Source organism: Eurosta solidaginis, chromosome X, assembly GCF_040869045.1.
Source record: "Eurosta solidaginis isolate ZX-2024a chromosome X, ASM4086904v1, whole genome shotgun sequence".
Classification (NCBI taxonomy): domain Eukaryota; kingdom Metazoa; phylum Arthropoda; class Insecta; order Diptera; family Tephritidae; genus Eurosta; species Eurosta solidaginis.
The window spans coordinates 159,621,952-159,694,040 of record NC_090324.1 but is presented as its reverse complement, the minus strand read 5'-3'; the positions used below and the strand labels follow the sequence as shown (position 1 = coordinate 159,694,040).

At 37.0% G+C, this 72,089-nt stretch overlaps 1 pseudogene; it reads left to right on the top strand.

Annotated features, from left to right (window-relative positions):
• Window positions 1–46,174: 46,174 nt before the first annotated feature.
• On the top strand, window positions 46,175–67,928 carry LOC137234722 (tRNA-dihydrouridine(20a/20b) synthase [NAD(P)+]-like; annotated as a pseudogene).
• Window positions 67,929–72,089: the final 4,161 nt, after the last annotated feature.

Sequence of the window (72,089 nt, the reverse complement as noted above, 5' to 3'; positions counted from 1 at the left end):
AAAATTTGAAATTCACCTTAGAACACCTAGATAATTGTTCCCAAAGACGGCGCGCTTGTTCATAAAGGTTTAGCTCTTTGAAATTCGGATTAGAACACTTAAATAATTGTTCCCAAAGATGGCGCGCTTGTGCACGAAAATGAATTACGATATTTGTATGAATTGTTCGAATTTACTAAAAACTTTTTCTATTAATTATAAACAAATAGAGTTATATTTGTTAACAAAAATAGGCCTATGCACTGCGGCTGATCAATACGAATCGATTCATATAACTTTTATATGATTTTACGTATGCTAAGTATTCGAAACAGCCTGTCAATTGATTGTATGGAAATTTTGTTAGCGTATTAATATATAGATTTTAAAATGGAGTGCGCCATAGTTCTTTAGGTCTAAGCAATTTAAGGATATCTCCATAAAGGTGGACCAGGGGTGACTCTAGAATGTGTGTTGTACGATATGTGTATCAAATGAAAGGTGTTAATGACTATTTAAAACGTAGTGGGCCTTAGTTCTATAGGTGGACGCCTTTGCGAGATATCGCAATAAGGGTGGGCCAGGGGCGACTCTAGAATGTGTTTGGACGATACGGGTATAAAATGAAAGGTGTTAATGAGTATTTTAAAAGGGAGTGGGCCTTAGTTCTATAGGTGGACGCCTTTTCGATATATCGCCATAAAGGTGGACTAGGGGTGACTTTATAATGCGTTTGTACGACATGAGTACCAAATTAAAGGTGCTAATGATTATTTAAAAGGCAGTTGGCCTTAGTTCTATAGGTGGACGACTTTTTGAGATAACGTCATAAAGGTGGACCAGGGGTGACTTTATAATGTGTTTGTACGATATGGGTACCAAATTAAAGGTAATAATGAGGGTTTTAAAAGGGAGTGGCCCTTAGTTGTATATGTGAAGGCGTTTTCGAGATATCAACCGAAATGTGGCTCAGGGTGACCCCGAACATCATCTTTCGGGTATCGCTAATTTATTTATATATGTAATACCACGAACAGTATTCCTGCCAAGATTCCAAGGGCTTTTGATTTCGCCCTGCAGAACTTTTTCATTTTCTTCTACTTGATATGGTACGTGTCACACCCATTTTACAAAGTTTTTTCTAAAGTTACATTTTGCGTCAATAAACCAATCCAATTACCATGTTTCATCTCTTTTTTCATATTTGGTACAGAATTATGGCATTTTTTTCATTTTTCGTAATTTTCGATATCGCAAAAGTGGGCGTGGTCATAGTCGGATTTCGGCCATTTTTTAAACCAAGGTAAAGTGAGTACAGATAAGTACGTGAACTAAGTTTAGTTAAGATATATCGATTTTTGCTCAAGTTATCGTGTTAACGGCCGAGCGGAAGGACAGACGGTCGACTGTGTATAAAAACCGGGCGTGGCTTCAACCGATTTCGCCCATTTTCACAGAAAACAGTTATCGTCATAGAATCTATGCACACACCAAATTTCACAAGGATTGGTAAATTTTAGCTCGACTTATGGCCTTAAAAGTATTCTAGACGAATTAAATGAAAAAGGGCGGAGCCACGCCCATTTTGAAATTTTGTTTTATTTATGTATTTAGTTGCACCATATCATTACTAGAGATGAATGTTGGCATAATTTACTTATATACTGTAAAGATTTTAAATTTTTTTTTAAAATTTGACTTAAAAAAATTTTTTTTTTTAAAGTGGGCGTATTCGTCATCCGATTTTCCTAATTTTTATTTAGCGCACATATAGTAATAGGAGCAACGTGCCTGCCAAACTTCATCATGATATTTTCAACGACTCCGAAATTACAGCTTGCAAAACTTTTAAATTACCTTCTTTTAAAAGTGGGCGGTGCCACGCCCGTTGTCCAAAAATTTACTAATTTTCTGTTTTGCATCATAAGGTCAACGCACCTACCAAGTTTCATCGCTATGTTCGTCTTTGGTAATGAATTATCGCACTTTTTCGGTTTTTTGAAATTTTCGATATCGAAAAAGTGGGCGTGGTTGTAGTCCGATTTCGTTCATTTTATATAGCGATCTGAGATGGGCACCCAGGAACCTACATACCAAACTTCATCAAGATACCTCAAAATTTACTCAAGTTATCGTGTTTACAGACGGACGGACAGATGGACGGACGGACGGACATGGCTAAATGAATTTCTTTTTTCACCAAGATCATTTTGATATATAGAAGTATATATCTATCTCGATTAGTTTATGCCGTTACGGATTACCGTTATGCGAACAAAGTTAATACACTCTGTGAGCTCTGCTCAGCTGAGTGTAAAAACATAATCTATGTTTTGCTTGTCTGCAATCAGGCTATAATCTGCGACAAAGTTCAAAGCGCCGTGTACGTGGATTAGAATCGTGTGATAGATTCCACAATAGAATGTTGCGCAAACCAAACGCATATACAAATAAAAATAAGTGTAGCAACACCGAACAAAAGTCAGTAGCGACAGTCAGCTGCTTTCAAATTTCGAAAGGTTCGCCGCAAACATTGAACCCGCCATGCCAACAACAACCACAAACACTGCTGAAATATTTACCTGTCACTTTAAAAGGTCCCAAAGGCGAGGCGAATATCATTGCGTTCATAGATGAAGGAGCAAAAATATCATTGCTTGAAGAAAGTATTGCCAATGCTATTGGTGTGAGAGGGAAATCCTATTGACTTCGTTTAAATGGATCGGCAACCAGACACCAAGTGAACAATCACGGCGAGTGTCTTTCGAAATAGCCGGCAACTTTGTTGGATCCACAAATTATGAAATTAGGGATGTTCGAACAACAAAAAACTTATATTTGCCACAACAAAGTTTTAATCTATGCAAATTAACTTCTCGACACGAACAGCTGATGAAAGCAAATATTTTTGACTACATAAATGCAACTTCAAAGCTACTAATTGGATTGCTACATACAAATTTAATAAGGCCAATGAATATTACAAATATCGAAGATGGATTTGCAGCTCATTTAACAAAATTAGGATGGAGTATTTTCGGGTCGAATGAGCAAAGCTTAGTCGATAATGTTGTCGGTCATGGGGACTACGAAATGCCTGAATGGCAAGAGCTTAATAACAAAATATCGGAATATTTTGCAACTGAACAATTTGAAGTAAAAACATTTCCAGTAGTTCAATCCGATGCAGACATCAGAGCAGAATAATTGCTAAAAAACACAACAGAATATAGGAACGGCAGATATAAGACTGGATTGTTGTGGTGCGATGGCTGTTTAAGCCGCCTCCAATAAGATACAGACGGCGGCGAAATTCTTATGCGCAGCCGTGCGCGGCGAGTGGAAAGGCGCAAATTCACAAGCACTGTCATCGTCAGCAACGATCCTTTTTTTCAAAGAATTAGTCAAGTACTATCAATCGGCAGCCGCGGACGCGTCTTCTGATATATACGTTTATTTTGAGTTTACCTCTTGTATATAATTTTAAAAGTTAATATCGTGAAGTTGTGAAAAGCGAGTATCTAATTTCAATATTTATCAAAACTAAAAGGATAAACCTTAATTATTAAATAATATTAAAGACATTTATAACGTTTTATGAAAAACCCTAAATCTTTTATTTAGTGAAGAGTGTAGCGAAGAGAGGCCAATTGTTCAATGACCAAGTTTTATTCCCGGAGAGTTATAACGCCGCAGTAAAACGTTTACTGCAAATTGCATATAAAATTTCAAATGATGCTGAATATTGTAAATGGTATTGTAATAAAATAAACGAATATGTTAGCAAAGAGTATGCAAGGAAGCTGTCAGAAACAGAGGCAAAAATAGTTGACAATCGTACGTGGTACTTACCGCATTTTGCGGCAAGCAACCCCAATAGAGGGAACAAGCGTCGACAATTTTTTGATGCCGCCGCTAAAATAAGTGGTGTATCATTGAATAGTGCGTTAAAGAAGGGTCCAATATCGTATCAACTTAAATCACTTTTGTCCATTTTATTTCAATTTCGACAGGGAAGGGTAGCTGCCTGCAGAGACATTCACGAAATGTTTCATAGGGTGCTAATACGACATGGGGATCAGAATTCTCAGCGTTTCCTATGGAGAGGAGGTAACAGTGAAAGTTCGCCAGACGTGCATGTAATGCGCGTGATGATTTTCGGTTCGATGAAAGCTGAAAAGTATCAGTGCACTGATCCAAGGGCGGTTGATGCTATAGTCGAACGACATTACGTTGACGACTATATGGATAGTTTCAATACACTTGAAGTGGCTGCCAACGTTACAAGTAGGGTGACTAAAATACATGATCTAGGAGGACTTGAATTGAGGAATATTATCTCCAACTCTGAAACGGTTATGGAATCAGTCGCTGGTAGTTCAGCGGCTACAATGTTGAACGAAGTCAGTACGTGGAAGGGTGAAATTAACATGGAGAAAGTGCTGGGTATGCACTGGTGTCCGAAAGAAGATAATTTTTGCTTCAATCTTTCTTTTGTAGGGGTACCAAAGGCTGTATTAGACGGCACTTGGAAGCCAACAAAGGGTGAAATGCTAAGTCTTTTAATGTCGATCTTCGCTCCTTTCGGAATATTGTGCAATGCGACAATTTGTGCCAAGGTTTTGTGGCAGCGCTTATGGCAACGAAACGTAGATTGGCATGAGCCAGTTCCCGACGACATATATGCAAAATGGTTTGAATGGTACAACGGGCTAATGGGTATAGAATATATGAAGTTAAGCCGATGTTATCATCCACACTTCCTGGATAAAGAGGCCGACGTTCAACTGCGTATATTTACTGATGCAAGCGAGCTTTCTTTTTCAGCAGTCGCTTATTGGCGCATAAACATTAAAACCCAAATAGACATAATATTTATTGCAGGAAGATCAAGATGCAGTCCTCTCAAGCCGTTGTCGATACCACGATTAGAGCTGCAAGTAGCTGCCCTAGGAGCGCGGTTAAAGGAAACTGTCATTAACAATCATCACGTTTAGCCAAGCGTTGTCAAAGTTTTGGACCGATTCTAAGACCGTAATTCAATGGATAAAGTCAGATGCTCGGACTTATAAGGAATTTGTAGCACACCGCATAGCAGAGGTACTCCAAGCATCAGAGGTGCATCAGTGGAGATGGGAACAGGGCAGCGAAAATCCGGCCGACGATGCGACTCGTCCAAAGGTCTTTAATCCTAAGTGCAAATGGGTGAATGGTCCACAATTTTTGAAGTGTAAGGAAGATCGTTGGCCTGCAATGCCAGTCTCTGGCACATAATACCGACTTCGGGGTACCAAACTTACTATCAGCGCTTCACATTAAGAAAACTGAAGCTTTTATTTGTCGACTGGTTCAGAAAGCCGAATTCCCGGAAGAGATGCAATTATTACGCAGTCAGCTATCGGTAAAAAAAGGTAGTCCACTTTACAAATTATGTCCGGCGGTGGGCGAAGAAGGCGTTATGTGATTAAGTGGTCGTATAGACAGGGCCGTAGAGAGAAAATCTGGGCCCGGGACTAAACAATTTATTGGCCCCCTATAAAAAACCCACTAATACATTTGATTAACTTGAATTAATGACGTCTAATCCATGAATCATTATTGATGCATTATAACAAAAAAAAATGTTTGCCACATCAACTAAATGATTTTTGGACTAAGAGCTGAAAATAAAATTAACACAGAATATTTAATATTTATACAATTTTATTGTAACGTAGAAATAAAATTCTCTTTTAACAGCCATATATTGTTTCAAATAATCTTTTCTAGTTATTTGGTAACATTTTAATACATTTCTGATAAATTTAATGATGATTATAAAGTTTAATTATCCAATATAGAAAGTTCAGATATCAAAGAGTGGCTTTACTTGCTGCGCTCGCCCGAACCGTAGTTTCATCCATGTCTTCAAATTGCCACATAAAGGAAAACGTCTCGCTCAAATTTCTCATAGCTGCAAATCGTTCAGTAATGCTAGTGATTACCGAACCAACGATCGCCAGGAATGTATTGGTTTTAAAATCAGCCTCTAAATCATCCGTACTCATCTCATTTAAATTATCTTCAGAACGTCGTTTGGGTTTTCTCTTTCGAATGTCCGGAAACTTTGGCGAGATGTTCAATTGAATAGCGACTGTTTTGCATTCGTTTAAAATTGTTTCCCATTGTTTCCTTATCAACTTCAAATCAGCTAATAAGGCATCTAGATGTCGGACCTCAACATCTATGGTGGTGTCTCTAGCTTGGAGGACCACGTTTCTTTCATTAATGGTAGTCAGTATTTTGAACCAAATTGAGGACAGCAATATACATTCGAACTTGTTGATGTACTTGAGAATGCCGGTGACATCGCCGTACGCTTGCGAAGTCAAATTTGGCTTTTGGCTGAAAGACTATGAAGAGAGGTCGGTAAATTTTTTGTGAGGATTTCTCATAGTTGTGGAGTGCTGCTGAAAATAGTAAAACATTTTTGCACAACTCCGAAGAAAGTAATTGCAGACGTACAATATTCTGCAGCATCAACACCACATAAATTGAGACTGTGGGTTGCACAAGGCGAATAATCAGTATTCGAGTTTTTGTCGGGAATGCGACGTAGTGCTTCGTTGTAAGCTCCTCTCATATTGGCGCCGTTATCGTACCCTTGTGCACGACAATCTTCAATCAAGTATGGCAAATTAGATCAGCGATTTTCTGACCAGTTTTTTGGTTACAATTCACGAAAGCCAAAAACCGTTCTTGAATTGTAAAATTTGCAGTTTTCGAATTGAAATGGAGTTAGCGCAAAATGAACGTAGTCAACGTGACTAGCGTCAGGCATAGCATCAAAGATAATAGCAAAATACTTGGCTTTCTTGCCTTGATCTAATATAGTTTCTCTTACCTGCTTTGCACAAATTTCTATAAACTCGTTCTGAATGTCTGGGGAAAGATAGTGAACTTGTAAACGTTTGTGCTGCTATTGTGAAATCCTAACTTTCTCCAAATGATCTCTCCCAAAAAATGTCCATAATTTCGTTCACCAAGATATATGGGCAAATCCCAAAAACTTTAACTTTTTTGGATACTCGGGTTTTACACACGGGCAAAAAACTTAAGGCGGTGAAAAAGTACAAGGACATTAAGTTTGACCTTTTGACTATCCGATATGATGATTTTAAAAATCAAGAAAGTTAATAGTAAGTTTTTGCAGATCTTCGAAACGTAAATAACGTCGATTTTTACACTTTTTCAAGCGATACCCTTGATTTTTTTTTTGAATTTTTTCGATAAAATTTTGAGGTATCGCTGAAACGCTATGGAATTTAAACTGAATGTTGTCTTTGAGACGGAGATTCTAAAAGTATGAGCAAACACATTTTTGTTTGATGTATTTATTGTCTCCTCAGGCCCAGGCAAAAAATCATTATCAATATATTCATTGGTTTTGAAATTCGGCTTAAAATTTGCACATGGAACAACTAAAGACTCTCCTGAATTAAAAAAATGTCTTAGTACCTCTAAATCGCGGGCCACTGAGAACCACAATTTTGTTTGATGTATTTATTGTCTCCTGAGGCCCAGGCAAAAAATCATTATCAATATTCGTTGCTTTTGAAATTCGGCTTACAATTTGCACATGGAACAACTACTCTCCTGAATTTAAAAAAAAATGTCTTAGTACCTCTGAATCGCGGGCCACTGAGAAACACATTTTTGTTTGATGTATTTATTGTCTCCTCAGGCCCAGGCAAAAAATCATTATCAATATATTCATTGGTTTTGAAATTCGGCTTAAAATTTGCACATGGAACAACTAAAGACTCTCCTGAATTAAAAAAATGTCTTAGTACCTCTAAATCGCGGGCCACTGAGAACCACAATTTTGTTTGATGTATTTATTGTCTCCTGAGGCCCAGGCAAAAAATCATTATCAATATTCGTTGCTTTTGAAATTCGGCTTACAATTTGCACATGGAACAACTACTCTCCTGAATTTAAAAAAAAATTTCTTAGTACCTCTAAATCGCGGGCCACTGAGAAACACATTTTTGTTTGATGTATTTATTGTCTCCTCAGGCCCAGGCAAAAAATCATTATCAATATATTCATTGGTTTTGAAATTCGGCTTAAAATTTGCACATGGAACAACTAAAGACTCTCCTGAATTAAAAAAATGTCTTAGTACCTCTAAATCGCGGGCCACTGAGAACCACAATTTTGTTTGATGTATTTATTGTCTCCTCAGGCCCAGGCAAAAAATCATTATCAATATTCGTTGCTTTTGAAATTCGGCTTACAATTTGCACATGGAACAACTACTCTCCTGAATTAAAAAAAAATGTCTTAGTACCTCTAAGTCGCGGGCCACTGAGAAACACATTTTTGTTTGATGTATTTATTGTCTCCTCAGGCCCAGGCAAAAAATCATTATCAATATATTCATTGGTTTTGAAATTCGGCTTAAAATTTGCACATGGAACAACTAAAGACTCTCCTGAATTAAAAAAAATGTCTTAGTACCTCTAAATCGCGGGCCACTGAGAAACACATTTTTGTTTGATGTATTTATTGTCTCCTCAGGCCCAGGCAAAAAATCATTATCAATATTCGTTTCTTTTGAAATTCGGCTTACAATTTGCACATGGAACAACTACTCTCCTGAATTAAAAAAAAAATTTCTTAGTACCTATAAATCGCGGGCCCCCTGAGAAATACAATTTTGTTTGATGTTTTTATTGTCTCCTCAGGTCCAGGCAAAAAATCATCATCAATATTCGTTGCTTTTGAAATTCGGCTTAAAATTTGCACATGGAACAACTAAAGACTCCCCTGAATTAAAAAAAAATGTCTTAGTACCTCTAAATCGCGGGGCCCCTGAGAAACACAGTTTTGTTTGATGTTTTTTTTGTCTCCTCAGGCCCACGCAAAAAATCATTATTAATATTCGTTGCTTTTGAAATTCGGCTTAAAATTTGCACATGGAACAACTAAAGACTCTCCTGAATTAAAAAAATGTCTTAGTACCTCTAAATCGCGGGCCACTGAGAACCACAATTTTGTTTGATGTATTTATTGTCTCCTCAGGCCCAGGCAAAAAATCATTATCAATATTCGTTGCTTTTGAAATTCGGCTTACAAATTGCACATGGAACAACTACTCTCCTGAATTAAAAAAAAAATTTCTTAGTACCTCTAAATCGCGGGCCCCTGAGAAATACAATTTTGTTTGATGTTTTTATTGTCTCCTCAGGCCCAGTCAAAAAATCATTATCAATATATTCGTTGGTTTTGAAATTCGGCTTAAAATTTGCACATGGAACAACTAAAGACTCTCCTGAATTAAAAAAAAATGTCTTAGTAGGTACCTCTAAATCGCGGGCCACTGAGAAACACATTTTTGTTTGATGTATTTATTGTCTCATCAAGCCCAGGCAAAAAAATCATTATCAATATGCGTTGCTTTTGAAATTCGGCTTACAATTTGCACATGGAACAACTACTCTCCTGAATTAAAAAAAAAATTTCTTAGTACCTCTAAATCGCGGGCCCCCTGAGAAATACAATTTGGTTTGATGTTTTTATTGTCTCCTCAGGTCCAGGCAAAAAATCATCATCAATATTCGTTACTTTTGAAATTCGGCTTAAAATTTGCACATGGAACAACTAAAGACTCCCCTGAATTAAAAAAAATGTCTTAGTACCTCTAAATCGCGGGGCCTCTAAAAAACACATTTTTGTTTGATGTTTTTATTGTCTCCTCAGGCCCAGGCAAAAAATCATTATTAATATTCGTTGCTTTTGAAATTCGGCTTAAAATTTGCACATGGAACAACTAAAGACTCTCCTGAATTAAAAAAAAAATGTCTTAGTACCTCTCAATCGCGGGCCCCCTGAGAAACCCCCCTCTCTCGACGGGCCTACGTATAGACTATGCAAATTGTATACCATCACCAGTTAAACGACCAATAATATTACCGAAGTGTCATCCGTTTTCACGACTTATAATAAGACATTACCATGAGATGTTCCACCATCAGAATTTCGAAGCCACAGTTGCTGCAATACGCTACAAGTACTGCATCCCGGGTATTCGTCGCTTGCTAAGGTCCATAAAAGCATGCTGTTAGCTGCGCAAAAATCTAACAGCAGTACCCGAAACTCCGCAAATGGGTCAATTCCCGAGGGACAGGCTTACGCCATTTGTAAGACCACTTTCGTATATGGGCGTGGACTACTGTGGCCCAGTCATGGTTTCCATTGGACACCGCCATGAAAAAGGATGGGTCGCCATATTCACGTGTCTTACAGTGAGAGCTATTCACCTTGAGCTGGCCAAGGACCTGTCAGCTGACGCTGCAATCATCGTCTGTCGTAATTTCATAAACCGAAGAGGCGTTCCTATCCGTATTAGGAGCGATCGAGGAACAAATTTTGTTGGAACCAGTAAGGAAATGTGTCTTCAGGTGGAAAGGGGCAATGGGAAGGACTGCTGCCGCAGAGGCGTGGAATCATTTTTTAATGTCCCTGCAAATCCAGCGGCTGGCGGAGTGTGAGAACGAATGGTTAGACCGGTAAAACGAGTGATAAAATTTACACTAAAGGAAAAGGCTCCGCAAGTGGAAAACCTACAAAGCCTCCTGACTGAGGCAGAGAATCTTGTAAATTCTCGTCCACTTACTCACGTTCCGATAGAAAGCATCGATGACGATCCACTCACGCCAAATCACTTCGTTTTGTGGCATCCTAGTTTTGTTCAGACACCTGAGCTGCCAAAGAAGCGGTGTCTAAGGAAACAGTAAAATGTATCTCAACAGCTGAAGCAGACGTTCTGGAAGAGATGGGTCATGGAGTATCTTCCAACTCTGCCAAGACGCACCAAGTAGTTCAAGCGAGTAAATCCGATATGTGTAGGAGACGTCGTCATAGTATGCGACGATAATGAAAGCCGCGTGCAATGGAAACGTGGTATAGTGTTGTAAGTAACAAAAGCTGCGGATGGCCAAGTGAGGTCGGCGCTCGTAAAAATCCTTGCAGGGAATATACAGCGGCCTGCATCGAAGTTAGCCGTTCTTGACGTCAAAGGTGATTCTCTTGACCACGAACCGAATCACGGAGAGGGGGAAGTTATTGATGGAATCTAGATGTTCATAGACATATTTTACCTAAGTCCATATTATCTTAATTTTGAATTTTAAACAGCAACACTTAAAAGTATCGACATATTTGTAATTCTTAGCTGTTACTATTCGTGCAATCCTGTATATTTTCCCTTAAAATAAAGTGCACTCGCTTCCGGTCTCTTTCTTTTGGAAACGAATGAACGAAGAGCACGAATAAGAAAGTTATTTGGCATTTTTCTTTGTACCAAAATTGAATTTCATTCTCTTCTATCAGATATTAAAACTTTGCAAACGTTGCATCCTTAAAATATTTCGTGCATTTTCATTTAACCAACGCTGCCGCCACACATGTACCTAAGCGTAAACGTGTTTCCACTGAACTAGTCCAAATATGGTATACCCAAGAAATCTTTAAAAAACAAAAATCGCGTTCCTTCAAGCTGTACAAGAAGACGGGTTCACACTCCGACTACTTGAAGTACTCTATATTGCGTCATATAGTTTGAATTAAATAAAATATGTTACAATACCTATCTCTGTGCGATGAAAAAGAAAATAACTTGCAATCCGAAAGCTTTCTATGATTTCGTGAATTCTAAACGTAGGGTTACAGGGTTTCCTTCTGGTATGAAATACCGTGATGATTTATCTAACGACGATCACGATATTGCTAACTTCTTTGCACAATTTTTCAAGTCTAACTATTCCGCTGAATTTATTTCTTTGTCTAGTGAATACCCGTATCAACTTAACTCACTTAACGCAATTAATATTCCAGCAATATCTCCAGAAGAGGTTGCTGGTCTTTGAAGGAATCTTATAAACACGGTCCTGACCTAATTCCCACATGTATTCTCAAAAAATGCGCTGAACACATTTATCAGCGCCTAACTGATTTATTCAACATGCCCCTAAAACATGGTGTTTTTTCTGCTGCTTGGAAGGAATCTTTTCTAATACCCCTCCACAAAACGGCAGTAGGTAATGTGTACAACGTTTTCGAGGAATTGCATTTGACGCCATTGTTACCAACCAGCTAACATTTTCCATTTCTACATTGATTGCAGACTCTCAACATGGAATCTGTAAAGGCAAATCTACCATTACCAACCTACTTGAATTCACAACTCGTGTTTCTAATGGATTTAGAGAAAATCTTCACACCGATGTTATTTACACTGATTTCAGTAAAGCATTTGACAAAGTTTTCCAATCCTTGCTTATCCACAGGCTGGATCGACTTGGCTTCCAACCTGGTCTCACCCAGTGGACATCTTCGTATCTCTGTGGTAGAACGGAACGAGTCATTTTTAAAAATACTCTTTCAGATGTCATTAAAGTTCCCTCTGGCATCCCACAGGGCAGTCATCTCGGTCCAATTCTGTTCTTGCTATTTAATAATGATATCTGTACCACAGTAAAATATTCCAAAATTTTAATGTATGCTGATGATATAAAACTTCTTAGGTCCTATGCGTCTATTGAAGAACGTCCTTTGTTTCAAGCGGATTTAAACTGCTTAATAGTTGCTTGGTGCAACGCGAATTCAATGCCGCTGAACATCAATAAATGTAAATTCATGTGCCTCTCTCGGAGATCTTTGCCAGCAGCCTTTTACGTAATTGATAATTTTTGTCTTGTATCAGTAAATTATTTTGTTGACTTGGGAGTCACGATAGATGCTAAACTTAGTTTCAACCTTCATATTATGACTACTTCCAATAAAGCTAGAGGTGTTCTATCATTCGTGGAGAGATGGTCTAAAGAATTTAATGACCATTATGTAACCAAAGCCCTTTTTACCACGTTAGACCGATACTAGAATACGGATCAATATTCTGGAATCGGCGATATCAAGTTCATGCAGATAGGCTTGAGTCAATACAGAAGCAATTTTTACTTTTTTCTTTAAGGAATTTTCATTGGGACTCTGCGTCCACCTTATACTAGTCGGTTAAAGCTTATCAATCTTCCAACTCTCGCTAGAGAAATGCTAGGCGTATTATTTATGGCTAAACTACTGAAAGGACTAATTTCTAGCCCCTTTCTTTTGAACGAAGTAAACTTCAATGTCCCATCACGAGCGTCAAGACATTACAAACCTCTTCTTTTGAGGCAATGCAGAACTAATTTCGAATTAAATGAACTTTCTTGGTGATTGTGTCATGATTTTAGCTCCTATTCGACTTCATTTGATATAACGGATTCACTTTTTATTGTCCTATCCTATCTTAACTCGTAACAAAATTGCTTTTACACAATGGTTTTGTTATTGATATTAGAGAAAAATTTTAGGGTCTACAAGTCTCGGTAAATTACATACATATGTTTACATTGATAGCTAACATTGGATACTGTAAAATTCCAAACAAATGTTAAAAAGCTTTTAAAAAAAAGCGTGCCTGAAAATTCAACACCATTAGGTTAAAACTGAATATAGAATTATATCTACTTACATGGCGAATAAAATGAATTACAACAAAAGGCAATACTTAGAGACCAATTGTAAGGTGAGCAGCGGGACATTCATATGGCTGAGTAGCTAAAGGCATCTGCCTTTGCACTGGTATGAATGTTGGAGATTCGAGTTCAATTCTCAGCTCTCGAAAAGCTAGCTGATGAAAACTGAAATTCAGAAACATGTCCTAGTAACCATCCCCGTTTGTAAACCCTAAAATTTTTCTCTAATATAAATAATAAAAAAAAACCTTTATATGCTAAAACGTTAACTTATTTAACAATTTACTATCTGTATAATTTTCAACCGATATGTATATAACACTCAGCTGATGAGTTTTATTCTGTAGCTGAGCAGTTTTAGATCTCGACGCTTAACAAAGCTCCGCCTATCAACAACTCGGCAAAAACAAAATCCGTGCGCCATGCGAATGCGCCTCTCGTGTCGGTTGGGAGTGCTTTGGAGGGTATTAATCCGTTGGGTTTATTATTATTATCTCAATATTTACTCAAGTTATCGTGTTAACGGACAGACAGACGGACGGGCATTGCTCAATCAAATTTTTTTTTTTCGATACTGATGATTTTGATATATGGAAGTCTATATCTATCTCCATTCCTTTATACCTGTACAACCAACCGTTATCCAATCAAAGTTATAATACCCAGTGTCCAAATACAGCTGGGTTTAAAAAATAGGTTGATGTTGAAATAGCCGCAGAATTGTATTTTTTCAGATTGAAAATGGTCAAGCGAAAGGAAATATCCGTCGAAATACGAACCCAAATCATTAATTAAATTAAAATATATCTGTGTTCAGTTCTTACGGCCATTAGAAGATATCGGGAAACTGGACAAAATACTAACAGAAAACTATCTGGTTGAACAAGAAAGACAAATCAAATAATCGACAACAAAATATATGCAATAAATAAGGCCAATCGACGGAAATCTGAGTCATAAATTCGTGCTGAAATCAGTGAAGACTTGGATTCACCAATATCGCTCACGACAGTCAAAGGCCGGCTTAAAGAAAAGGGTATGATTGTGTCATGAACGAACGATAGTTGAGAGAAGACTGAACTTTATTTAATATTCAAATGAGTATACTAAGGTATTGATAATACATATACATATGTATGTGCGTAGGTATATACGTAACATCTTTCCCGTTTAAGTTTTTTATACCTTTCATGAAAATGAAATGGTATATTAATTTCGTCACGAAACCGAAAATTGTAAGTCCTTAAAGGAAAATAGATAGACCCACCATTAAGTATACCGAAATAATCAGGTTGAAGAGCTGAGTTGTTTTAGCCATGTCCGTCTGTCCGTCTGTCCGTCTGTCTGTTTGTATGCAAACTAGTCCCTCAATTTTTGAGATATCTTGATAAAATTTGGTGAGCGGGTGTATTTGGGTGTCCGATTAGACATTTGTCGGAACCGACCGGATCGGACCACTATAGCATATATCCTCCATACAACCGATTTTTCAGAAAAAGAGGATTTTTGTAATATCTTACCCAATTTAACAGATTGAAGCTTCAAACTTCACCATATACTTTCGTATATTGAACATATTGTTGCCTGAAAAAATTTATGAGATCGGTCATATATATAGTATATATCCCCCACAACCGATTGTTCAGATAAGGAACTTTTCGTAATTACTGCCCTATTTTAAGAGCTAGAGGCTTCAAATTTCAGCGAATGCTTACGTATATAGCATATATTGTTGTCTGAAAAAATCATAAAGATCGGTGGTATATATAGTATATATATGGTGGTATATATAGTATATATATATAGTATATATTTATATATTTTCGCAAATTTTAGCCCCATTTTAACAGCTAGAAGCTTCAAATTTCACCGAATATTTACTTATATAGCATATATTGTTGTCTGAAAAAATCATAGAGATCGGTTGTATATATAGTATATATCTCATACAACCGATTGTTCAGATAAGAAACTTTTCGCAATTTCTACCCCATTTTAACAGCTATAAGCTTCAAATTTCACCGATTGCTTACCTATATAGCATATATTGTTGTCTGAAAAAATCATAGAGATCGGTTGTATATATAGTATATATCTCTTACAACCGATTGTTCAGAAAAGAAACTTTTCGCAATTTCTACCCCATTTTAACAGCTATAAGCTTCAAATTTCACTGATTGCTTACGTATATAGCATATATTGTTGTCAGAAAAAATCATAGAGATCGGTTCTATATATAGTATATATCTCATACAACCGATTGTTCAGATAAGAAACTTTTCGCAATTTCTACCCCATTTTAACAGCTAGAAGCTTCAAATTTCACCAACTGCTTACGTGTATAGCATATATTGATGTCTGAAAAAATCATTGAGATCGGTGATATACATAGTATATATCTCATACAACCGATTGTTCAGATAAGAAACTTTGCGCAATTTCTGCCCCGTTTTAACAGTTAGAAGCTTCAAATTTCACAAAATGCTTTCGTATATAGCATATATTGTTGTCTGAAAAAATCATAGGGATCGGTGGTATATATATTATATACTTCATATAAACTGTCATATTGACCCCTTTTTTACGGCTAGAAGCTTCAAGATTCATCAAATTTCATCAAATAGTTACGTTTACGTCATATATTTTTGAAATACGTGATTCGTAGCCTTAGTTTTTACATGCAGACCACAAAAAACGTGAAGCTTTGCATCCTCACACAGATTACCTACCTATTTTTTATTTTATATTTATCTTAAAAATCGTTTAGATATGTTCAAATTTCACCAAATGCTTACGTGTATAGCATATATTGTTGTCTGAGAAAATCATAGATACCGGTGGTATATATAGTATATATCCCATACAACCGATTGTTCAGATAAGAAACTTTGCGCAATTTCTTCCCCACTTTAACAGTTATAAGCTTCAAATTTCACCGATTGCTTACGTATATAGTATGTATTGTTGTGTCAAAAAATCATAGAGATAGGTGATATATATAATATATATATGATGGTATATATAGTATATATATATAATATATATATATTTTTTTTACGATTTCGGCCTCATTTTAACAGCTAGAAGCTTCAAATTTCACCAACTGCTTACGTGTATAGCATATATTGATGTTTGAAAAAATCATTGAGATCGGTGGTACACATAGTATATATCTCATACAACCGATTGTTCAGATAAGAAACCTTGCGCAATTTCTGCCCCGTTTTAACAGTTAGAAGCTTCAAATTTCACAAAATGCTTACGTATATAGCATATATTGTTGTCTGAAAAAATCATAGAGATCGGTCGTATATATATTATATACTTCATATAAACTGTCATTTTGACCCCTTTTTTACGGCTAGAATCTTCAAAATTCATCAAATTTCATCAAATAGTTACGTTTTCGTCATATATTTTTGAAATACGTGATTCGTAGTCATAGTTTTTACACGCAGACCACAAAAAACCTTAAACTTTGCATCCTCACACAAAGTACCTACCTGTTTTTTATTTTATATTTATATTAAAAATCGTTGAGGTATGTAGATCTGTTCACTATATATTTCTTATCTTATACATCCGATTATTCGGAGATTACGAACGGGATAAGATTATTGTTCAGCCCCATTCATGAAAGGTATGAAGTCTTCGGCACAGCCGAAGACAGTCCCGTTCTTACTTGTTTTAATATGTAATAATAATATGTAATGAATATGTAATTGATAAGTAAATAGCAAAATTCATTGAAATTATACTTCAGTGTAATTGACGTATTTCGAGTTTGCGCTAGTTTAACGTTCTACGAAGTGCATGTACTAAATGTTTGTACTCTTATAATTGATTTCATTATTTTCTATGCTTTATAAAATTCTGTTTGCTTAATAGGCCGCCCATATTTGGAAGTTTTCTTCTTGTCTATAGGTTGTGCTTCTTTGCATTCTGATGCGGACGAGGGTGTTACCGTATGCGATTCGCTTTGTACGTTTTGTGTTGACACTGGTTGTGCTGCTTTACGTTGCTGTGACGATGATATGCTTGTGCTGAGGTTTGAAGCAGATCTGGGGTTTACTACTACCGTCGGTGCTGTTTTAATCGTAGATTTTGTCGAATGAATGTGAATCGTATTTCGCCTTAGAAGTTTTCCGTCATCCGTTCTGACCACTAGAGATCGTGGAGCACTGTGATGTGCTTTTTCGACTATGCCGGTTATCCAGTCCCTATGACCGCGTTGTAAACTGACTCGATCACCAGGAGCATACGTTTTTGGGCTGCGTTGTGTGTGTAACTGGGCGCTTACATTGCACCGTGATTTTTCTATCGATTGCTGAACGTTTTTTACAATTGCTGGCTTTAGAGCTTCGCTGGTTGTGGACAGTCTTGAGCGCGTCACTCTGCTCATTAAACGCTGGTTCGGGAGAGCAGACTTTCATTACGTGGAGTATTTCTGTAGTTTAAAAGCGCTAACAAATCAAATAATCAAATATGTCGGATTTATCCTTGTAATATTTTTTCAGCATATTTTTTGCAACTTGTACGTCACGCTCTGCCAAGCCATTCGAACGTAGATAATAGGGACTGGATGTCTGGTGTTTGATCTCCCATAACCTAATGAACTCAGCGAATTGCCTCGATGAGAACTGCGGTCCATTTTCGGATTCCAGTATTGCCGGTATTCCGTGTGTTGCAAAGCAGTTCTTTAATGTGCTTATCACCTCTGCGGATGTTGTGCGACTTAGTTTTGCGAAGTCTAGATAGCCGGAGTAGCTGTCTACTACTAATAGGTAGGTGTTGTCGTGAAATGTGAAAAGGTCTGTCGCAACGATTTCCCATGGGAGTGTTGGAATTTTCTTCATCAATAATGGGTCCTTTGCATTCGATGACTGATGTGACTGACAGATGCTGCAATGTTCGATGAAGTCTTGTATATCCTTTTGCATTCCAATCCAGAATACGACTGCTCGGCCACGCGTCTTTGGAAGTTTCTATATTAGCTTTCTGACAGTTGCTGGTGTTGCTTGTGAAATCGCTAAAACTTCAACATCATCTTCTGCTTCGTTATTTTCAACATTTTTGCAATATCTGCTTAGTGCGTCTGCTAATTTTATCTCAGCACTCTTCCTGTATGTTATCTTTGGATCATATGGAATAACATTCAGTATAATTTTTTGCAGCCGAGGCGATGCTGCGTGTATAAGTTTTTTGAATATAGCTTCGAGCGGTTTGTGATCTGTCTCAATAGTGATTTTTTTTCATATATATATTGGTGAAATTTTTCACAAGCAAATCGGATCGCCGTTGATTCTTTTTCGATTTGAGCATACCTTTCTTGTGTTGCAGTTAGTGCTTTTGATGCGTACGCTACTGGTTGGCAGTTTTGAAGTAGTGCTGCGCCTATACTAGATTTGCTGACGTCCACTTGAAGTGTGACATCTAGATTTGGGTCATAGAATTTAAGTACGGGAATTGAGGCTATCGTTTTTTTTTAATTTCTCAAATGCGTTTTCGTGTTCAATAGTCCAACACCATGCTGCATTTTTTTGAAGTAGCTTACGAAAGGGCGAAGTTATTTCTGAGAGGTTTTTTATAAATTTTCCAAGTATCCTTTGTAGTTGTTTTTTGGTTTTTAGGTGTTTTTAAATTTTCTATAGCAATTGTCTTTTCTGGATCCGGTGAAACGCCGGAGCTGGAAAGAATATGCCCTAAAAACTTATCTGTGTTGACGTTGAATTTGCATTTTTCCTTGTTTAATTTAAGACCGGATGTTTGCAATATATCGAGTACCTTTTTTGTGTGTTTTTGAAGTTCGTTCTTTGATTTAGCATAAACGAGGATGTTATCGATTGAAACTTCTGCGTTTTCACAATTTTCGAGAAGGTTTGACATTAAAGATTGATAGAATTCGGGGGCTGATGCCAAGCCGAAGGGTAGCCGCTGGAATGAGTAATCTACCCCATGGTGTTGCCATGGTGAGGTACGGTTTAGTGCGTTCTGATACCGGTATTTGCCAAAAGCCTTTTTTGCAATCTAGAATTGTAAACAAACGCGAACCTTTTATTTTAGCAGTAATTTCTTCGATTGTGCTCAGTGGATGATACCGTCTTCTTATATTCTTATTAACGTGGGATCCATGCATAGTCGGATTTTACCTTTTTGTTTTACCACCACCATGGGTGACACGGCTGGAGTAGCTCTCTCAGTTTTCTTCAGTACGCCAAGTTTAACCATGTTGTCGATTTCTTCTTTAACAATTGTTTTTATAGTGTGCGGAATCTTTCTTGCAGCATATTGTTCGATTTGTGGTTTCTCGACAAGGTCTATGTCATAAGTAAAATTTTCGAGTTTGCCTAGCCCATTGAAGATTGAATTAAATAAAAAAAATAAATGTAAGGCGCGATAACCTCCGAACAGATCTAAGGCCGAGCTTCTCTTCCAATTTGCGTCGTGCTCCTCTTGATTTTTCCCTACAAATTGGCCGGACGGGACCTACATGTTTTATGCCGACTCCGAACGGCATCTGCAAGGCAGATGAGTTTTCACTGAGAGCTTTTCATGGCAGAAATACAATCGGAGCGCTTGCCAGACACTGCCGAGGGGTGACCCCGCTTAGAAAAATTTTCTTCTAATTGAAAAATCTTATTTCTAAAATTTTGATGTTTGTTTGCCCGGGAGTTGAACCCAGGGCATACGGTGTGATAGGCGGAGCACGCTACCATCACACCACGGTGGCCGCCAAGATTGAATTGTCTATTTTAAATTCGTCTATTCTTGCTAATAAGCCCAATTTCTCGTAGTCTTCTTTACCTAATATAGGTTCGCAACCAACGAAGTCATTCAATACGAGGAATTTTAATGTGTTTGTTTTTTCCCTGACAACGCATGGCAGGTAAACTTCTCCACGAACGTTGAACTTGGTGCCACCGAAGGCTATTAGTTTTTGGTTTACTGGATGAATGTGTTTTATAGAATTTCTATTAAGCGAGCTAAACGGAATCACATTACACTGAGCAGCGGAATCTAATTTGAATTTAAGACTATTTCCACTTACTAATATTCGCTCATACCAGTTAAGTGTATCATCTTTATTTGTTGCTCTTTTCTTAATGCTGAAAACAAGTAAATCACTATCGTAGTCATCACTGTTTTCGTCTTCTTTGTACAGAGTGTTAATTTATTTATTCGTGTTGTTTTTATTGTTATTGCGGCGAAAACACAATTGCGGTAAATGTCCCTTTTTCCGCAATATTTGCATTTTACATTATATGCTTTGCATTCTCCTCCTTGATGTATTTCACCGCAGCAAACACAATTATACCTGGATTGGTTTCTCGTGTACGTTTTGTTTTTGTTGTGGTTTTTACGTATGTGATATTTTGTTATAGCTTCGACTTTTGTTTCCTCCGTCTTATGTAGCTCTCTAATTTGTTGAGTTGCCATTTCGCTGGCTTTGCAAATTTTAATGGCGTTCTGTAAAGTGACGTCATCTTCTGCTAACAATTTTTCTCTGATTGTGTCGTTTTTTATGCCTACCACAATTTTGTCGCGCACGAGGGAGTCTTCTAGATTAGCGAATGCACATTTTTTTGCTTGGTTTTATATTTTTGTTAAGAATTCTTCGGATGGCTCATTTTCGTTTTTCGCCATTGTATTAAATATATAACGTTCAAATGTTACACTTATTTTGGGAGCGAAGTATTCCTCAAATTTGGCTTTTATTGCCTCCACGTTGTTTGCCTGTTGGCTTGTAAGCGAAAATGAGTTGAATATATTGATTGCATCACTACCAATGCTGGACATGAATGTGGCGACCTGTACTTCGGCGCTTTTATTTTCCAATTGTGCCGCCGTTGCAAACCAATTGTATTGCTGGAGCCATTCCTTCCACGTGGTTGATACATTATTACCTGTGATTTGTAGAGGCTTTGGTGGTCTAACGAAGCCGCCACTGCTGGATGTTGCTTCGTTTTCCGGCATAGCTTAAAACACGTGTGTTACTTTCACGATTTATTTTCGATTTATTTTTTATCGTATTTGACCGATTCTGACACCATGTCATGAACGAACGATAGTTGAGAGAAGACTGAACTTTATTTAATATTCAAATGAGTATACTAAGGTATTGATAATACATATACATATGTATGTGCGTAGGTATATAGCTAACAATTGGACGCACTGCTGTCAGAAAGTCATTAAATAACTAGAAAAGAAACAGTAAATAAACAGAAAAGACTATAATTCGCTCAAGAACATATTGACTGGACGATTGATCAGTGGAAATCAGTTTTATGGTCAGACGAATAAAAATTCCAACTTTTCAGTAGCCATAGGCATTAATATGTTCGCAGAAACGTCAATAAAAGATTCAAAGCAGATTGCATTGTGCCAACTGTGAAACATGGCGATGACTCGGTGATGGTTTGAGGCTGTTTCAGCTATGCTGGCGTTGGTAAACTAAAAAAAATTGAAGGAATTATGAAAAAAAAAGAGCAGTCGCACAGTATACCCCAACGCCATGCAATACCAACTGGCATTAATTTGATTGGTCGTGGATTTATTCACGGACAAGATAACGATCCGAAACATACACCAAAACATTGCACTTCTTATTTACACGAAAAACAGACGCAGGTGACCTTGATATAATTAAGTGGTCACCAAAATCCCCCCCGATTTAAATCCCATCGAGCTATTTTGGAATAATTGGATCGACGTGTTAGAGATCTAAAGCCAACAAGCCTTCCTGACCTCTGGGATTGTTTGAAAGAAGGAGTAATATTCCACATCAAACACTCCAAAAACTCATCGAAAGAATGCCGAAATTGTACGCTATTTAATATCGTTTGGTCGATATTTGAGAAAAAATAATATTTTTTGGTTACACCGCAATGTGCACTCTTTATTCATAATCTTTAGACTAACTAGTTTACATAAATCTTAGTGCTACTTGTACTATTGAGATGCGTCGGTCGTTATCTGTTTACTAGTAGATAGCTATTGGCCGTGTTTGGGTATCAAATGAAAGGTGTTAATGAGTATTTTAAAAGGGAGTGATCCTTATTTCCTTAGGTGGCCGCCGTTTCGAGATATCGCCATAAAGGTGGACCAGGGGAGATCCTAGAATTTGTTTGTACGATATGGGTATCAAATGAAAGGTGTTAATGAGTATTTCAAAAGGGCGTGGGGTTTAGTTCTACAGGTGGACGCCTTTTCGAGATATCGCCATAAAGGTGGACCAGGGGTGACTCTAGAATGCGTTTGTACAATATGGGTATCAAACGAAAGGTGTTAATGAGTCTTTTAAAAGGGCGTGTGGCTTAGTTCTATAGGTGGACGCCTTTTCGAGATATCGCCATAAAGGTGGATCAGGGGTGACTCTAGAATGTGTTTGTACGATATGGGTATCAAATTAAAGGTATTAATGAGGGTTTAAACTGGAGTGGTGGTAGTTGTATAGGTGGTCGCCTTTTCGAGATATCGGCATAAAGGTGGACCAGGGGTGACTCTAGAATGCGTTTGTACAATATGGGTATCAAACGAAAGGTGTTAATGAGTATTTTAAAAGGGCGTGGGGCTTAGTTCTATAGGTGGACGCCTTTTCGAGATATCGCCATAAAGGTTGACCAGGTGTGACTCTAGAATGTGTTTGTACAATATGGGTATCAAATGAAAGGGGTTAATGAGCGTTTTAAAATGGCATGGGGCTTAGTTCTATAGGTGGACGCCTTTTCGAGATATCGCCATAAAGGTGGACCAGGGGTGACTCTAGAATGCGTTTGTACAATATGGGTATCAAACGAAAGGTGTTAATGAGTATTTTAAAAGGGCGTGGGGCTTAGTTCTATAGGTGGACGTCTTTTCGAGATATCGCCATAAAGGTAGACCAGGGGTAAATCTAGAATGTGTTTGTACGATATCGGTATCAAATTAGAGGTATTAATGAGGGTTTTAAAAGGGAGTGGTGGTAGTTGTATAGGTGGTCGCCTTTTCGAGATATCGCCATAAAGGGGGACCAGGGGTGACTCTAGAATGCGTTTGTACAATATGGGTATCAAATGAAAGGTGTTAATGAGTATTTTTAAAAGGGAGTGGGTCTTCGTTCTATAGGTGGTCGTTTTTTCGAGATATCGCCATAAAGGTGGACCAGGGGTGACTCTAGAATATGTTTGTACGATATGGGTATCAAATGAAAGGTGTTAATGAGTATTTTAAAAGGGCGTGGGGCTTAGTTCTATAGGTGGACGCCTTTTCGAGATATCGCCATAAAGGTGGACCAAGGGTGACTCTAGTATGTGTTTGTAAGATATGGGTATCAAATTAAAGGTAATAATGAGGCTTTTAAAAGGGAGTGGTGGTAGTTGCATATGTGAAGGCGTTTTCCAGATATCGACCAAAATGTGGACCAGGGTGACCCAGTACATCATATGTTGGATGCCGCAAATTTATTTATATATGTAATACCTGCCAAGATTTCAAGGGTTTTTTATTTCGCACTACAGAACTTTTTCATTTTCTTCTACTTAATATGGTAGGTGTCACAACTATTTTGCAAAGTTTTTTCTAAAGTTATATTTCGCGTCAATAAACCAACTAAATTACCATGTTTCATCCCTTTTTTCGTATTTGGTATAGAATTATGGCATTTTTTTCATTTTTCGTAATGTTTGATATCGAAAAAGTGGGCGTGGTCATAGTCGGATTTCGTTCATTTATTATACCAAGATAAAGTATGTTCGGATTAGTACGTGAACTAAGTTCAGTAAAGATATGTCGATGTTTGCTCAAGTTATCGTGTTAAGGGCCATGCGGAAGGACAGACGGACGACTGTGTATAAAAACTGGCCGTGGCTTCAACCGATTTTGCCCATTTTCACAGAAAACAGTTAACGTCATAAAATCTATGCCCCTGCCAAATTTCAAAAGGATTGGTAAATTTTTGTTCGACTTATGGCATTAAAAGTATCCTAGACAAATTAAATGAAAAAGGGCGAGGCCACGCGATTTTAAAATTTCTTTTATTTTTGTATTTTGTTGCACCATATCATTACTGGAGTTGAATTTTGACATAATTTACTTATATACTGTAAAGATATTAAATTTTTTGTTAAAATTTTACTTTAAAAAAAATTTTTTTTAAAAGTGGGCGTGGTTCTTCTCCGATTTTGCTAATTTTTATTGAGCGTACATATAGTAATAGGAGTAACGTTCTTACCAAATTTCATCATGATATCTTCAACGACTGCCAAATTACAGCTTGAAAAATTTTAAATTACCTTCTTGAAGTGGGCGGTGCCACGCCCATTGTCCAAAATTTTACTAATTTTCTATTATGCGTTATAAGATCAACGCACCTACCAAGTTTCATCGCTTTATCTGTCTTTGGTAATGAATTATCGCACTTTTTCGGTTTTTCGAAATTTTCGATATCGAAAAAGTGGGCGTGGTTATAGTTCGATATCGTTCATTTTAAATAGCGATCTGAGATGAGTGCTCAGGAACCTACATACCAAATTTCATCAAGATACCTCAAAATTTACTCAAGTTATCGTGTTAACGGACGGACGGACGGACAGACCGACATGGCTCAATCAAATTTTTTTTCGATCCTGATGATTTTGATATATGGAAGTCTATATCTATCTCGATTCCTTTATACCTGTACAACCAACCGTTATCCAATAAAACTTAATATACTCTGTGAGCTCTGCTCAACTGAGTATAAAAAAGTCTGTTTATCTCACGCTCATCGCTTGTACATATGCGCATGCACATGTATGTATACGTACATATTTTTATGTGTGTGTAGATGCATATGTGAGTTATGTATGTTCATTCTCACTCTCACCATAAACTAATTACCTAACTCAAGCTCCTCATTATGCACTCATTATGCACTCAATATGTACTCATAAGTACTCTCGATTTACTTCCAAAACATTTTATCTATTTGACCGAATGCTTAGCGGTCTCATTAAAGAGGCTATAAAGAGATCATAAGTAAAACTCTAAGTTAGTTAATATTCATAGTGAGTATTCATCGTGCTATACCATCGTCTCATGGTCATTGTTGTGTTAGTGTTCAAATGTGAAAAGAAAAATATAAGTTTAAATAAAATTTAAATAATTTAAAAGTTATATAAGAAATATATAACAAAACCTTAAATCTTTTCTATTTATTGATTCGTTCGCGTGCACCCCCTCTAAAACCCGTGAACGTATCTGGCGACGAGGTAAAAAACGGAGTGAAATAAAAGATAAAATATTTTAAATAATTAAAAACTCCGAACTTTCAAATAAAAAACTTTTGAAAAGTTATGTGCGAAACAAAAAAGCATTGTATAAAAAATTATGCAAAGAAACCAAAATCGTACTTGTTAAAGACGCACGTACATACATAAGTGGTGTGGCAATTTAAATGGGGTAGATGAGAAAAATTCAAGCTTAAAATCTATCATCGCGCCATCTAATTAAAATTAAAATAACTTTATTCAAACTACTAAATAAAAGTACAGAAATTTTTTAAAAATACAGTAAAGATCTAAACTTGAAGTATTGTGACTGTACATATATACATACATATATTGCGGCGGAAATCATATAAAATAAAATACCGCAATAACATTTAAAATTCAAAAAATACAAAAGCAAAAAATTGCTTAAAAAGTGCATTTCATCCCCAATATGAGAAATCGTAACAGTTAGGTAGTATAAATATCCAAAACACGAATATCGTATTATATTCTCATAGAAAAAAAAAACAATACAAATGTACCTAAACATTGTTGCCGCTAAACTTGAGCTGCTAACATAATAACAAAGCTTTAACTGAAACGAGCTGTAAGAAATATCTGTTGTCCCTATGTGCCGATGAACATAAGCTGTTAACATAACAGAAACTGTAACCGAGGCAACCAGTGTTAAATATAATTTTCGCATACACTTTGTATGTTGCTATACTGTCCTACATTATATACATGTTGTAACCACCATCGAACATTTTAAATAAGCAAAAAAACATAATCAATTGAGACATTTGATCAACATAAATTTAAAAAACACAACCAACTGAGCAAAAAGGAAGATATTAGAAAATATCTAAAAAATTAAATACTTAAATAAAATCAAACAAATAAATAGACAAACCAAGCAAAAACCATAAAATGGCATTAAGTTTAGCAGAAGCATTAAGAGAGGCCAGAAGTGTACCATTTTTTGACGGAAAAAGCGAGTATACACTAACTCACTATTTGAGAGATGTTGCAACAATACTGTCGCTTACGAATGACGGAGAAAAATACATTATATCCAAAGTTGAAAGGGCGAGAATTGCACGTAATCCATCAACTTTATGAGCCGAGTTTTGATGACATCCTCAACAAATTGAAGGAAGAATTTGGTATAAAAAAAACCTTTTTAAATTTAAGAAATTAGGCGATGATTATTAGGGCCATAGATGTTAAAGATTTACATAGTAAGCTCGGATCTATTTTATTGTCAATGAACACTAAATATTATTTGGAAGGAGAAAATGACATTTTGTATACACCATATAATAATTCAAAATTAATATTTGACATTTATCTACAATTTTTGCCCTTCAACGTAAAAACTCTGTTGTTGCAAAATCAAATTACTAATATGGAAAAAGCATTTACGTATTATATAGAAAATAATATGTTAACAGATTTTAAAATAAATAACAGTGTAAAAAACATGGCTTCCCATACAAAGAATAATAAATATCCGTATAGTTTTTCACACAATTTTTCTAATAATTCCAATGTGTTTGACCAAAATAAAAATGCAAATAGCGGCAATCGGAATAATATACATTTCAATAGAGGCAACTCAAATAGCTCTGGTAACTATAACACACACCCTGGTGCTAATCAAAATTATGAAAATGTTAATAATTACCGTAATAATTCTTCTGGCAACTTTAGTAATGGTTATGGTAAGTATGTCCAAACTAATCCTCATTTTAATAGTAACGGTTATGGTAGAGGTAACGCTAGTGGAAATACCCGCAAATTTAATGACCAAAGAAACTATAGAAACGTAAATAATTCCGGTAGGTTTAACAACAATGCGAGATATAACCAACAATCACCTGTTGTGCCAATGGAAGTGGACAATATTGAAAAATACGAAAATTTTCAGCTTTTTCCTCTTCAACCAACTTACCCCTAATAGATTTAAAAATTAATAATACTATGGTTAGGTGTTTGGTAGATACCGGATCAGCAACCACATTGGGAGATTTTGAGATATTTAAAAATTTTCGTCATCGCAGAAATTTAGAAAAACCTATCCTAGTAAAAACACTTTTTGCGTCTGATATAATATTAGAAGAAGTCATCGTCAATATACCTTTGGAGTTTGCCATTAATAAAGGAGAGACAATGTCCATTAAATTATTGAAATTTACTAATAAACCTTTCCAATGCATACTTGGCTTAAATATTCTTATCCCTTTAAAAATCAAAATTGATTTTTCATTAAAAGTCATTAACGTCAACAATAAAATAATACATTTCGTTGATAATTGCACTAACACATACTTAGCCAATGATAAGGGTTTCTACGCTTATTGCTCTCAGACAGACACTTACCCGGATAATTTTGCATTTGACGATATTAGCTTTAATACAGATGCATTATTTAAAAAAGATTTGAACGTTGAAGATCAGCTGCTCTTAAAGCAATTTATATTGAAATATAAAAACATATTTTTCCAAGATGGGCAATATCTACCAGCCTTAGAAACAGTCAGACACCAGATTATAACAAAACATCATGCCCCTATTTACGTAAAAAATTATAGGTATCCCTATGCGCTGGAAGAGGAAATAAATAGTCAATTAGAATCTATGCTAAAAAACGGAATCATTAGGCCAAGTAGATCTCCATATACCGCGCCATTATGGATTGTGGAGAAAAAATCGAACCCTGGTAGTAAAAAAAATGGCGTTTGATAATAGATTTTCGGAAGCTAAATAGTCTAACAATCGATGATAAGTTCCCTATACCAAACGTAGAATCACTGTTTGAAAAGCTAGGGCGAGCACAATATTTTTCCACAATCGACTTGGCTAAGGGATTCCACTAAATTCTGATGAGCGAAAACGATATCGAAAAAACTGCTTTTTCAGGTCCAAGTGGGCATTATGAATTTACTCGTATGCCATTTGGCCTGAAAAACGCACCCGCCACATTCCAGCGTATGATGAATACAGTTCTGTGCGGTTATATCAATAAAATATGTATAATTTATATGGATGACATATTGATATTCTCCACCTCCATAAAAGAGCATTTTGAGAGTTTGACTAAAATATTCAATAGGTTGGCAGAAAACAACCTGAAAATTCAATATGAAAAATGTAACTTTCTCTCAAGATACACAGAATTTCTAGGGCATATCATTACTCCGGAAGGTATTAAGCCGAATACCGAAAAAATAGAAGCTATACAAAGTATAAAGCTACCACGAACTGTCAAAGAAATTCAGTCCTTTTTAGGTCTGACTGGGTATTATCGCAAATTCATCAAGAATTACTCTATGATCGCTGCCCCTATAATAAAATATCTGAAAAAGAACGAAAAGATTAATATGAAAGATATTAAATATATTGAAGCTTTTGACAAATTAAAGCTTATAATGACCTCACCTCCACTCTTAGCATTTCCTGACTTTTCAAAAAAAATTGTGGTAACTACTGATGCCAGCAATGTATCGATAGGCGCGGTTCTTAGTCGAAATAACAAACCAATATCTTTTGCTAGTCGCACATTAAACGGCTTCGAAAAACGCTATCATACTCTGCAGAAGGAGTTATTAGCGATAGTGTGGGCGGTGAAACATTTCAGACCATATTTGTTCGGGCGGTCATTCCTGGTACAAACGGATCATAAGCCTTTAAAATGGTTGTACTCTATGCAAGATCCAAGCGCAAGTTAGTGACAGTCTCACTTGCTATATTTTTAGTATATACATATATAAAAACATACATAAAAAACACACTAATAGATATGTGTATATATATATATATATATATATATATATATATATATATATATATATATATATATATATATATATATATATATATGTATGTGTGTGTGCAACTGCAACGATGCAGATAATACTTAAATAGAATGGCTACAAGTAAAATGTATTTTAACAACAATTAAAACAAATCTTTGTACTTTGTAAACACATACCTACATATGTCCTTTTTATTGTTCACACACAAAAACCCTTGACCTTGCTCGATAGCATGGTAATAACCTAAAGAAGCATATTCTTTGTTCTTCGCATAAAATAAAACATTAAAATATTATACAGAAACATGTTAACAGTTTAGAGTAACAAATAAAGTATTTTCAAGGACAACTTTATCACAATACAAATAGCATTTAGAAATAGTATAAATAGATGTAAGATTTGAAATGTAAAGATAGTTCTGAAAATAAACGAAACTGAAAAGAGCTCTTGCTCGTAAATATATATATTTTATTTCAATTCGTACTCGGACTCATAACTGGGGGCTCAACCGTTTTTAAGCCACTTTTATAATCATATGTGAAAATTATAAAAGAAAACTAATTCCACGGGAAATAAGATTTCCAGCACTAACGTTTGAAAAAAGTGCATAAATAATTAACGAAAAACTCGAACAAAGTGAAAAAATTAAGTTGAAACAACAAAAAGCTGGCATCGAGAAAAAAGCGACAACACATTTTTGATTCAACACGGTTATCAGACGCAGAAATGAGTGCACAGGAGATAGCAAACTTAAGGGCACTAGTAGCTGCCTTAACAACAACCCAAACTCAAAACCAAGAGAGGATTAAGTCTCTCGAAATCAGCAGAAAACCTAACGTCATAGTCACAGAGCAACACCAGGACTGCACGCCAAATATCACCGATGCGTCACAAATAAACTTGGAGATTTTCAAGGCGTTACCAATTTTCACAGGCGACAAAAACCAGTACAGGTCATGGAGAAAACGTGCTTGGAAACATATGGAGAATATAAAAAACTATGCTGCAACATATTTATATGTACTTTTGGAGGAAATGAGAAAAATAACACAGGGTAAAAGGACACTAGCAGAATTCCATTCCGAAATCAGCAAGTCACTAAACCTTGCACTGACGAAAGTGGAGACGGAAAATTCAGAAACCCCGACAGCTGTGCAACAGTTTGCAAATCAAGAGGCAGTCAGGACATTTATCCTCGGCCTGAATAGCAAATATATAAGCGGCACCCTCTATAGCCACAACCCAAAAGATTTAGAGACCGCTTACGCTATCGCGAGCACAATATATCACGACAACGCAAACTCACAGTTCGACGTTCCGCAATACCACCAAAGACAATACAATGCGCCGCAGCATCAACATCCACCAAACAGAAGATACAACGAGGAATCTCGAAGGTACAGACCCAACGTACAGGTGCAATACCAGCAAACTGCACCCTCGCAATAGCACCAACCAATGGAAGTAGATCCGTCAAAAAAATACATGCGATCCACAAACTATAATAGGAACCGTTTCGCTCCACAACAATAACAACACCCCGCACCTATCCCAATGGACGTGGACAATTCGGTACAATATATCCAAACAACAAAACATAATGTCGTAAGTCGAAATAATTTTACACCAAACAATATATATAAGAGAGATAGGTCTTCTAACTACAATAATGCGAATAATCAGCAAGATAGGAAATTCCAGAGACTAAACCAATTAAATAAAGAAGATCTAGAGTCTGTAGAAATATCAAATTATGAAGAACAATATGAAACAGGTAGTACTTTTTTAGGCGAGTAAACGGGCTGCCTTGCTTACAAACAAAATGCGGCCTAACCGGCACGCCCGTTACCTTATTAGTCGACACTGGTTCCACTAACAATTACATAAATATAAATTGTAACATAGGAAAATCAATAAAAATGAAACCATTTAAAACCAAAACATTACATGGTTGTTCAATTATAAACTCTAAAAAAATAATAACGATGTACGGGCATCATTTAACCTTCTTTAAAGAATTAAAAGACTTTGACATGATACTCGGAGAGCAGGGATTACGCCAAATAAAGGCAGAAATTAGTTTATTTGATTATAGTCCAAAATATCAAAAAAAGAAGGCTTTAAAAGTAGAACAAAAAATTAACTATACGCTTAGCAATGAAAAATACAGGGCAGAAATTGACAAAATTATACAAAAAAATGAAAACACTAACGCAGTACTACCCTATACAACCACAGTAGAAGCTACCATTAGGACAAAATCTGAAGACCCTATTTGGACCAAACAATATCTCTACCCTATTTCAGATAATGAATTCATTAATATAGAAATTAGTAAACTTCTAGATAATAGAATAATCCAACCCAGCAAAAGTCCATACAATTCACCCATTTGGACAGTCGCTAAAAGAGGTACCGATGAACAAGGGAAACCTAAGCGCAGAATGGTTGTAGACTTTCAGAAGCTGAACGCCCAAACTATCACAGATAGATACCATATTCCCGACGTAGCTATGACTATACAGAATTTAGGCAATGCGAAAGTATTTACAACTCTAGACTTAGAATCTGGCTTCCATCAGATCCTCATTAAAGAATATGATAGAGAAAAAACAGCCTTTAGTGTAAATGGAGCTAAATACGAGTTTCTTCGAATGCCTTTCGGTCTGAAAAATGCTCCATCCATTTTTCAAAGATGTGTAGATGACATCCTTAGACCATATATCGGCAAGTTCACATACGTTTATATAGACGATGTTCTAATTTACTCTTCCTCACCTGAAGAACATATCGAGCACATCCGCATAATTATAAACGCCTTTCACCAGGCCAACATGAAAATCTCCAATGAGAAATCTCACTTTTTCCAGGACTCTGTGGAGTACCTAGGGCATATAATTAAATACAACAGGATCACAGTTGACCCTGCAAAAGTACAGACTATTAAAAACTTTCCTATTCCTACAACACTGAAGGAACTCAGGTCCTTCTTAGGTCTTGCAAGTTATTATAGAAAATTTATACAGAACTTTGCAGCTATCGTCAAACCACTCACTACATTCCTCAGAGGAGAGAATGGTGGTATATCAAAGAATCAAAGCGCAAAAATAAAAATTACCTTAGACAAACCTGCACTAGAAGCACTGAGAAGAATAAAAGTAGAACTACAAGCGCAAATTGAACTTTTCCAACCAAATTTTAACAAACCTTTTGAATTGACCACAGATGCTAGCAATTACGCTATAGAAGCAGTACTATCTCAAAACCAAAAACCCATATCATTTATTTCGCGAACGCTCAGCGAAACAAAACAGAATTACTCCACGAATGAGAAAGAGTTACTCGCGATTGTGTGGTCACTACAAAAATTACGTAATTACTTGTATGGTATAGCTGATTTAACAATCTACACTGACCACCAGTCTTTAATCTTCTCCATATCAGAAAAAAACCCCAACACGAAACTAAAAAGATGGAAAAATTTCATTGAGGAATATGGTGCAAAACTCGTCTATAAACCCGGACACCAGAATGTTGTCGCTGATGCCCTTTCTCGCCAGCAAATAAACAACACATCAAATTCCGACTCCCAATATTCAGCGCAAAGCTCCCCAACACAAAAACTCAAACGAGTAAAGCAACTATTAAACAGCTTTAGAAATCAAATTATTATAAAAAAGTCAGATCAGAACCTCGTCGAAATATCCTCCAAAAATATATTTACCAACAGCCGACATACACTTTTCTTTAACACTAAAACTGAATTATTAGACAGATTAAAAAATATAATCATGCCAAAGGTCACTAACGCTCTTCAAATAGACGAGCAAATATTATTTTACGTCGAAAACGACATTATCAGCACATTTCCAAATGTATTAGTTGTGCTAGCTCAAAAAATGGTAGACGATATCACCGAAATCGAACAACAAAGACAAATTATACAAGACACACACAGACGTGCTCACAGAAACTACAGAAATAACGCACAGGAAATTTCGCTCAAATATTACTGGCTGAATATACGTGACGCTTGTAAAAAGGAAGTACAGGACTGCGAAATTTGCCTCACAAACAAATATGAACGCCGACCAAATAAACAACCAATCGGTTCAACACCAATACCAAACAAGGTAGGCGAATACATACACTTAGACATATTTTATATGAGCAATAACATGTACATTAGTTCAACTGACAAATATTCTAAATTCTGCTACCTAAGACAAATAAAATCAAAGAAAGGCACATACATATACGTTGACGAAATACTATCGCAAACATACCCAAACGCAAAATTTGTAATGACCGATAACGAACCAACCTTGACTGGCATATGTGCTCAACAAATCTACAAACTACTACAAATAACACATACTAAAACTCCAGCATATCATTCGACAACAAACGGTCAAGTTGAACGGACGCACAGCACCATAATCGAACTAACAAAAGTTTTGGCAAATCAACATAATTCAGCACCCGACGAGCAAATATACGAAGCAGTCAGACAGTACAACAAAACAATTCATTCGGTAACGAACGAGAAACCCGAGGACGTGTTCTTCAATCAAAGGGAGTATCCTGACATTAAAGAGCGCCTTCAAGAAAAGCAGAACAGAGTTTTGCGATCCCACGATGACCTTATAGAAATCAAAACGTCTCTTAATATGCTGATAGAAAATAATAATATTCAAAAAAACAATTAATTCACAGTTCGAAAGAATAATTAATATACTAGAATATGCCGACATTCATATCTGTTATCTGCAACAAGCCATTGTAGCAATATACAAATATCTTGTTCTTGAAAATAAATGTAGCCTATTTAATGTATACCCATTAGCACATAAGCATGGTAAAATTAATTTGACCCTAAGATCGAAAAATGTAACAATTATCAAAGAGTATCTAAATGTAGAAATTTTATGAGTAACTTTATTTGTAAATCTGAACCCGCTGACAACTGTACTATAAAAATATTAAAAGATAAAACAGCACAATGCGAAACCATCCACGAGAATAATGCTCCACTCCGTGTCCTAGAGAATGGACATATCTTGACAGATTACCAGCATACTTGGAACAACATGCCTATATCAGGCCCGAAATTGCTAAGCTTTAAAGAATCCACGAGCATCGATAACATCACGTACCATAACCATCAACAACAAATCAAAGAAGTTGTACACAATTTACATAGCGAAAGACTTGAAGTACTCCGTATCCTTTCCTCAAACTCAAACTATAAATTCAGCAACATTCAAGAACTTTCAACATTTTTGATACCTATTGAAGAAAATCCTTTAAGTTTACGTTCTTCATCATAATGGGATTCTTAACCTTGGTAGTCATCACTTATGGTATGGTACACCTCTGTCAATACTACGAAAATAAAAAAATACTACACAGACAAAAGGAAATGGATGAATTATATGAAATCGAAATGAATCGTCTTCAACAGCAACACGTAGTAGCAGCGTAACGGGGACGCTCCGTTTTAAGAGGTAGGGGAGTTAGTGACAGTCTCACTTGCTATCTTTTTAGTATATACATATATAAAACTTACATAAAGCACACACTAATAGATATATGTATATATGTATATATATATGTGTGTGTGTGTGTGTAACTGCAATGATGCAGATAATACTTAAATAGAATGGCTACACAAGTAAAATGTATTTTAAGGTAAACAACAATTAAAACAAATCTTTGTACTTTGTAAACACATACATATGTCCTTTTTATTGTTCACACACAAAAACCCTTGACCTTGCTCGATAGCATGGTAATAACCTAAATAAGCATATTCTTTGTTCTTCGCATAAAATAAAACATTAAAATATTATACAGAAACATGTTAACAGTTTAGAGTAACAAATAAAGTATTTTCAAGGACAACTTTATCACAATACAAATAGCATTTAGAAATAGTATAAATAGATGTAAGATTTGAAATGTAAAGATAGTTCTGAAAATAAACGAAACTGAAAAGAGCTCTTGCTCGTAAATATATATTTTATTTCAATTCGTACTCGGACTCATAACTCGCACGCATTCTACGTTGGAAAACTTTGCTCAGCGAATACGAGTTTGAAGTGGAATATCTCAGAGGCAAGGAAAATAATGTAGCCGACTTTCTTAGTCGAAAACAAATACATAAGGAGGAAAACCTAGATATAAAGTCTTTGTTTGAGAACTCTATAGATACGGTGCATTCAGCACTCGAAAATCAAAATAACCATTTCCTTATTTCAGATTCAATTGTCAACAAATATACTACCCAAATTCGACTAGTTCATAACAAGAACATAGCGAGCGAAGTTTTATATAATAAATACCGTATAATATATATAGAAGAATGCGATGTAAGTAATAACACTTATTTATGTGATTTATTCAGAAGGCACATAAAGAAAGGAACAATAGGAATTCATTCAGAATTACCCGTTAGAAATAATAGATAAAGTTCACATTGAAAGTAACCATAGAGGTATCTTAGAAAATTATGAGCAAATGAAGTTGAAATAATTTTACCCAAATTTAAAAAAGATAATAAACAGATTTATTAACAGTTGGGATATATGCAATGAGAGTAAATATGCTAGAAAACCATTGAAAAAACTAATTAATCATACACAGACTACTGGAGGTCCCAATGAGATAGTGCACACCGACATATTTTATTGTTTTCGTTCATGCTTTTTGACCACGATTGATAGATTCACCAAGTTAGCATCTGTACATAAATTACCAGACAGAAACATGGTCACCATAAAAATCAAACTACAAGAAAGGTTTGCATGGTTATTTTAACAACGCGTCTATACGATTATTTTGCAGGGAAAATGATATTATTCCTCATTTTAATACGCCAAATAGTCACACTGGTAATGCAGATGTTGAAAGATTGCATTCCACATTACTAGAACATATACGCATTTTAAAAAATACGCAAAACACATTGGAAGTAGAAGTTGTGATTAAAGCTATTGGCTTTTATAATAATTCGGTACACAGTTCAACTAATGTAAAACCTATAGATTTTATTAACAGAAATGATATTGACTTTGAGAAAATAAAAAGTTTTACCTATGAAAAGAAAAAACAAACTATAGAAAAAATTAACTCAAAAAGAGAAAAAGTACCGAGTTTTAACAACCAGTTTACATATATGAAAAACCCTCTTGCTAATAGGAATAAAACTGCCAAAAGATTTATAAAATTACCTTCTAGTTACCCAAATAAAATTGGCATAGCTCAGATCAAAAGGCCTCACAAAACTTTGTGAATGTTACCCTTGTATATATTTATGTTTATATTTTTATGTATCTATGTACATATATATTTTAATAACAATAACGACTGTATTTTTATAACAAAATTAAAAAATTAAAAAGCGAAACATGAATATGCAAATATCTAAACGTATGTATACACTGTCAAAACTTAAACCCCAAATTTCAAAAAAAAGTCGTAAATATGTATTTTTAATTTAAAAAGAAAGTTTTAAAAAGGAAAAATTACATGTTTAAGGTTCACTAGCCACTCGAATGTGCTTACGGAGGGCAACTTACTAGCTGGGTTGGCTACTTACGCCCTTTTATCACCCTTCCACTAAATAATTAACACGGCACACGATTTTAAATAATAAAACGGTTTATAATATTTATTTAATATTAATACGTTCACAACTAACTTTCTTTGGAAGAATACTTTTCTTGGTTTTAATTTAACCTTCAAAGTGCACAAATCAAATTAACAAGCGTTTTGGGGAGTAGGAAAAAAATATAAAGGTTTCACCGCGCGCTCAACGACAACTGAACAACTCCGTTTTGCCGCTGACCGCTGAGCCTTTGGTTTTTTACTTCTTTACGTATGTATATGTACATATGTATACCTAAGGTACGTACATGACAAAGAAGCGGTATTCTTCCAATTTGATATAATATATTTTGCATTAGGGCGTTCGCATTTATGATATACAATTTTTAGGTGAGTATGAATTTAAGGTAAGTATATGTATATATGTATTTTACTTCATTAACTTAATTCATTGGCTATGTATACATACATATATGAATAGTTAATTATTATAGAATTCAGGTAAGTATAACAGTAGATTTACATATATAAAATTTGAAAATTGTATTTTAGAATTCAATTAAATTTTCTTCCTCCATGTCTTCATTATGGCGCCGGGCCTGCGAAGTGGACGAATGCAGGAGTTCTTGAAGCTGATGGAGCGTACTCTTCGCTTGGTTGACTAACTTCCTCAGATTACGTTGGTTGGCGCTGCGGCTTTGTAAGCGCGCCGCTGGTCGTTCAATGGCATGCTGCCTGGTTCTTCCACGTCGATCATCACGCCTATGGCGTATGGGTGGTGGAGGTGTTGGACGTCGATTGCGTGTTGCTGTTGCAATATTGGGCCGATGCAACAGGGTGTGACGAGCTCTTTCACAATGGCGGCAGCTGCCGGTGGAAGTGCACGCCCCTGTGGTGTGAGATGTGGCTAGCAGTTTATGCAGTAACGATGGGCGCGTTCAGACTCATATCGCTCTGCTGGGGTCATGGCCAAAAACGCATGGCAATGGCGCAAAGAGTGGGGGCGGTAGCACAGACGGCATTTTCCAAGTTCCATAATGAGATCTGTAGAGAAAACGTTTAAGAATAAAGAGAAAAAGAACTCAGTATTAGGGTAAATTGAAGGTTGAACTGAGGATAAGATAGTTCTAGCTGGGAAGAAAAAGGCAAGAGAATTAGGACGGGGTCAGTAAACAGATTTTGGTGATGTTCCGCGTTATTACTCCATTTTGAGTACGAATATCGAGGACGCGAACATTTCCATCGGGACCTGCATGTAGTTTGAAATGCGTCCGAGACGCCACTCATTGGGTGGCAACAGATCATCTTTAACAACGACTAGATCGCCTTCTTTCAGGTTCGTCTGAGATGTTTTCCTTTTTTGTCGTTTATGCAGTTGTTGAAGATACTCGTTCTTCCAGCGGTTGCTGAATTAATGGTGTAAGACTTTAAGTAATTGCCATTTACGAGTTGGATTAAGATTTTCTGCATTGGCTTCCGGCAGGGACAGCAGGGGGGCACCACGGAGAAAATGTCCTGGCGTTAGCGCGAGTAGGTCTGTAGGGTCCTCCGACATGGGAGAAATAGGTCTGGAGTTGAGGACTCCTTCAATACGCACGATGAGGGTCGTGAATTCTTCAAAGGAGAACTTATGATTACCGGCTACTTTTGTTAAATGGGTTTTAAAACTTTTAACTGTTGCTTCCCCTAGCCCACCCATGTGAGGAGCATATGGTGGAATGAACTGCCAAGAAAGGCCTTGAGGAGCATATTTTTCGGCGATGTTTTAACCCGCTTCTTGGAGAAAAAGAGGGATTTCCCTTTGCATTGCTCGGTGAGCGCCGATAAACTTCTTGCCGTTCTCGGACATGATTTTGTGCGGCATTCCGCAGCGGCCCACAAAACGCACAAGGGCTGCTCTAAACGCTTCGGTTGTCAAGTTTGAACAGACCTCAAGATATATGGCTGTAGTTGAAAAACAAACAAAGACGCAGACATAGGCTTTGGAGTAGGAGGCGCGTCGTAGAATAGAGGTTTTGACGAGGAATGGTCCAGCAAAATCGACTCCTGTCATGTGGAACGGGACAGTGTACGTTGCCCGTTCGGCTGACAACGGTGCCATGATCTGGGAATTCATCTTCTGCTTGTGGATCGTGCAAGTCTTGCAGTGGAAAATATATGACTTTATTTTTTGTTTCAGGCGCGGAATGTAATATTCTTGCTGTACCATCCGAAGCATGAGTTGGTTTCCTGCGTGAAATAGACGATTGTGAGTAAAGTCGAGGAAGAGGGTACACAATTTTGAGGATTCGGGAATGATGATCGGATGACGTTCATTATCACTGAGTGGGGCATAACTTAGGCGTCCATTCACACGCAATATTTCCTTCTGGTCTAACATCGGGTTCAATGGCAGTAGCGGACTCTTCCTACTTATCGGCTTAGAGGCTTTTAATAAAGAGATTGCTTCCGCATAGTACATTTGTTGAGTTACGATGATAAGGCGTTCCTTTGCATAGCAAATCTCTTCTAGAGAGAGAGAATGTGTTGAAGGGACTTGTTGTTTTTTCGCTTTGTGGACGAACCGATACATGTACGCGGTAACCCGGAGGGCCCTAGCGAATGAAGAGAAACGTTCTAAGGGATCCAGGGCCGCTCCGGTGTGTAATGCTTCGACACGTTTTTGTTCTGGTGGACTGGAATTTTGAGGACCCGCTTTGGGCCAGAAATCGGGAGACTTGGATAGCCACTCCGGGCCTTTCCACCATACGGAGGATTCAGCTAGCTCTTGGGGTTTGCATCCGCGTGTTCCAAGGTCTGCTGGATTGTCGCCGCTTGACACATGGCGCAAGGTAACATTGCCGACATTTTTGAGAATTTCCGCAGTGCGGTTTGCTACGTATGTCTTCCAGATGTGAGGTGGTTTTTCCAACCATGCTAACACGATTGAGGAGTCTGACCAGAAACTTAGCTCATATGGGGGCAGTTTTAAATGAAAGCATATTTGTTTGACTAATTTTGAGAGTAGTACTGCCCCACACAATTCGAGGCGAGGGAGGCTTACAGTTTTTAAAGGGGCTACTTTGCTCTTTGCTACTAACAAATTTGTAGTGAAATCGTTAACGCTACTCTGCACTCTGAGGTGCACGCATGCGCAGAATGCTTTTTCTGAGGCATCAGAGAATCCGTGTATTTGAAATGGTTTGTCGGGAGAAAAGTCGACCCATCGGGGGATTTTTATGTCACCTATCGCTGCGAGATTTCCCCGAAAGGTGTTCCATTTGTGTAAGGCCAGAGGTTTGATCTCTTCGTCCCAGTCCGTTCCTTCCAACCAGAGTTGTTGAAGGAGAGCCTTGGCTAATATCATAATTGGCGCTAGCCATCCTGCCGGGTCAAACAATTTCGCTATTGCTGATAATATTTGTCGCTTTGTCCTTGAGTCGGGCTGGTAGAGGGTCATACGAGTACGAAAATGAGTCGTTGATAGCGTTCCATTTTATTCCAAGGGTCTTTGTGGAGCTGACATCATGGAATTTTAGAAAATCTGCATCGAGGGGATCAGATTTTGGGATGGATTTGAGTATTTCGGGGTGATTAGCCGTTATTTTCTTGAGAGGAAAACCGTCTAATCTCAGAGATTCGATAACTTGGGTCATGGAGTTTATTGTGGACTGTAGGTTATATCCGCCAGAGAGGATGTCATCTACATAAGTCTCGTTTAGAAAAACATTTCTAGCGAGGGGGAATTCATCGTTGGTGTCTGCTGCTAGCTGATGGAGGGTGCGGATTGCTAGGTATTGGGCACAGTTCACACCAAAAGTAACTGTTTTTAGTTTAAAATCTTCGAGCGGTGATTTTGGAGACCTGCGTACTATGATTCGCTGATAGTCCTGATCTTCTGAATGTATGAGTATTTGGCGGTACATCTTTTCGATGTCGCCATTAAAAATGAACTTGTAGAGGCGCCATTGTAGGATTACAAGCATCAAGTCGTTCTGCAGGGCGGACCAGTGTGTAGTACGTCGTTCAACGAACTTCCAGAATGCGAGATTTTTGAGGCATTAAAAACGATCCGTACTTTTGTTGTTTTGCTGTCGGGCTTTATGACAGCATGATGGGGCAAATAAAATGAGTAGTATTTGCTTTTCTTGATAATTTCGAGGGGTGAAGTGGGTTCCATGTGATTCATGGTTAGATATTCTTCCAGTACTTCAGAATATTTTTCTTTTAGTTCTGGTTTCTTTTTAAGCTGGCTGTCTACAAGAATTCTTCGATTATCGTATTTAGACTTGAGTGCACCCCAGGCTAGCTCGAAATTTTGGTCATTGAGGGCGAATTTTTGAATTATGAGGGCTGCTTTTCCTCTGGTTTTTTGTCTCAGATCGTAAAGTTTTTGGGCTTGGGACAATTTAGGGTGATTTATGTATACTGCCGTAAACATATCCCTAAAGGACGGCCATGTCTCATAACCACCGTGAAACACTTCTGTATCACACGCGGGGACTTTGAGGTAGGGTTCGGGGTTATTCAGGGTTACTACAGGTGGGGACTGGATTTGAATGCTGGATGTTGGTTCCAACGTTGCGAGAAGCTCATTTATTCGAGCTTTCGTGCTGATGTTTGTTCCCATCGCTGTGTCATATTTTTCTTCCAGAGATGCAATGGATCATTCATCCGTGAGGTTCAGGTATGCTACTTCATATGCTCGTTCTATTAGGGATACGTGCCTATTGAGTTCCTCCATGTAAGTTTGCAGACTAGGTTTTGTGTGATCTGCCTCATTGCAGTTCCAATATTTCTCGCAAAACTTTTCGAATTTTGCGATCTCGAATAGGCATTTCCTCACTGATTGAGTCACCTCTTCTTCTTCTGCCAATGATTTTGATCGCGTTTTAGGTCCTTGGGGTGCTGGAAGCGTATTGGTTTTTTCACCTTTTTCGTCAGCCATTATAAATGCTTCGTTGAAGTTAAGCTGTTTTTAATGGGTGGGATTTCGTTCGCAAAGGGTCGCAAGGAGTATACCTATGAGTATTACTAGAAACTGTATTCGGAGTCCAATAGGTTTTTTAAATATATTGTGTGTAAGGAATCCACCAGAGTAGATTTGAGATATTGTGTCTTAGAACTCAAAATTCAAGCCCTGTGTGTTAAGAAGTACACCAGAGTATATTTAAGGGCTTATGTATCAGGAGTACACGAGGAGGTCTTTATAGCTAAAATTGTTACTAAATGGAGATAATAATTAATAGTTATTATTAAAGGAGATAATAATTCCTTTTTATGTAATTTATTTATTTTGGGGCTATTTTTATTCGAGAATAAATAAAATTTGACCACTTTTTTTGTGATTTGTACCCCGTGTATTTTTGTGCGTTTTTTTGCTATTCAGATTCACTGTGCGGCTATTGTGTACGTATGTATATATATTCCTTTATATGAAATAAATTTTGAGAGGGCGACTTATGCACTTGCTTCAGCGTCTCTGAATACAAGTATGTATGTGTGACGCAAATTGAGTACAGATTTTTTGTACGCTGTGGTGAGGGTGAAATTATGTACTTGTCTCAGCGCTTCTGAGCCCAAGTATATTTTTGTATATTGCTAACTGCAATTTTTTGGAAGTTTTGATTTTCGTGTGCTTTGAGTGAGGGGAATGGGAGAAACAGAATTAACGTGCGTGTGAGGTGACTGTCCACATACGTTGGCGCCAATATATTGTTTTTTGACCGGAATGCAAATTGGGGAAAGGAGATTTACGTGGTACGGTAATTAGCAGCGGGAAGTAGCCGGTGAGTATATTACATATATAAAGCGAAGTGAAAAGGGCTGGTATATAAAACGGGTGATATGCATGTATTTAAAAATTTGTATGACTTATATGTCTTAGCGGATTTTGGAAATGCAAATCTTTCTACACAGTGATATGTATATATGTGGTTATGGGGTAAAATATTTAACGGCACTTACTTTAATCTTGGGACTACCTTGTATGCTGCGGGACTATCTTCTTCTGGGTAACGGGGATTTCTCCTAACGGCTGGTTAATGATGATGTTGCTATGGTTCCTGGTGCTGATTTTTGTCGACTGTACATTTGATGATTTTTAATTTCTCACTTTAGACCCTTTTGTGTTTCTAATATTTTTCTTTTAGGGTATATGTATATATTTTTTTCTTTTTCCAGGTCACCAGGTTTTAATTTAAATATTTGAACATTTTTCTTTTCAGGTCACTAGCTTTTGGTTTTAACCCTTGTTTCTTTCTTTATATATTTTTTCAATGTTTTTCGAAACCTTTATTCCAAATTTTCTCTTTTCAGGTTTTCTTTTATATGTATGTCAACGTTACCCTTATTTTTCTCACTTCTATATATTTTTAGGCCTTTTTGCAGAAAATAATTATTTCTTTTTTATTCACTTTTCCTTTTTTCCAGGTTTTCAATACTTTTTACTGATTTTCACTGTTGATTTTATAGGTTTTTTGTTTTTTTGTTTTTGCCATCACTCTATTTGTGTGCACTTAACAATTTGTTCCTGTTTTTTTTTTTTCGTTTTTAGCACTGGTTCATTTTCCTATGGCACCGATAGGACCATGTTTAAGGTTCACTAGCCACTCGAATGTGCTTACGGAGGGCAACTTACTAGCTGGGTTGGCTACTTACGCCCTTTTATCACCCTTCCACTAAATAATTAACACGGCACACGATTTTAAATAATAAAACGGTTTATAATATTTATTTAATATTAATACGTTCACAACTAACTTTCTTTGGAAGAATACTTTTCTTGGTTTTAATTTAACCTTCAAAGTGCACAAATCAAATTAACAAGCGCTTTGGGGAGTAGGAAAAAAATATAAAGGTTTCACCGCGCGCTCAACGACAACTGAACAACTCCGTTTTGCCGCTGACCGCTGAGCCTTTGGTTTTTTACTTCTTTACGTATGTATATGTACATATGTATACCTAAGGTACGTACATGACAAAGAAGCGGTATTCTTCCAATTTGATATAATATATTTTGCATTAGGGCGTTCGCATTTATGATATACAATTTTTAGGTGAGTATGAATTTAAGGTAAGTATATGTATATATGTATTTTACTTCATTAACTTAATTCATTGGCTATGTATACATACATATATGAATAGTTAATTATTATAGAATTCAGGTAAGTATAACAGTAGATTTACATATATAAAATTTGAAAATTGTATTTTAGAATTCAATTACATTTTCTTCCTCCATGTCTTCAACATTACACTTTGCAGATATACGCATGAAAATTGAAAAATTTAATTTACTATGTTTTACATTATCGCAAAACATTATTTTAATATCATAGTAATTTCGAAATACAATTCGTCGAATAGATAAAGAAAAAAAGCCAAAAGTTTTACAATTTGCATAAGATACGTAATTCGAAAATTACTGAAACTTCTACTTTTTTTTTTTACAAAATAATAAAATAATCCTCTTAATATGCTTTTCAGTCATTTTCGAGTTACACTCTTAATCTTAGCGTGCCATTCGCAGAGACGCGAATTTTTTTACGGTGGGCGAGTTATGTATGTTCATTCTCACTCTCACCATAAACTAATTACCTAACTCAAGCTCCTCATTATGCACTCATTATGCACTCAATATGTACTCATAAGTACTCTCGATTTACTTCCAAAAGATTTTATCTATTTGACCGAATGCTTAGCGGTCTCATTAAAGAGGCTATAAAGAGATCATAAGTAAAACTCTTAGTTAATATTCATAGTGAGTATTCATCGTGCTATACCATCGTCTCATGGTCATTGTTGTGTTAATGTTCAAATGTGAAAAGAAAAATATAAGTTTAAATAAAAGTTAAATAATTAAAAAGAAATATATAACAAAACCTTAAATCTTTTCTATTTATTGATTCGTTCGCGTGCACCCCCTCTAACACCCGTGAACGTAACTTGTGCATATATTTTTGTATGTTTGGGGCTGATTTGTTAATATTCATTTATTTAGTTATATTTACGTAACCAAAGTTGTGCTGAGTCTTAAGCTAGAAATATCGGGGTCGTTATCCACTGTACTGATCATAGAACTTTGTTTATTAGTAAACAAGTGTGTAAATGTTCATACATAAATGTACATGTATTTTAGTAAGATTAATATGGTAGGGATTTTTGTTTTCCATATACATATATATGTATGTAAGTTGTTTGGAAACATTTTGTTTTGATATCTTTTGATTTGTATAAACATCTAATTGGTTACCATTAAAAAAATATTTTTATATGTCACTGTCAACATTTTTTGCGAAGTCTGATGATTCAAAAGTTATTTAAGATCAATGTTAACTTAATTGAAAACTTTGGAAAAAAAATTTCCTAAAATAAAGTTTGAAGCAATCCATCTTAAATGTAACAAAATTCTAGTGGAGCTAGTGACTAGTTTCAAAAACGACTGCCTGTCTGTTTTTGCGGCTCCTTAAAATTTTGATTGTCCTTGAACGCGTTAAACGCTGTAATATAAATACCCAAATGTGCATATAAGCATATTCTAACATATGTACATATTGTAATATAAATACCCAAATGTGCATATAAGCATATTCTAACATATGTACATATTGTATTCTTGAAGATTCCTTTCAAATAAGATTAATATACAAGTGCATGTGGGTATCTATATATACATATTTAGGTATGTAATAGCTCCGTCACATAAGCAGATTTTCATACAGATGATTTTAACACAAGCTTTTATGAGTAGATTGCACGTATTTTTATGGAGAACGGTAGATTGAGCGACACTGGCGCCATCTGATATTGAAAAGTAGCCAACTCACAAATTTTGTTGCCAACAAATCATAAGAAAAAGAATTTGACATTTTTTTTACAAGTTGAGCGTCGAAATAAAGAGCATAGCCAAAATTGGAAAATGTAAATAAATGTAATTATCTGCGAATTTAACTTGCAATTATATGAACAAAACCCAAAAATACTATATATTTTAAATGCTTTTAACACTGAAAAGAACACATCGCATGGATTTGCAAAGTCAGTGCGCCAATGGTGCGATATAGAAAATGGGCATTCAGGCGGCTTCTTCGTCAACATGGTGTAAAATTGGCATTGACACCAATGATAATTGCTGATTCATTTATAAATAGTAAAAATGTGCGTGATAATAAATTTACGACAAATATAGAGGAAATTCCTTGTATATCACAATTCGCTGCGTGCGATGCGCATGAATTCTCCTTACCAGCCCAGTTACTATATCCATATGTTGATGGCATGTATTTAAGTTGTGGCTGCCCGCAATCATGGGCAATTTCTAAAGCATTTGGCTGTGGTCTGCTGAGACATCCAGAACTGGCGAAGGATATTGGAGAAACTACAAGGCGTGTGCTACCAAACAATCAGTACGACCTACAGTGGAACTGGCACGTCAATTAGAAAAATGTGGTGCCATATTTTTGACATTAAATGGACGAAACGTGTGTTCGCACCTGGCAAGACGATGCAAATTTGAATGCACAAACACAGACTGATGCTGTAATGGCAGTACGAGATTTACTTTCAAATCATATACTTTTTAACGAACACTGCGGGGAAGCCGAAACATCGCGGGAATGTGTGCAGCAATGGTTGGATATTGCCACACGTACTGGTGATCACATACATACATATTCAATGTTTTCATCACTATCTTACATTTATGTGCAGGCCTGGCAGATAATATGGGTATAGTGGGTAGTACTACACACTCGGAAATTTGGGTATTTTACCACCCGGGATTTGTCAAAATTTTTCAAAATTTTTCCACGCGGAAGAACGCTCCGTAATTTCGAACTTTGTTTATTATCTCTGCTACGCACACATATATTCTACTACATGTAACCAGTGTTCAAAAAACTGAAATTTCTGCCACTTTATTTGATTTTGCTTGTGCTTACGCTTCTAAGAAACACAATAGTCGCAGTTCTAGCCTGAGCTAAACCCGATAAGCGGAAAAAAAAACGAAATTCCCAAGATAGTCGTGCCTTTTTATACTCAGCTGAGCAGAGCTCACAGAGTATATTAACTTTGATTGGATAACGGCTGGTTGTACAGGTATAAAGGAATCGAGATAGATATAGACTTCCATATATCAAAATCATCAGGATCGAAAAAAAAATTGATTGAGCCATGTCCGTCCGTTAACACAATAACTTGAGTAAATTTTAACGTATCTTGATGAAATTTGGTATGTAGGTTCCTGAGCACTCATCTCAGATCGCTTTTTAAAATGAACAATATCGGACTATAACCACGTCCACTTTTTCGATATCGAAAATTTCGAAAAACCGAAAAAGTGCGATAATTCATTACCAAAGACGGATAAAGCCATGAAACTTGGTAGGTGAGTATAACTTATGACGCAGAATAGAAAATTATTAAAATTTTTGACAACGGGCGTGGCACCGCCCACTTTTAAAAGAAGGTAATTTAAAATTTTTGCAAGCTGTAATTTGATAGTCGTTGAAGATATCATGATGAAATTTCGCAGGAACGTTACTCTTATTACTATATGTATGCTTAATAAAAATTAGCAAAATCAGAGAACGATCACGCCCACTTTTAAAACAATTTTTTTTAATGTCAAATTTTAACAAAAAATTGTATATATTTACAGTATATAAGTAAATTATGTCAACATTACCAACTCCAGTAATGATATCGTGCAACAAAATGCAAAAATAAAAGAAAATTTCAAAATGGGCGTGGCTCCGCCCTTTTTCATTTAATTTGTCTAGGATACTTTTAATGCCATAAGTCGAACAAAAATTTACCAATCCTTGTGAAATTTGGTAGGGGCTTAGATTCTGGGACGGTTACTTATTTCTGTGAAAAAGGGCGAAATCGATTGAAGCCACGTCCAGTTTTTGTACACATTCGGCCGTCTGTCCTTCCGCTCGGCCGTTAACACGATAACTTGAGCAAAAATCGATATATCTTTACTAAACTCAGTTCGCGTACTTATCTGAACTCACTTTGTATTGGTATAAAAAATGGCCGAAACCGACTATGACCACGCCCACTTTTTCGATATCGAAAATTACCAAAAACGAAAAAAATGCAATAATTCTATACCAAATACGAAAAAGGGATGAAACATGGTATTTGGATTGGTTTATTGACGCAAAATATAACTTTAGAAAAAAAATTTGTAAAATGGGTGTGGCACCTCCCATATTAAGTAGAATGAAATGGAAAAGCTCTGCAGGGCGAAATAAAAAACCCTTGAAATCTTGGCAGGAATACTGTTCGTGGTATTATATATATAAATAAATTAGCGGTATCCAACAGACGATGTTCTGGGTCACCATGTGCCACATTTTGGTGGATATCTGGAAACCGCCTTCACATATACAACTACCACCCACTCCCTTTTAAAAGACTCATTAATACCTTTAATTTGATACCCATATCGTACAAACACATTCTAGAGTCACCCCTGGTCCACCTTTATGGCGATATCTCGAAAAGGCGTCCACCTATAGAACTAAACCCCACGCCCTTTTGAAATACTCATTAACACCTTTCATTTGATACCCATATTATACAAACGCATTCTAGAGTTACCCCTGGTCCACCTTTATGCCGATATCTCGAAAAGGCGACCACCTATACAACTACCACTACTCCCTTTTAAAACCGTCATTAATACCTTTAATTTGATACCCATACCGTATAAACACAATCTAGAGTCACCCCTGGTCCACCTTTATGGCGATATCTCGAAAAGGCGGCCACCACAACTACCACCACTCCCTTTTAAAATTTTCATTAATACTTTTAATTTGATACCCATACCGTATAAACACAATCTAGAGTCACCCATGGTCCACCTTTATGGCGATATCTCGAAAAGGCGTCCACCTATAGAACTAAGGCCCACTCCCTTTTAAAATACTCATTAACACCTTTCGTTTGATACCCATATTGTACAAACGCATTCTAGAGTCAACCCGGGTGCACCTTTATGCCGATATCTCGAAAAGGCGACCACCTATACAACTACCACTACTCCCTTTTAAAACCGTCATTAATACCTTTAATTTGATACCCATATCGTACAAACTCATTCTAGAGTCACCCGAGGTCCACCTTCATGGCGATATCTCGAAAAGGCGTCCACCTATAGAACTAAACCCCACGCCCTTTTGAAATACTCATTAACACCTTTCATTTGATACCCATATTGTACAAACGCATTCTAGAGTTACCCCTGGTCCACCTTTATGCCGATATCTCGAAAAGGCGACCACCTATACAACTACCACTACTCCCTTTTAAAACCGTCATTAATACCTTTAATTTGATACCCATACCGTATAAACACAATCTAGAGTCACCCATGGTCCACCTTTATGGCGATATCTCGAAAAGGCGTCCACCTATAGAACTAAGGCCCACTCCCTTTTAAAATACTCATTAACACCTTTCGTTTGATACCCATATTGTACAAACGCATTCTAGAGTCACCCATGGTCCACCTTTATGGCGATATCTCGAAAAGGCGTCCACCTATAGAACTAAGGCCCACTCCCTTTTAAAATACTCATTAACACCTTTCGTTTGATACCCATATTGTACAAACGCATTCTAGAGTCAACCCGGGTGCACCTTTATGCCGATATCTCGAAAAGGCGACCACCTATACAACTACCACTACTCCCTTTTAAAACCGTCATTAATACCTTTAATTTGATACCCATATCGTACAAACTCATTCTAGAGTCACCCGTGGTCCACCTTCATGGCGATGTCTCGAAACGGCGTCCACCTATAGAACTAAGGATCACTCCCTTTTAAAATACTCATTAACACCTTTCATTTGATACCCATATCGTACAAAGAAATTCTAGAGTCAACCCTGATCCACCTTTATGGCGATATTCCTAAATGGCGTCTACCTATAGAACTATGGCCCACTCCCTTATAAAATACTCTTTAATACCTTTCATTTGATACACATGTCATACAAACACATTCCAGGGTTACCCTCGGTTCATTTTCCTACATGGTTATTTTCCCTTATGGTGTCACCATAGCTCTCAACTGAGTATGTAATATTTACTAATGCTTACTTAGGCTCTTTTGACCAATAGCGTTTGGTGCAAATAAAAACAAACTTATTTCACCATTCCAACCCGACGTTTCGCTAGTCTCTCTAGCTTTTTCAAGGGCGATCTGTGTATTTTAATAACAAAAAGCAATGTTCTGTTACACCCGAACTTAACCTTCCTTACTTGTTGTATTTGACTTTTGATTTTACTTTGGCTTTCGGAAGACCCTGCTGCTTATAGCGACTGTTGCTTTTTCTGACTCTTGCTTTTTAATTAACACCATTGATTTTACTTCCACTTAGGGCCGCGCAGAGGGGGGGCACTAAACTAAAATCATAAGCAGCCAATCAAATACTATGGGGCATAGTAATAGTCGAAATAAAATGTTATTTTAAGTTAGATAAACGTTTTTGACACAATTTGATAAGCGCTATCTGTCAAAATGTTTCAACTAACTTAAAATCACATTTTATTTCGAATATAACTATGCCCCTATCGGTATGGTCGTATTGCTTTTTCATTTTTGTAAAAGTCAGCGACATCTGTAGATACAGGCTGATAATAAACTAGAGCGTTAATTTGAAAAAATTAGTACACTTGACTTGTTTTGCGAAGCGCAAATTTGTGCAAACATATGAGTATGCCGTGGATAAGCTTACATAAGTCAGTTTCGCGTTAATTGTTGCAAGCTTCGTATTTCTTTTGTCAGTGGTGCAATTATTGGTAAATTTTTTAATGTGCAGAAGTCATCACATTTTTCGGTATTATGCAGAAATTGTATAATATCTTTAGCGCAAGCCCTCAGAGATGAGAAATTTTCAAGGAAAAAACTAATTGCTGCTTGCACAGCATGTCACAAACACGATGGTCTGCTCGTGTGGATACCGTTCGCAACTCACCGTTCGCAACTCACATTCCCCAAATACTGGAAGCTATTGACGAAATCAAGCTTTTGAATCTGAGTTCAGAAACAGTAACGGATTTGAAAGGTATTGAAGCATATATGGGGAAATTTCAGTGTATCCTCTTAGCCTACATTTAGCTCAAAGTGTTGACGGTAATCAGCCATCGAAATATGGTACTGCAAGCTAGAAATGCCACACTGGACGTAGAAACAGAAAATATACGTAGCTTGGTTGATGAGTTGAAGAAGTTCAGGGATCAATTTCGATCATACTTCAAGAATGTAAGGTTCTGGCAGGGAGTATAGGAGTTGTTAATACCTTCGCAGAGAAAGAAGGAAGATAAAAAAGCCCCAGTTCGATGAATTATCACCTACGTGTGATTCCGAAATTAATTCAAACAGCAAGTTTTTACGTTCTTCTGGACTGCTTGATTGGTAACATGACAAGACGTTTCGAAGCCGTAAATGACATTGCGATTAAATGCACGATTTATGGCATCGATATTTCTACGGATATAATAGATGAAATCATCAAAGCCATCCACTTAGCAAATTTGGGATGTGATTCGCTGCCACCATTTCAACTTCTGAACAAATTTCATGACTTGAAGTATTATTTCCTAACATCTGCATGCCATTAAGAATATTTTGCACACTTCCATTCAGTGTGGCTGAAGGGGAGCGTCCTTTAGTCTATTGTCTCGCGTGAAAAATTTTTTACGTTCGACTATGAGCCAAAATCGCTTGACAAGCCTTGGAACATTGGCGTTGGAGTCCAGCCTTGCTGGCAGCATTAGTTTTGAAGCGGTAATTTTCATATTAGCAGACCAAACAGCTTGAAAGGTTTTTCTTGGCTGATTCAAGCTCTGAAAATGTAGATATTTAGAAAAAGTTAATGTAAGCAAATCAAATAATGAAATCTAACATTTCATTTATGTAAGTGCTCCAGTAAATCTTATTTTTTATGAAATAAAACTGACTATGTGAATTGAAAAATTTATGTATGTTATGTTATTGTTTTTACTGGATTGAGTTTATTTTTAAGGGGGCCATAAACACGAACTGTCCCTGGGGCCCGGCTCTGCTCCTTGCGGCCCTGCTTCCACTATGGGCAGTGACGAAAGCCGAAGTAAAGTCAAAATTGAAATACAAAAAGACGTGACTGTCTTTGGCATTTCTTTTCGTTTCGGAGTTAGCTCGTACTAGAACTGCGACTGTTGTGTTTCTCAGAAGCACAAGCACAAGCAAGTGTTCATTTAAAAAAGCTAACGAAGAGCAAATTCAATGAAAACCGAAATTTTAGTGACTTTTACTACTTCGACTGCAGTTTTTTAAACACTGCATGTAACAGTTATGTGTATGTAAATACGGGAATTGTGATTTCGCTGTCGTCTGCTGTGAATGTGCAAGTGACTCGAAAATCTTTGCCGGCAACTCATGGTGATTGGGCTCGGATTGTGATAAACAAAAATTAAAAAAAGGTGACTAACGAAAATTTAAAAAAGTTGAAGTGAAGAGTGAGAGAAACAAAAATATGGATCAATTCGTGGTGCGTTTGAAAAGAAAAAATGACACGGACGTGGATGATGCTATCAGGGAGCAAGAGGAGGAAAAATCCGCATCCGTATCATCATCTTCAGACAACTCCAGACAAGTCATGTAACGTGAAGAAACAGAGTTCCTACATTGTGACGATTGTGACACTATAAACGGCAAAGGGCAAAAACGGGTAGGGCAAAACACTTATGAAAATAAAATAAAAATTAACAATAAAATTACTATTATATATTACTATTATATATATTAAATTGAAATCAAAGAATAGAAAATTTTTTCCTTACACTACCTGGGAGAAATAAATATAAATGAAATATAAATACAATAATTGTGATAAATAAGTATGATATAACGACAAAATAAAGGGATAACCAATATAGGAAAAATATTAATAAATCAAACATTTCTGATAAAATATATAGAAATTCAACAGCAGTTTTGGAAATTTTTTTTTTTTATCGGAGCTGAATGTGGGAATTTCGTCGGTTCCTGCAAACTTCAAACGTTGGCAAGAGCTGTACCCATGGCTTCAACTCAACACAATAAATAAAGGAATCTGCACTAACTGCACAGAAGCATGCGAACGCAACTTGCAAATCAGTTTTGACACTCGCTCCATGCAATCTAAGAAAGCTTGGGTCGACGAGGGACTTTCAAATTGGAAGCACGGATCAAAGCGGTTGAAAGTTCAGTCGACGAGTACCCTACATCTTAGTTTTGCTGATGCATTAAGAAATGTTGCAAAACTTAACGTGGTGCAACAAATATAAACAACGCACTCAAAACAAATGACGGAGAACCGAAAAGCATTATTAAAAGTATTCAGCATGTTAAAATCACTAGCGAAACAGGGCTTGCCTATGAGAGGAGACAATAATGACGAAAACTCCAATTTCATGACGGTCTTTGAAGTCTCGCGCAGAAGACGTGGTGGAATTGAAAACCTGGCTGCAGAGGGATGGTCACGAATGGCTTCATCATGAAAGCCAAAATGAAATTCTCCAACTTATAGCCACTATTATATTATCGGAAATCATGGACGAAACGAAACACACCGAATATTTTTCGATTTGTTTAGATGGAACTTCCGATGTGTCTCGAATTAAACGAGTCTCCGTTTGCCTTAGAACCGTTTCAGAAAATCTAACAGCAAGTGAAAATTTTATTGCATTTTTTCAACTCCTGACACTAAGGCAACAAATTTATTCAACCTCGTCAGTGAAATTTTCGACAAATACCCACTACCGCTTTCCAAACTCAGGGGTCAGTGTGCATCGATTGTTTCAGGCAGGATTTCAGGGTTGCAAAAACAGATTCGTGAAGCAGAACCACGAACCTTATTCGTGCATTGCAATGCACATAGCTTGAATCTAGTTGTTCAAGACCCAATCGAGAAAATTCTACTGGCAAGAAAATTTATTGGGACAATAAAAGAACTGATAAATTTTGTCAGAGACACGCCAAAACGCGTTGCACAGTTCAAGGAATTGCAGATTGGCGCGGAGGAAAGGAGCCACAAAGATTTACCCGCGCCTGCAGCCTATTGTCCGACTAGGTATAGAAAAGAAATTAAAAATTTTATCTTATCATGATTGAGGTGCAGTGAAATTCCTTATAACCGGACACCCACCGTCGCAGTGTTTTTGTCCGGCTATGGGAGATGTCCGCTTATAAGGGATGAATTCACAAAATATATACCACACATATAAATTGTATTGTACATAGTTTATTTAAGACATTTTTGGAAGTAAATAATATTTGCATACTTTAGTATTACATATAAATACATATACATATATCGATTAAGTACATTGTACAAGTCTTTACATTTCAATACTAGCTTGATTGAAAAAATTGGGTAATGCTTAATTGCTTAAACATAGATTGCTTTAATTTAAAATGTTCATTTTCAAAGTAATTCTCGATATTTTTGTGCAAATTGTTTCAAGCGCGCAAAAAGTTTTAAAGCCTCATCATATGATATTATAGGCTCACTTATTTCTTCTGAAAATTCATCGCGTTATCTAAAAACAACATAATTTTTCGATTCTGGGCTTTCATTCTTCGATTGAACTGCTCCAGCGATTCATTCATTACTTCTCGAGTTATCCATGCTTTTTATTAGACTTCCAATCCACTGGCAGTTTTGCGATTGGAACATGTTTAAAAGATCGAGGACGGGCTGCTTTACCTATAACCAAAAGAAGCTCTTTATCTCCAGCCATGTTAGCACAGAACAAAATTGTGAGTCTTTCCTTTGATAGTATACCGCCCACGCATTTTTCGGATTTTAAGGCCAGGGGTTTAGTCAGGTAAGGCACGAAAGAAAAGTCCACTTCCGTCTGCGTTGTAAGTGTCTTGAGGCTTTTACCCGGTCAACAGAGATGACAGTTTTGTCCTAAGCTATTCGACACCATCCCGGTTTACATCTGCAACTTCACCAGATACGCATTCGAAAGCAACATTTTTATTATCACTATACTTTGCCTTTTTGCAACTCCACGTACTGATAATCCATCTTTTTCGAAAACATTAATAATTTCCATTTTTTCTTTAATAGAAAGTAATTTCTTTTTCGGCGCCATATTATTACGAACTTTGAACGCAACCATTCGTATGCAACTGACTTAACAAACTGTATGGAAAACTATTCTTAATTTGAAACACACGGCTTGAATGTGTACATACATATTAAAAGGGGAATCACCTATTTCATTTTTATAATGAACAACAAAGCTTGCTTGTGATATTTTTGAATTTTGTCCATTTATGAGAAATTTTTTTATGAAAATGGTTTGAAATACTTTGTCCGCGTCCGGTTATTAGAGTGCCCGTTTATTAGGATGATATTTGTATGAAAAAATGAATGAAAAACCTGTGTGCGCAAAATTTGTCCGGTTATTGGAGCTGTGCGGTTATAAGGACTGTCCGTAATGGGGAATTTCACTGTATATATATATATTTTTTTTTAATTTTACAGATGGGTGGTAAGAATAAAGTCTCTGAAGGTAGTAAAGGCAAACTATGCAGAGTTGATGCAATTTTAGGACCGATCTGTAGATAAGGAAATCGGAAGCGCCTTATCAGCGACTGACACTGAACTTAGTAGCGAGCAGACGTGTTTTTATTCGCTGTGCTAGTATCATACTTTTAAATGATGAATAGCTGTCTTAAGTGTACAAGTTTGTGTGGTGGTGATGACCATTTAATGTGTGGCCTATGTGAAATAAAAACGCACATAAAATGCACAAAACTTAGTGCTAATATTATTAATATATTAAAAAGCAATAATAAACTGTTCTACAGATGTGTCAATTGTGTTGTTGGTTTGCCCTCCGTTATGCGGACCAAAATTGCGGAGACTAAAAAAAGTCTCAAAGATCTCAGTAGCTTTTTAAAGAAGTTAAATAATAATGCTAATAATAAACAGAGAAACAAAAATAACTCTGTTGCTAAAGACAATGTTATTGTAACGCGGTCAAAAACAAAGGGCATCGAACCGAACGTGAAACAACCACAAAAAGGAAGTAAGGAAGGTTAAGTTCGGGTGTAACCGAACATTACATACTCAGTTGAGAGCTATGGTGGCAACATAACGGAAAATAACCATGTAGGAAAATGAACCGAGGGTAACCCTGCAATGTGTTTGTATGACATGTGTATCAAATGAAAGGTATTAAAGAGTATTTTAAGTGGGAGCGAGCCATAGTTCTATAGGTTGGCGCCATTTAGGGATATCCCCATAAAGGTGGATCAGGGTTGACTCTAGAAATTGTTTGTACGATATGGGTATCAAATGAAAGGTGTTAATGAGTATTTTAAAAGGGAGTGATCCTTATTTCCATAGGTGGACGCCGTTTCGAGATATCGCCATAAAGGTGGACCAGGGGTGAACCTAGAATTTGTTTGTACGATATGGGTATCAAATGAAAGGGGTTAATGAACATTTTAAAAGGGAGTGGGCCTTAGTTCTATAGGTGGACGCCTTTTCGAGATATCGCCATAAAGGTGGACCAGGGGTGACTCTAGAATGCGTTTGTACAATATGGGTATCAAAACGAAAGGTGTTAATGAGTAGTTCAAAATGGCGTGGGGTTTAGTTCCACAAGTGGACGCCTTTTCGAGATAGCGCCATAAAGGTGGACCAGGGGTGACTCTAGAATGTGTTTGTACGATATGGGTATCAAATTAAAGGTATTAATGAAGGTTTTAAAAGGGAGTGGTGGTAGTTGTATAGGTGGTCGCCTTTTCGAGTTATCGCCATAAAGGTGGACCAGAGGTGACTCAAGAATGCGTTTGTACAATATGGGTATCAAACGAAAGGTGATAATGAGTATCTTAAAAGGGCGTGGGGCTTAGTTCTATAGGTAGACGCCTTTTCGAGATATCGCCATCAAGGTGGACCAGGGGTGACTCTAGAATGTGTTTGTACGATATGGGTATCAAATTAAAGGTATTAATGAGGGTTTTAAAAGGGAGTGGTGGTAGTTGTATAGGTGGTCGCCTTTTCGAGATATCGGCATAAAGGTGGACCAAGGGTGACTCTAGAATGCGTTTGTACAATATGGGTATCAAACGAAAGGTATTAATGAGTATTTTAAAAGGGAGTGGACCTTAGTTCTATAGGTGGTCGCCTTTTCGAAATATCGCCATAAAGGTGGACCAGGGGTGACTCTAGAATATGTTTGTACGATATGGTTCTCAAATGAAAGGTGTTAATGAGTATTTTGAAAGGGCGTGGGGCTTAGTTCTATAAGTGGACTCCTTTTCGAGATATCGCCTTAAAGGTGGACCAGGGGTGACTCTAGAATGTGTTTGTACGATATGGGTATCAAGTTAAAGGTATTTATGAGGCTTTTAAAAGGGAGTTGTGGTAGTTGTATATGTGATGGCGTTTTCCAGAAATCGACCAAAATGTGGAACAGAGTGCCCCAGAACATCGTCTATTGGATACCGCTAATTTATTTATATATATAATACCACGAACAGTATTCCTGCCAAGATTTCAAGGGTTTTTTATTTCGCCCTGCAGAACTTTTTCATTTCATTCTACTTAATATGGTAGGTGTCACACCTATTTTACAAAGTTTTTTTCTAAAGTTATATTTTGCGTCAATAAACTAATCCAAATACCATGTTTCATCCCTTTTTTCGTATTTGGTATTGAATTATGGGATTTTTTTCTTTTTTCGTAATTTTCGATATCGAAAAAGTGGTCGTGGTCATAGTCCGATTTCGGCCATTTTTTATACCAATACAAAGTGAGTTCAGATAAGTACGTGAACTGAGTTTAGTAAAGATATATCGATTTTTGCTCAAGTTATCGTGTTAACGGCCGAGCGGAAGGACAGACGGTCGACTGTGTATAAAAACTGGGCGTGGCTTCAACCGATTTCGCCCTTTTTCACAGAAATAAGTTATCGTCCCAGAATCTAAGCCCCTATCAAATTTCACAAGGATTGGTAAATTTTTGTTCGACTTATGGCATTAAAAGTATCCTAGACAAATTAAATGAAAAAGGGCGGAGCCACGCCCATTTTGAAACTTTCTTTTATTTTTGCATTTTGTTTCACCATATAATTACTGGAGTTGAATGTTGACATAATTTACTTATATACTGTAGATATTAAATTTTTTGTTAAAATTTGACTTTAAAAAAAGTCGGTCGTTCTCTGATTTTGCTAATTTTTATTAAGCATACATATAGTAATAGGAGTAACGTTTCAGCCAAATTTCATCATGATATCTTCAACGACTGCCAAATTACAGCTTGTAAAACTTTTAAATTACCTTCTTTTAAAAGTGGGCGGTGCCACGCCCATTGTCCAAAATTTTACAAAATTTTTTTCCTACCAAGTTTCATCGCTTTATTCGTCTTTGGTAATGAATTATCGCACTTTTTCGGTTTTTCGAAATTTTCGATTTCGAAAAAGTGGGCGTGGTTATAGTCCGATATTGTTCATTTTAAATAGCGATCTGAGATGAGTGCTCAGGAATTTACATACCAAATTTCATCAAGATACCTCAAAATTTACTCAAGTTATCGTGTTAAGGGACAGACGGACGGACGGACGGACATGGCTCAATCAATTTTTTTTTCGATCCTGATGATTTTGATATATGGAATTCTATATCTATCTCGATTCCTTTATACCTGTACAACCAACCGTTATCCAATCAAAGTTAATATACTCTGTGAGCTCTGCTCAACTGAGTATAAAAATGCAGTGTCAGGTGGAATCTCGCTCTCTTCAACAGCTGAGTGCTAGTGATTTTGATAATGTGAGTCGGAGTCTTGTTGGTGGTGAAGATGCTGCTGCAGCTGCTGCTGCCGTCGCTGATATTAGGAGTGTGAATGCTGGTAGTTATTTTGCTGTAGCTGGCGCTGTTTATGACACTGCAAAGTCTGTCGCTCCATTTCGTTCTGATTCTTCTAATACCGGACATACCAATGAGCAATTGAAAAATAATTCCCAAAGTGATGGAATGGATAACCAAAGGCGCGTCCAATAGTTGTTGGTAGTAACTCTAATGCTAGTTTAGAAGTTAGTGTACGATTCAAATGACTTCATGTGTCATCTTTTAAGCCATCTGTGAATGCTGAAACTATAGTTGACTATGTATCAAGAATTGCAAATATTTCGCCTTTATTTATGCGCTGCTAAAAACTTACGAAAAGGGACGTAGATGAAAAGTCCTTACGGAGTGTTAATTTTAAGCTCGCGATCTCAGCATCTAATTACAATAAGTTGTTCGATTCGTCAATTTGGCCATCGGATGTAAAAGTAAGGCCGTTTCGTTTTTTTCAAAGGATTGTGGTGCAAACGGACAACTCATAAGTCCTCGCTCTGTCACCAATAATCACTGCTACAATTCCTGTCTAGTTGATGATGTCCGTTCTTTAAAGAACTCAATATCAATATATTTTCAAAACATATCAGGCATGTGAACCAAGGCTTCTGCTGTATTTGCTGCTACCTCTAGTGAAGACTACGATTTGATAGTTTTTGTTGAGACGTGGCTTACAGCGGACTTTTTTAGTAATGAGTTTTTTGATAAAAATTTTTATAATATATATCGCAAAGATCGTGATAGTGTAAGTACAGGATTTTATCGAGGAGGAGGAGTGCTAATTGCTGTAAGAAAAAGCCTACAAACCTCGGAGGTTCATCTTAATATTGCTGATACTTCTATTGATCAGCTTATAATCAGTATAAAAGGCAAAACAGAATGCCTATTTGTCAGTGCATATGTGTAGGTAGTGTTTATGAAAATCACGTTAATAATATAATGCCATAATGTGATTCAGCCAATTTGTTTGCAGAATTTTTTAAAGCAAACTTTGCTACTGATGATATGTGGAATGACGACTGGGATATGTTGAATGAGATAACGTCTTGTTTCCACTTTTCCTCATTAGTTCTAGATACTGATGATATTATCTTAAGTATTCAGACGATCAAGAGCTCCAAGCAATGTGATTATCAAGAATTTTCATCTGTTTTTCTGAAGCAATGTGTAGCTTCCGTTGCAGAGCCCTTGTTGCATATATTTAATTTATCATTAAAGTCTGGTATCTTTTTGGATGAATAGAAAACTACTTTTATTCAACCTATTCATAAAAGTGGTAGTAAAATTGACGTTACAAACTATCGGCCAATATCGAAGATCCCGTGATTTCAAAACTTTTTGAGAATACGGTGATGTTTAAATTATCGTCCGCAGTTAAGCGTTATATTTGCCCATGTCAGCATGGCTTCGTTCCGGGGCGTTCAACAGTAACTAATCTGGTCGTTTTTTTTGAATTACTGCATCTCGTCTTTTGCTCATGGTTGTCAAGAAGACTGTATATATACGGACATATCCAAAGCATTTGACAGAGTTTCGCACAAAGCTCTCTTGGCTAAATTGCGAAAAATGAGTTTCCACTCAACATTTTTACAATGGATTTATTCATACTTATCCAATAGGATAAATTTTGTTGTTATTGACAACGTAAAGTCACCACCTTACGTAGCAACCTCAAGTGTGCCCAAGGTAGTATCCTTGGCCCGCTTTTCTGTATTCTCTTTATCAATGATGTAAGTGCTTGTTTCAAGCCTTTACGCTGATGATTTGAAAATTTTTTTCAGAATCAAGAACGAGTCTGATACTCTCATACTACAATCTGAGTTAAATAATTTTAATGAGTGGTGCTGTAAAAATAAACTTGCGCTGAATGCCAACAAATGTTATTACATAACTTATTCTAAATTATGTAATAAATTGATTTCGTCTTACTATGTCTCTAATAAGCAGTTACTTAGGGTGAATAAAATTCGGGATTTAGGTGTTGTGTTTGATTCGTCTTTTACATTCACCGATCACTTAAATCTTATTATCCCCAAAGCATATTCCTTACTGGCCTTTATTAAAAGAAATGGATCCAAGTTTAAGGACCCATATACTAAAAACTATTATACAATACCTTTGTACGGTCAAGGCTTTAGTATGGTTCCATAATATGGAGTCCTTATTATGGGTACACAATAATAGAGTCGAACGTGTGCAAAAAATATTCATGAATTACTGTTTATACGATATACTTCGATCTGCCTCTTCCTCCATATATCTCTAGGTGTAAGCTAATTAATCTTCACACATTAGAAAATATACAAGAGTAATTACATCTATAATGTTTATTTATGATATTTCCAATCGCAATATTGATTGCCCAATACTGTTAGAGTCTTTGAACTTTTATGTTCCATCACGGACTTTGCGCCAATATACTTACTTACTTACTTAATTGGCGATTAACCGTCTAAACGGTTATGGCCGTCCAACAAGGTGCACCAGTCGCTCCTTCGCTCCGCCAACAGGCGCCAATTGGTCACACCAAGGGAGTTTAAATCGTTTTCCACCTGGTCCTTCCAACGGAGTGGGGGCCGCCTTCTATCTCTGCTTCCATAGGCGGATTCCGATAGCAACACTTTCTTGGCCGGAGCATCATCATTCATTCCCATAACATGGCCTAGCCAGCGCAGCCGCTGCGTTTTAATTCGCTGGACTATGTTGATGTCTGCGTATAGCTCGTACAGCTCATCATTAAATCTTCTTCGGTACTCGCCATCGCCAACGCGTAGAGGTCCATAAATATTTCGAAGAACTTTTCTCTCGAACACTCCCAAAGCCGCTTCATCTGCTGTTGTCATGGTCCATGCTTCTGCCCCATACAGCAGGGCGGGTACGATAAGTGACGATAAGTGGCTTGTGTAATTGACCAGTTTAGATCTAATTACGCACTTAATGGCCCGATCACTCGCGCTCCCAAGGCAGTCGGTTCTATGTACCGGAGCGACTCGGGATTTTTCCCGACCAAGGACTGTCATTTCAGTGTGACCCCATTTAATTTGTTTCGTCCCTCCCACAAATTGTCATCCTCCCAGCAGCTCCTTGCAGCAGGACTGCTACATATTCTCTTACTCCGGGAAGGTATAGAACCCAATCCGGGTCCGTCTCCTGACCCCGGTCCTGAGAAATGGTTTTGCTGCATTTGCCAGAAAAGAATCTTTTTAGGACGGTCATACTCTGTTCAGTGTGTCTCGTGCTTGGGATGGTTGCATCGGACAGGTTGTTCTGGGCTTGATCCCAAAACCCGACGTCCACGTAACTTTTATAAATCTTTTGTGGCTCCTTGCTGCTCACGCCCAAGGGCGTCCCGTAGTCTACGCCGAAGCGCCCCTCCACTACCTTCCAGCAGCCTCGCTGCTCAGCAAGCCACAACAAGTACCCGCTGCTGCTCGCGCCCCACGGCGCCAACAACTCAAACAGCTGATAACACTCATAACTGCTACCTTCGTAGTAGAGCTGGTAGCAATGCTGAGCATCAGCCCCTGCCCCCGTCTTCTTCTCCCCCCTCTTTTCTGGCAGCAATCGTGCAGGTCAGGGAAACAGACTCTTAGTCCCTACCTCCGTTTGCACCGTCTGCCAGCACAGAATATATAGGTTTGCGACATCCGCTCAATGCAGCTCCTGCCTTGGGTGGTGCCACTTTCCTAGATGTTCTGGTCTCCGCGACGGCAACCCCTCGACGGGTTTCATCGCGCCATGTTGCCAGGTCGCAAACCAAAATCATCCGGGTACCCCAATGCTTGCCCAAGGGCGCCCAGTCCCAAGGCCACAACAGCAATTGCGTTCTGGCCTTCCACAACCTAGGCGTAGTCACCCGTCACTTACCCCTAGAGTGGCGGCGTCACCCCTCATGCACTTCAGAATTCTGCAGTTAAACTGTAATGGACTAACTGGGAAGATTACGGAGATAGTCGATTTCATGAAGCGGCACAACATCCGCATTGCTGCGATTCAAGAGACTAAACTCACAGCAAGATCTGCATTGCAGACCTGCTCTGGGTATAATGTCCACAGGAAGGACCACGAGAGCGGAAATGGAGGCGGCCTCGCGTTTATTATACACCACTCTGTGCAATATCATATATTTGATCCTGGCATCGACCGCAGGGACAATGTCTTAGAACGTCAAGGCCTATCCGGTCAGGCGATGCAAATCTAGAAATCATCAACATCTACATCCCTCCTGTCACCTGTTGCCCCAGTGGATACCGCCCTAAAATCGAGGCCTTACTCACTGGCAACAATCGCATTATCTTAGGCGATTTCAATACCCATCACGACCTATGGCATTCAAACTTGCGGGCGGACAGTAGGGGTGAGATGTTGGCGGATCAAATAGAAGATACGACGTTCTGCACAATAAACGGAGACGCCCCCACACGTATGGTAGGAAGCTGTCATAGCTCACCAGATATCTCAATCGTAAGCGCATAACTCGTAAACTGCGTCAACTGGCAGCCGATGGTAACATTGGCATCCAACCACCTGCCGATACTTATTTCGTTCGAGCGTACCGCCGACTTCATCGTCACCGAAAAACGCACTTTCATAAACTTCAAAAAAGGAAAGTGGGAAGAATATAAATCTGCAACAGACAGCAGCTTTGCTGCCCTCCCTATCCCGACTGATGCCCGCCAAGGGGAGCGTGCCTTCCGTAAGGTCATTGAATCCGCCTCGGCACATTTAATTCCCGCCGGGAGAATTCCCGAAATCCGGCCCACTTCCCGGCGGAGCCCGCGAGCTTAGCGAGGGAACGCGACCTTATAAGACAGCTTGATCCAGGTGACCCCCAAATAAGGGATATAAACCAACGTATCAGATTGCTTGTGGACGAAGACAAGCGGGCGAAATGGGAAGAGCACCTAAGAGGTTGTAACCTCTCTACCGGTGTAGGTAAACTTTGGTCCACCGTAAAGTCCCTATCGAATCCGACTAAGCACAAAGACAAAGTTTCCATCGCCTTTGGCGATAAGGTGCTGTCGGATGCGGAAAAATGCGCGAGCGCTTTCTGCCGACAATATATAATGCATCCTACGGTCGACAAAGATAGACGGAGAGTCAATAGACACGCACATAAACACAAATTCAGCGCGTCACCAATCACCATCACCGCTAGAGAGGTTGAGGACGCCATTGGTCGCGCTAAACCATCCAAAGCAGTGGGCCCAGACGGCATAGCCATGCCGATGCTTAAAAACCTAGGGAAAGAGGGTTTCAAATATTTAGCGCATGTCTTCAACCTGTCTCTCTCCACCTTTGCCATACCCGAGAAATGGAAAATGGCCAAGCTGGTCCCGCTACTAAAGCCTGGGAAACCAGCTAACGTAGGTGAGTCATATCGTCCGATATCTCTCCTATCGCCAGTGGCAAAGGCGCTTGAAGCCATTTTGCTCCCTTATTTCCAAGCACATTTGCAGCTAGCCCCTCATCAGCATGGCTTAAGAAAACTCTATAGCACTACCTCCGCGCTAAATGTCATTAGCACCCAGATAAATTGCGGTATGAATCAATACTCCCACCAAAGAACAGTACTCGTAGCGCTAGACCTATCAAAAGCCTTTGATACGTTCAACCATGGCTCATTACTGCAAGACTTGGAAGGATCTACCCTTCCCCCCTGTCTTAAAAGGTGGACCGCAAATTATCTGGGTGGTCGGCAGGCATCGGTGCAATTCAGAAACGAAACATCAAAACCAAGGAGAATTAAACAAGGGGTGCCACAGGGTGGTGTCCTATCCCCACTGTTGTTTAATTTCTACATATCTAAGCTACCTTCACCACCGGAAGGAGTCACAATCGTTTCCTACGCCGATGACTGCACAATAATGGCCACAGGCCCAGGCCCAGAGATCGATGAGCTATGCAATAAAATAAACGGCTATCTCCCTGATCTCTCCAGTTTTTTCGCCTCGCGAAACCTGGCATTGTCACCGACTAAATCTTCCGCGACCTTATTTACAACATGGACAACCCAAATGTCGACCATATTGAACATCCACGTCGATGGCACTACGCTACCGACTGTCCTACACCCCAACATCTTGGGTGTGACGTTTGATCAGGATCTACATTTTGGTGCGTACGCAACCGCAATTGTTCCGAGAATTCAGAGCCGTAATAAAATCCTCAAATCCCTTGCTGGCAGTACCTGGGGAAAAGATAAAGAAACTCTCATGACCACATACAAAGCAATTAGCCAGCCGATTACGTGCTACGCGTCACCCATATGGTCGCCAAGCCTAAAAACTACCCACTGGAAGAAACTACAGGCCTGCCAAAATACTGCTCTCAGAATCGCCACGGGCTGTCTTCTTATGTCCCCAGAACACCATCTGCATAATGAGGCGAGAATACTCCCCATCAGGGAGAGAAATGAGATGCTGACCAAACAGTTTCTGCTAAATACCCAGAAACCTGGGCATCCCAACAGACATCTGATTGACGAACCAGCACCGCCTAGGGGCCAAAGGAGTCATCTCCGTAAGCATTTTGAGGAAATACGGCACCTGAGAACCCAGCCGTATGAAGCGAAAAAACACAAGCAGGTCCTTGGAGAACTCCATAGACAGGCGTCGGACCTTTATGTCGGGAATTGCCCGGTGAATCCAGCACTTGAAGAAAAATATCCAGAACTCGCGGAAGAGGAACGCATACTCCCCAAGGAAACGCGTGTCACTCTTGCTCAACTTCGTTCTGGATACTGTAACAGGTTAAACTCCTACCAATCCAGAATCAACCCCGACATACAAAATGTATGCCCGCTTGCAATGTGTCCCCACATGACACCAACCATCTCTTTAATTGTAATGTGGAACCAACGCCTCTAACACACCTTTCCTTATGGTCCACCCCTGTTGAAACGGCAAGTTTCCTTGGACTCCCGTTAGAGGATATTGATGACAATTTGTGATCGGTCGCGGCTATTAGGTGGGGCGAGCATTGCTACAACAACAACAACAACATCACTCGCGCTCTAATTGCTTTTAACTCAATCAATAATAATTATTGTATAGAATATGAAATATGAAAGTGTCAGGGTTTTACGACTACCTGCATGGATTCATTTGAGGGTGCAATTTATTTAATTATGATGATTGAAATTTTCGATCGCGTGGAAATTTTGAACAAGGAATTGCAAAAATCGAATATCTGCGTCATTGAATCATACGAAAAGATTGAAGTAATGTCAGATGTTCTTGATGCTCTCGTGATTCTATATTTGAAGATATTTGGACAAAAAGCGTTCAAATAGTTGCTGACCTCGAACTGAACGAACCTCAAATTCCACGGGAACGAAAAATTCCAAAGCGTCTTGAGCAAGGTACTGCTGAAGTCTCGCAATTCAAAACACCAGAAGATTTTTTTAGAAAATCATACTTTGAATTTTTCTATCAATTGATTGCGTCGCTCAAAAGTAGATTCGAAAATGATTCAGCGCGATTTTTCAAATTGCTGGAACAATTCGCAGTGGGGCAGTCTGCAGATATTGATAGTATTGTAAAATTTTATAAAGACGATTTTAACAAAGAAAGTTTACTGAGCGACAGACACATGTTTTTACAACTTCTGAAAAGGCAAAATGAAAAGGCGAATAATTTGAGAGAAATTGTAAATTTCTTGCAAAAATTCGAATGGACTAGAGGGCTTATTCTGGAGTATGTGTGTTTCGTTCATTTGCTCCTGGCAATACCAGATCATCTTGCTCAAATGAACGGAGCTTTTCTGTTCTTCGTCGACCCAAAACATATTTGCGATCAACAATGTTGCAGAATAGACTTAATCATATTGCTATCCTACATGTTTACCACGACAGGGCTGATGAACTTGATTTGGAAACATTGTTAAATAAGTTTATTTCGCAAAATTCCAAACGATCTAATTTTGTATTGTATTTGCATTGCGTAAGTAACATTTTTTGAAAGTACTGAATCTTCCTGATATCCAAGTATATTTGAATGCTTTATCAAGAGTGTATTTTCGGCATCAAAAAATTAATAAAATGTTCCGACGAAAATAATTGCTACTGTAGTATTTTTAATAACCCATTTACATACAACTTCTCGTTTGCTTTGTCGTTAAGTGAGTTTCGACCAATCGCAAATGAAAAATATACAATGAGCGTGGAAATCATTTGTTTTTGTTGAGAATTTTTGAAAACTATATTATTATGTTGTCTGACGAAGTTATTAAAATTATAACACGTAAGTATTTTCATTAGATACGTTTATTCACATCATCTGATTAACAACGCACTCAAAAAGATGAGAGTTGCACATATTTCTACTTTGCTTTCACTTTCGCCTTGCTTAATTTTGTTTATGGGAGCAAGTTCATTTAAATGAGTGTAGTCATAGTAAGCTGAGTGAAAAGCACTCAACGCCAAAATAATTGTTTCAATACAGTTTTTCCATATTTTCCACATTAGGTTGAAAAAACAACTATTTTTGCTACTCTGGCTCTTTCCCAAGGAGTTGCAATTGCCAGGGTGACAAACTGTTGACTTTTTTTCTGACGACCTTTTTTTTTTTTTGGTTTTGTAGAAGTAACATTGGTTCGTCATCTAATGACAACTACCCACCCGGGGTGAAAGTATTCTGCCGGGCCTGTTCATTTTGAGCAGTTATATGAAAACGAAACTGAGCTTGGAGTTAAACAATTTTACGAGCAAGCAACAAATATTTGAATTTTTTGAGGAACGTTATGCCTTAAAGAACCACACAGAATCGTATAGTAGTCTCTTGGAATATACTAAGTGTATATATCCTCAACTAAAATATGGCGGGGTGCAAGTTAATTAATCATCAGATGCGCTGACATGGAATGAGAATGCGGATGGTAAATTTTTCAATGAATTCAAAGATAAGGTGTCGGCACCTAACGACGAAAATGATTTTGTATTAGAAGGCAGCTTTTTCACACTACTAGACTGATAATTACTTAATGATTGGGCGAATAAAAATATGTATAAAATAGGTGCTAAACTTATGTAAATAATAAATATCGAGTAAAATGAAGTTTTTTAAAGAACCTGTCTTAAATTTAAAGACTCACCATTAGGTTTGGTTTAGCTGATGGTGTCAATTGTGTTAATGTTATATTATTGGCACCTAAGGAGTAGACCGATCGTTCGACCGATCATCAATATACTCTAACGGGAGTGTAAGGAAACATGCAGTTTCAACAAAGGGTGGACTATAGTGTTAGTGTTAGAGGTGTTAGAGGCGTTAGTTCCAAATTACAATTGAAGAGATGGTTGGTATCATGTAGGGACACATTGCAATCAGGACATATATTTTGTATGTCGGGGTTGATTCTGGATAGTATAAAAGATTAAAAATGAATAATCGGTTTTGATAGGTTTCAACATCAATAAGCGAATGCGTGTTTATTCAAATATTGGCAGCTTATTTATACTAAATTATTCTAAACTTATTCTTACATACATATTTACTTTAGGCATACATACTTACATACATATTTACGTTAAGCATACATACTTACATACCTACATACAACTCTACACAAAATATGTACCTACACACCTGTGTTGAGTTGTGACTTCTGTGGGAAATGCAACGTCTGGAAATTTGCCGGAATGCAAATTTGGTTTGGTTGTGCGTTGTACACACACCTGTATTAAATCGTGTGAATGGCTGTTTCAGCAACAATTATCAGATGCCTTTTTTTGTGTTGATGAAAGCTTAGATGCTTTTTGTTACAGGGTAGCATATTAACTGATTCAAATATTTGGGATTGAAATTGTTGGCTGTGTGCACTACATCTCCCTTTTTTTCAGAATGCTTATGGATTTGGAGAATGCATGAGCATTTTATTTTTATTTAGTTAAGTATAAATTAGTTCTATATTTTCTATTTTATATTTGTAGGTTGAAAACTTACTTATTCTATTCATTTAAGTCTATTTTTGTGTATTATTATTTTCTTATTATTTATGATATTGCTATTTTCTATGTTACTGGGAAATTTTTGCTTATCCCCATTTCCTATTCTAGATGGGATTAAAGTGTCATTATTTTTATTATCAATATTAATATTTATGCGACCTTTGCTTGAAATTATATTTATTGACTTTTGGCTGGCTCTAGGTCATTAGGAATAAAAACACAAGTTTGTTAAGTTTTTCCCCAATATATTTCGGTTGCACATCGGTAACCGTTCTCAAGGGTAACTGCAATAATATTATAAACAAATTTAACTTAAAAATTATATACACAATTTTTGTAAACATAAACAATTATAAACATTTACATACATTCATTTACACGTCTGGCTGCTTTGACGTGGAGCTTAATATACAATACATACATACATACATACATACATACTGTCCGTTTTTTTGTCAACAAGTGTCTGTAGATGTGTGCAATGTTATCAGTGTCCGTTTTATAATTCATTCTTATGGCCCACTTTGCATCTACCGGCCATTCTCCAAACTTCGAAAGAGCATCAATTTTAGCACAAGAACAATGCTACACCAAACGCCTAACATTGGAAATTTTACATACAATAAACACTCCGCCGAATATAAGAATGAATTACAAAACGGACACTGATAACATTGCACACATCTACAGACACTTGTTGACAAACAAACGGACAGTATTAAGCTCCACGTCAAAGCAACCAGACGTGTAAATGAATATATGTAAATGTTTATAATTGTTTATGTTTACAAAAATTGTGTATGTAATTTTTAAGTTAAATTTGTTTATAATATTATTGCATTTATTATCAATATTTTCTACTTTATAGGGCATTCGAGTAAAATTATTATTTTCGTCGATTTTTTCTATATATACTATCTAACTTATGCCCTGCTTCATTTTTTACTAACACTACATCTCCTATATTTATTTCCTTATAGTGAGTATTTTTATCATAACTAATCTTTTGTTTTTCTTTAGCCTGTTCTACTAATTTAAAGGCTCTATCTTGTGCTATTTGTAACCTATATTTAATTTCTTTATCGTAAGCCGCATAGTTGTATAATGGGCTTACCGTATTTTATTGTAAAAATTCGTAAGTCTGGGGTTTTTTGCCAAAGATCAATTCGAATGGGCAATAACTATGGACTGTAGATGGCGTAGTATTGTAACAATATGCAAAATATTCAAGATACTCATCCCAATCATCTTTGTCAATGGATATGTATGAACGCACATATTCATTGAAAGTTCTATGGCTACGTTCAACAGTACCTAAAGTTTGGTGGTGATACGGCGTATATGTTTTGTGCTTAATATTAAGAAGCTTACATAGTTCTTCAAACAAGCTATTTTTATATTCAGATCCCATATCCGTTATTACTGTTTTCATACTTCCATAAATTAAGATGAACTTTTCAAATATGGCTCTGGCTACTGTTTTTGCATGTTTGCTCTGTATAGGAATTGCAACTAAGTATTTAGTCAAATCACATATCAGAGTGACAGCGTATTCATTTCCATTTAATGATCTTTGTAAAGGTCTAATTGTATCTATTTGTACTATTTCGAACGCCTTCGGTGGTTCATTGGTTCTTTTAAATTTTTATTAATTTTATTTTTATTACAATTTACGCATTTTGTAATATTTAAAAATATGAAAACAAATAACACCATTGAGTGTCTGGCAATAATTAATTTTATTAAAGAAATTCTTTCTCGTTTACACACAATTTCTTAACCTACACATACATAATTATTTCAACATTAACAAACTTACAATATGTAAATTTGTAATAATGGTATGCAAAGTCAGCAGATCTATTTATGTAAAAATTGTAAGATAGTTGTGCGTGAATATTGTGGTGATTCACACTGACAAAGGCAACAATGTAAAATAGTTGTGTGTGAATATTTTGGTGATTCACATTGACAAATTAACACGTGGCACGTGCATTGACCGGCGTGACTAGTTGAGCAAAACTATGAAGGTGTGAAATTACATGGGTTTCGTATTCGGCATTCAATTGATGTTGACTTCCCGCTGTGTCAGGTCAATGTAATTTATGTAGAACGATATTGTAAACTGACTGCGCTATGACTGCGTGCGGCAAGTTCATAAAAAATGCATTGGCATAGAAGTTCATAATGCACTATGCCGCAATTGTATTGCATATGTGGGCATAACGCATAATGCTACACCATCCGCCTTAGAAAAAAGAGGCTTGTATAATTGTGGACAATTTTATAAGACTCTTTGTTTGAATTTTTGTGTACTTTATTTTTAATATGCTGACCTTGATACTTTTGGTATTTTTACATTTTGCTTTTGACTATAGTTTTGTACAAGTTCCTTTTTTCCAATTATTTTACATAGCCCGATTTTAAATGTGTCGACCCACCTAAAATCCGCTTGTTTTTAGAAATTATTCTCTAATATTTATGTATTTATAGTAATTTATGTAAATATGAAGCTGAAAAAATGTTCATTTTCAATTGCTAAATATCTAATGTGTGATGAGAAATGTATAATGCTTATTTTAAGATTATTTGCTTTAGGTTATCAAAAGGTGTTTCAAATGTATTTAAGCCTATTCTTATGGATTATTTATTCCTTATCTTTTCTGTTCCTATTACTATTTTCTACTCCATGTGGTATTAATGTAAAATTGTTATTTTTGTCAATTTTCTTTACCTTATACCGTCCTTTATATCTATTGTCTAGCTTATGGGTAGCTTCTTCTCTAACTAATACTAGATCGCCTAATTTTATTTCCTTACTGGCGCTACTTTTATCGTAGTTAACTTTTAGTTTTTCTTTAGCTTCGTTCGCTAATTTTCTAGCTCATTGTTGTGCTATTTGAAGTCTATATTTAACTTCCTTATCATATGCCTCGTGATTATACACTGGCCTTATTTTATTCTCGTCTAAGAATTCGTAGGTCGGGGAGTTTTTCGCAAATATAAGCTCATAAGGGCAATACCCGTGTTCGGTCGATGGGGTCGTGTTGTAGCA